Below are 72089 nucleotides of genomic sequence, written 5' to 3' on the forward strand. Positions count from 1 at the left end.
CAGCCTGGGATCCCACATGACCAGGGTTTCATGCACTTGCCCTGAAATCGATCATATTTTTGTTCAACTCCAGTATCAGATTGTTTTTTCCTGTTTTTCCATCTGGACAGAGTAATGAGGTCATGGCACACCAGATCTCAGGCGATGACATAGTGTTATTCTCTTCTGTATCTGGGGAGACTGGTAAATGCCTCCTGAATTTAGCACAGAAAAAGGGATTTGAAGGTTTGAGATGAAACCGTGGCACGTCTCACATGTGAACTCAACGCTCCTCTCTAGAAAGATCCAACCAGAATAGCCGGAGAAAAGCGGCCCAGAGCTCAGAGAGACGCTGAAAACACTTGGTGTGTGTGTGTGTGTGTGTGTCAATGGAGGAGGAAGGGAGCAATCGCTTGGTTTGCAATGCATGTTACTAAGAACAACACCTGACTCAACTGACTTCAGATCAGACAACTCAGACAGCTTATGTGCACTTATGTCTCAAGGGACAGATTTCAACTTTTGATTTTTGTTATATAAAGGTCACACTAAAACTTTTTAGCATGCATTTATTATTTATTTTTGCTGTTTCAAAATGCGTTCATTTTGTTTTACCAAACCCAGACATTGAATCTTAAACTGCAAATCCATTAAAAAAACCCAAGGAGAAATAAGCAAAAAAAACATTTCAATATTTATTATGTGAATATATATATATTGATTAAATATCAATATTGAATCGATTAATCGAGACTAAATGCATCTAAAATATATGATATATTTACACATATTAAATATATAGGATATATATATATATATATATATATTTACATAATAAATATTGAAATTATTTTATATATATGAGTGCTGTCAAAACGATTAATCGCATCTAACAAAGTTTGTATATATATATATATATATATATATATATATACACACCACACATATATTAGACCTATATATAATTTCAAACTTTTATTTTAGATGCGATTAATCATGATTAAACAATTTGACAGCACTAACACACACACACACACACGTATATATATTAGTGCTGTCAAATCGATTAATCATGATTAATCGCATCTAGCATAAAAGTTGGAAAATATATGTGATATAATCCGTAATAATGTCTGAGTAAATATTAAAATATGTGACTGAGAACAAGAAGAATAATTAAGATAAATATCCCTTGTGAACCACATTTTTACTGTGCATCATTTCCAGTCCAGCTATAATTGAGTGTATTACATTAAATACTATGCTCGATTTGTTTTTAAATGTCAGTTCCATCACCGCCAAAAATAATGAATGCTTTAAACAGGTTTCCTCAACACACCCCTGTCTGCCATTGGTCAGGCAAACAGACTCACACTATTGGTCCAGCAAGTGCTGTTGTCTGACTGGTTAAACAAACAGAGAGAGAGAGAGAGAGAGAGAAAGTACTCACGCTTTTCATGGGAAAAGAACCAAGAAATGGTTTACGTACGTGTGTCTGTGCATTTTAAGCTATAGGAGAAAGCATTTTAGCATTTTTAAAATTACACATTTCAACTTTCGATTTGAAAAAAGCTGATAAATGTGTCTTATTGACTGTCACACATTTAGTCCCAGTCAGATCAGGCTGGAGGGACACATGCCAGTACATCAGATGCATTTAATCTGGCTTAGTGAGGTTTGTAAACCAGACAGAAATCACAGTCAGGCACAGAGGCAGAACATATGAACCCCTGCAGCCCAATATCAACACACACACACACACACACACACACAATAATCTCTCTGTCTTTCAGCTGTAAATATCAACTTACTGAAGTAAACAATTATGCAGAACACCCTCACATAGCACTACACTAACTTAAACACCAACAAAGTGTATAGACCGTATGCTAGAGAAACTTCTGTTTTTTGTTTGTGTTTGAACTTCTGTTTTTGCTGTATATTTCTATGGCATTGCTGTCGAAGAGTAATTAGCTGGTAACATTATTTATTGCAGAGTTAACGAAAGTTATCAAGCGGATGTCATAACTAATGGAAGATTTTAAAACAAGTCATTCATTTATACATTCGTAAGATCTTACCTTCATGCTGTGGAAATACAAACCGGTAGACAGAACACAACAAGATCGCTGAAAGGGGGCGGGCCAGAGCCATAGAGAGAAAGAGTTGCGACCACTGATCTATATAGAATGACATTATATAGATCAGTGGTTGCGACACGCTTTGATGTCGCCGCGACGGCTGTCACGTGGTTCATGTAAGCCCCAATAGTTCCAAAACATACGCGGCTGTCATGCTCTTCTATGGACAGACAGCAGCGATTGGATTATTAAACGGTAAATATAAAATAAAACACACACCCAAGTACTTTTTAAGCTGTTATTGCATTTTGTTAATGTCAGTTTTGCATTTGGAGAGGCAGGGTGACAACTTAGATAAGTTTTAGGCTATTTTTTTGAAAGGAAAAGCTTAGTGTTCATGTTCGCATGGGTAGTAATAGCACTGGCTTTAGCGGCTCTAACTTAACTTTTCCATGTCATTCATCTGATGATGGACGTCTCATGATATTTATTTTAGCACAACTGGGCTGTATTAGGCTATTGATTCCTGTGATCTTGCTTATAAATTCCGATTCAGCCATTAGCTTAACGTTACCTTCATGATCACGCAAAGAGGTCTGCAGTGCGTTCAGAACTCCAACCAACACAAAATATAAATAATTACGCTGTGCATGTACAAATGAATGATTTAGGAGGGAAATAGACTGCTCCCATAACGTAGAAAGCAACGACTATATACAGCAATGTTCGGTAAATATTCAACCGAAAAATATTCTTCATAAAATTAAACCGGAGAGATAGTTAATGAGTGAATTAACTATGTTCCTAAATACATATAAGCACATGCATAACCCTCCCTAACCCATTTAAATAAATTAATTGTGTGTGTGTATATAATATTATATAGGTTATATATATATACATATAAAATATTATTAAAAATATTATATATTATATACATCAGGTTACCAGTTAGCTAACGTTAGTGAAGTGTTGGTCACGTAAGCTATCGCTGCAATTAACCTATTATCTTCCAATAAACATTTACTAAAACGGTCTACATAAAATATAACTACAGACTAGATTCACGAGAGGTCGGCTAATGTGTGTAAAAGTAAAAAAAATACAGTAATTTCATTAATTTACCAGCGAACGTACTTCTGAAGCACTGAAAATGAATGGTGTTCAATGCTGGAACTATCAGTGTTTGGAACTATCGGCCGCTCCACGACACGCGTTACTTCCGCATTCAAAAGTTCCTATGGCGGTCTATGGGAGTGTCGCAACTCTCTCTCTCTATGGCTCTGGGCGGGGCTACAGAAGATATAGCCACCAATCAGGGGCAAGTTAGTCATGCAATTTTTTTCTTTAAGACTGTTCATTGCTAGTTCTTAAAGGAATAGTTCACTCAAAAATGAAATATGTGTCATCATCTACAGGTTTACTTTTCTAAACCTGTATGAATTTCTTTCTTCTGTTGAACAGAAAAGAAGATATTTTGAAGAATGTCGGTAATCAAACAGTTGACGGTAGTCATAGTATTTTTTTATTTTTTATGCTACTATGGAAGTCAATGTCTTTTGTCAATTATTTGATTACCAACATTATTCAAAACATCTTTATTTGTGATCTTGAAATTTTTGTGTGAACTATCCCTTTAAGACACAGTCTTAACAAAATGGCGATATTTATGCAACTGACCCCAGAACACCTTAGCGACTACATAACAATTTCTCATTTTCTTCAGAACTAGTTTCCGCATAAAGTAGAGCAGTGAACACCTCTGAAACACACGAAGTGCAGTGTAGACACAATGAGAATGTTTACCTTAATGCTTCCTGGCTTTAATTATTTTAAGTGAGCACCCCATGCTGCTTCAGGAGGCCAAATCTGCCAGTAATTGTATGTTTTAAAGCACTGTAATCCCAGAATCCTCTCTGTCCTGTCTGTGCAGGCATGTCACTCCACTGGAATAATATGAATAGAGATAAACTCTAAACTGACAACCACACAATTTTTCAGAAATGCAGCAACACTGCATCTGAATGTGATTGACTCTTCCGGTATAGTTTTACTAAAGATCATCATGTTCTTCATTAAGGGCTATTTTCATGCTCTCAAATAAATCTGCTGACATTAAAACACACATGCTTGCGTAACATGAACAGTATATCTTCACTTTAGACATACTGTTAGCAACATTGTTTTACTTCTTGCCAAATTAATATTCTGTCATCATTTACTCGTCCTCATGTTGTTTGTTCTAAAATCGTGTGATTTATGTGGAAAGCAAAAGAAGATGTTTAGCAGAATGTCCAGGCTGCTCTATTGCATGATGAACGTGAATGGTTTTACGACTCAGCACACGTCGTGCTATAGTTCTGATGTCAAGCATTATTAGTTCTTGTGAGTGTGACACAACTTTCTTGCTTGTTTTCGATTGAATGAGATTTTGGAGCTGCAATTTAAGATTTCCTCACAGAGTTTTATGGTTGTCATTATTTTGAAGTTGAAGATTTGTAGTCCAACATCTGGCAATGTTTTAAATAAATAAATAATATATATAATAAGCAATCACTGAGTTTTCTTAATAAGTATGATCATGCTATTCATATTTTTTTTTCTTCAGTTTTGCATGTTGTTTACTTGCAGATAAATGAGTGTCCAAACACTAATAAATAAACAATAATAAATAAATAAATGATGCAATTTATTTAAAAAATAAAATGATTAAAAATATTTTAAAAAAAAACAATATTGGCCCTAAAATGTAAAAATGCTATAAAAAAATATCTGAATTGTAAAATATACTTTTTTTGCAAAGCCTAACAATTTTATAGAAACGTAATAAAACCTTTTAAAAAAGTAAATTATCATACTATTCTTTTTACAAATATGAATATAAAAACAACCAAGCCACAAAAACTTCTAATCCCAGACATAAATAAATAAACAAACAAACAAATATTAATTATAAAAATCAAGATAAAAACTTCTAATTTAGTTTTAATACAGAAAGAGACATCCAGATGACTGTAATGAACGTATCGTCCAGTTCTTTTGCTTCTTTCATCTTCTTCAGTGCATTCAGTCTTCACATGAACATTCACACAGCAGATCTGGGATCAGATTTCTCTGCTGTTTCGAACATTCTTCCTCTTTAAACCCCCAAACCTCGTGAGCGAGCTCAGACTGGTGTTGAGGCTGACATCTGGAGCGTCCTCTGACCAGCAGGAGTCAGCGTAATCTCTCCAAGCTCAGTGACTCGAGAGCGGGGCCCGCCGCAGATCTCGCCCCCGGGGCCCCGGTGGTCTGGCGCTGCCAGTAAAGAGGAGGAGGAGGAGAAGAGGAGAAGGAGAAGAGGAGGGGGCAGAGGACGCTGCCACGTTTGCATGACGGCCCGGCACATGCAGTTCACACCGGCCCATGAAACCCTTTACTCAGCGTGGCTTAGCAGTTTCAGCATTACACTCACCGTATTATTCATCAAGCATCTGAGCCAGTTTATTTGTCTTAGCATCAGACATACAATGACTTCAATATGGCTCTTCTGTGATGTGTATGATTTTAATTTCTAGATTAAAATTCATTTAGATATTTTTATTATGTACTTTTTAATTTAGGCTCATAAAGTAAAATATAAATGTCAGGGTGATACAATTGTTCTGACATCATAATGCAGAAAAATTGCACATTAAAAGAATGAAATTCTTGAAAAGCAAACATTATTGAGTAGCATAATATTTTATTAATTCTTATAAAAAATTTAAATGATTAATATTTCTTAGCTTTGTTCAAATATTTATACTGAAACATATATGTAATGTTATATATAATAATATATCATATTTATTTATATCAAAGTCATGTGGACCACATGGAGACACAGGCAAAACAAATAATTTCTTGTAATATAGTATAAATGCAAGTATATATACACACACACACACACAAACATATGGAATTTATGATAAGCCAACTGAGACTTTGCAAATTAAGTAATTTATGATATTTGTAAAAATAATAATAATACTAATATATCACACACATATATATATATATAAATAATAATTGAAAAGTATGTTTAAAACCTGAAAATATTAATATGTTTACATTTTTTTTAACTTTCATTAAAAACTGCTTCAAACGTTTTAAAAATATATATATGAAACCAACGTGGAGAAACATGCAAAAAAATAAATTAAAGAGGAAATTGAATAATTAAGGCAAGGCAAGATTAGTTGAGAAAATGCCATGTGATGTTATTTTTTTATTATTATGATATTTAAAAGAAACATTTAATATAAACATTACTTATAACTATATTAAAACGATATATAAACCTTTATGAAAATATTAAGATGTATATATTTGATGGTTACACTACATGCCATTTTTACAGTTATTTAGTATAAATGTTTTTCAAAAACATAGATTTACTAATTATTTGGCACACTTATCTTAAACCAGTTTGTCCTTTTCTTTATCTCAGACACTTTTTGTGTTATCTACATTTAAAAAAAAGCATCATGAGTTTTACTAATGCCATTAAATAACACATTAAATAAATGAAATTAGTCTTTTTTGAATTATTAAAGAAGATACCTTTTGGGCCAAGACTTCCAGTGTTGCTTTTATTGAGCAATTATTTACAGGAAAACGTATCTAGCTTGTATCTAAATATTTCCACATATAGATCACAAAACAGCCAGACATTATGCAAATGTGTCTATGCCTTGGCTTCCTGCAGGGTTTATCATGTCAAGTCTTGATTACAGTGTGTGTTCAGTGCAGAAAGTCTGGTCAGACTACACTCATGTCGAAGGCCTATACTTGTCTTCTGCGCTCAGTCTGTCCTCACAAATTGCTTTGGCTAACCGAGAAACATCTGTGTGTGTGTGTGTGTGTGTGTGTGTGTGTGTGTGTTACCTTGGAGACAAGGGCATCCAAATAGTAGGAATAAGGAGCGCAGGAGAAGCCTCGGTGAGGGAAGTTCAGATGGGGTTGCAATGTGAGAACGGCTCCAAAAAGCCTGACAATCAGCACATTCCACTGGCCCGGGGTTTTTGAGCAGAAAATATCACCCAGTGTCGGTGGACGCGGTCAGGCTGTGCATAAACAAAGACAGGGGGGATTTACAGTTCGGGCTGTTGTGTGTGACCACAGATGCAGGAGAGGAGAGAGAGTGTGTCCCCTATTCTGGCGTGTGTGTGTTCACGACAACGATATGCGCAAAATGGAGACGTTTACCTTTTAGTTTTCCGCGTCAAAATGATCCCCATTCACACGGATCCGCGAAAACGACTAAAGTAAAAAGCTGTAACTTATTTGCTGCCAGGCCATTATGGCGATGAAACAGCTAGAATACACTTTAGATTGAACTCGTAATACGCATGTGCGTGACGTCATCGTCTTCAGCGATTCGCGTTTTTGTTGTTTACACAGTTTTTCAGGCACCCAAAAACGCCGTTGTCGTGTAAATGAGCGGCCAAAACGCAATTTTTTAAAACGTTTTTAGTTGAAACCGCCGGTGTTGAAGTTGTGTAAACAGCCAACAGGCCTCTGATTCGGCAAATGGAAAAAAATAACTGCTTCCTATTGTGTGTTTAGTGAAACATTTAAAGCTCATATTCTCTGTGGTCCTGTTTTCAATGGCTGTGCTATCCTTCAGTTTTCCTTTTCAAATAACGAGTATTTAATTGTTTCCAGTTTTGCATCAAGGGCAAAGCTTCAGTGTAACATACAGAGCTCATAAATCACTGGACTTATGACGCACCATTAGGATTTCAAGAAATGTGTGTGAATGGCTTGATGTTTGTTGCAATGCCAAAACCTCAAAGCCTTTATCAGACACGCTAAAGACATGCAGAAAGAACAAACTTTCACACATATTATCTTATTCAGCATATGAGAGGTGAAAAAGGATTGGCACAGCTGTTCCTGTAATGGGGCTTTTTATCAACATTGTCTATATGGTCACAAAATTGATTTAGTCCTTCAAATCAAAGTCATATCGTCCAGCCAATATAGAGTGTGTATATATATATATATATATATATATATATATATATATATATAATAGCAGTCCTCTGTTTTCCTCTCTCACAGTCAGTAAGTGCCTGTTTTCTGTATAGTCATTCCTTGTTCTCTCATTCTTCATCCTTAAATCCGGCTGTTCTCCCACCTGTGCCGTCTGAGACCCCGTCTGCCTACACCGCACATGTGATGTGCTCCACCTCATTCCTAGTGTTCCCATAATTCCACAGCTGAAAATACCTCCCATTGTTCACCCTCTTCCTATAGTGGGTTGACTTCCCTCAGTTCTTCATGTGTAGTAGCAGATTGATGTCTCCACCATCTGCCCTTATGATATATCTATTTCATTTAGTTTAAGTTCAAGTACTAAAATAACTAAAACAAAATAAACTAAAAGTAGCAAAAACTTCATTTAAAACTAGTGGCCATAAGTCATGTCTGGTCAAGGAAAATGGACATTTTCACCCTTTATTCAAATAGGCCTATTATTAAAACTTTTATAGTTTTAATAAAAACTTTTTGCGTAGTTGTGTAACACAATGAAACATGACAAATTGTGTGGACAATTTCTGGCTGTCATACAAAGAAATTATGAACACATGCAAAAGCAAGAGAGAACCAACCAAATATTAATAAGTTATTATGGTGTTGTCAGTGTAGGCTTTTTCCTGTCAGCTTTTTGTTTTTTTTTTCTATGCGTTATTGTTTTGCATTGTAAAATAAAACCTGTAATTGTAGTTGACCTTTTTTGCCAATTTTTTCCCCAGATAAATACCTTAACCACGTTAAGTCTTTTGTTCCTCATATTTAACATACGTATATAAAAATATATAAAATGAATGAAAATATATAAAACTACCAAAAAATAAAAAGCACACAACAAAATTACTTTACAATTTCAAAATGAAAATATAAAAATAATATCTAATTCAAAATATTAACAAAAACTATAATAGTAATAATGAAATAACATTGGTCAAATGGTTTATTTTTCCACACTTCTTTTGTTTTAAAAAGAAAAGTTACAGTACTGTTTATAATATTCACATTTTATTGTCACATTAAACTATGTTTAAAAAACATTCATTAAATTCATATTTTGGAAAGTATTAATGAGAATCAAGTATAAGTGAGATTTGCTGTTGGTTTGACCTGCTTTTTTTTTGTATAAATTGAATGTTTTAACATTTTATAAATTACAAAATGAATCGTATAAAATACAGTTAGGGCCAATTTCATCCCAGCATAAAACAGACAGATTTTTAACATGATAAAAGACAGACACCTTCAATATATCCAAAAAATGTGTTCAGGTTACTTCATATTACCAACTCCTGTTTCTCCCATTATATATGTTTCCATCAAGGAAAAACCTTATTTCATTAACATTAACCCTTAGCTCACTTTTCATTTCCCATGGGTTATTATCTAAAAGCCACAAGAACAAGATTTACAGACCTTGCTGGGAGACCCACAGTAGATCCTACAGGGGTCAGTGAGAGGTTTATATACTCTATTACTGTACACTTGCTAGTACCAGGATGAAGCCCCTTTTACATTCAGAAGCCTAAATTCTTCATGGCACAGATTCAACAAAGATGCTGGAATCAGAGATTTTGCTCCATATTGTCATGAAAGCATCACGTTTTTTTTTTTTTTTGGCACACTTTGGGCCTCTTATTACCAATTGAGCATCATTTAAACACCACAGCCGTCCTGAGTATTGTTGCTGATCATGTCCATCCCTTTATGATCACGGTCTTCTAGATGGATACTTCCAGCAGGATAACACACCCTGTCACAAAGCTCAGATCATCTCAAACTGATTTCTTCATCATGACGACCCCCACAGTCACCAGATTTTTTAATCTCTCCTCATTCTTTGTTCTGGTTCCCTCACAGTCCCTCCTGATAGGGCCATTATGGGAGGGTCTTTGTCTTTCTCAAGCCCTGTTCACACCGCCAGCGACTTTGTCGCTGTATGTCGACTGTGCGTTCACACTACACGCGAAGTCGCCAGTCGCTGGCGATGAGGTCGCTAGTGGGCGTTCCCACTACTGGTTGACTAGTATGACATCCAAAAGACAGCATCACTGCAGGCCTAGGGGCTGAGGAGAAGGATCACGTGCGCTCCACTCCTATTGGTTGTCGCTTGCGAAAATCGCTCTTCATTTGCATAAAGTAAAAAAATTCTCAACTTTGTCGCGTCGCCAGACACGCCCCATCTAGTCGCCAACGGTCGCTGTCGCGCGTGTCGCCGGAAGTCGCCCGCTCACCATTGAAATGAATGGTATCGCGTCGCTTGGTCGCGTGTAGTGTGAAGCCCCGTTTACACTACACGCGACTTTGTCGCTGCAAGTCGCCAGTCGCTGGCGATGAGGTCGCTAGTGGGCGTTCCCACTACTGGTTGACTAGTATGACATCCAAAAGACAGCGAATCAGCTTTCTTGCCGCTAAAAAACACAATTTCTGGAGGGAAAATACTAAATATAAATATACTCCATACATAAAAACGTCTGTAGTGAAGCATGAAGATGAACGAGACACAGAAGTCGATTTTTCTCGTTGTGGCCGTTTATCTACGGCATAAGCGCAAACGCCCGGTCTATCTGGGTTCACGAGACCATTCGAGTACCACCGGCTGGTGCAGGAACTGCGGCTGGATGAAGTCCGGTTCCAGCAGTACTTCAGGGGCTGAGGAGAAGGATCACGTGCGCTCCACTCCAATTGGTTGTCGCTCGCGAAAATCGCTCTTCATTTGCATAAAGTTAAAAATTTCTCAACTTTGTCGCGTCGCCAGACTAGTTGCCAACGGTCGCTGTCGCGCGTGTCGCTGGAAGTCGCCCGCTCACCATTGAAATGAATGGTATCGCGTCGCTTGGTTGCGTGTAGTGTGAACGGGGCTTGACGGTAGAGATCCACTTTTGCGACACGACTGTAGGTGTCGCGACCATAGACATAATAAATACATAGACGCCCTATTGGCCGCTTTGGAACGTTGCTGCGATACGTCAACGGGTCCGCCATTTTGCGGAGGGCAAGACTGCACTGTAATCAAATGTAAGTAAACGGGTGAGCTGCGTTTTTTCTGGATAAAAACAAACTGTTTTTACATTTATCAACCGATTTCAGTGGTTTGTATGTGGTGTACAAAAAGTTCCATCTCTAGTTATTTAAAATCTCGATAGTTAGACTTGTAAAATATTTTTTTTAAAATAAAGAATGGTCAAAGCTCAGGCTTGTCATGTATTTGGCTTTTTATTCTTGGATAAGAATGGTGAAGACCCCCATACTGAGATATAAGTTTTCTTATTGTGGAAAAAGTGTGATTTTCTGTGATTGACCAGATTTTAGCAATAACAAAGATAACTGATGGATCCTTTATGATAATACATATGTTATGGTACAACTATAGTGCAATGCAAATAGTAAATATTACAAAGTGAGAAGTAATAGTAAATAGTCAATAAAATAAACAAATCGTATACAGCAAATAAAATAGTAATGAATAGTATAATTATACAATATCATAAGTACAATAATACAATCATAAAAATATTGATAATAGCATGTTTATTAATAATACTATAGCAATAGAATAAGAAATATCAATTACAGAATATACACAATGAAAAAATAAGTTAAATAGTGACTTTAATATTTAACTCTTTTTTGTTAAATTTCAGTTTTATTGATCAGTAATAGCCATTATAACAGAAGTAGCTTCAGTCAAACATACAGCAGGATACAACGTTAAAATAGCCTAAATATAAAGTTATGAAACTTCACTTTGCCCTCAGCCAAAACAATTTACCAGGGAACCATTTATAGATTAATGAGACCAAAGATCGCCCGTTAGATATACACAAGACGAATTATATCTCATGTTTAACCACTAGACTACAGACATCCGAGTCAGCGGCAAAACTTCAGAAGCACTGGCCGAGGGACGGCTGTTCCAGGCGGGGTAGACGAGCGCTGAGCCCCGGTGAAAGCATCTTACAACTCCGAAAGCGTCAGATCAAATTTTTAAATAGTTGCTATCTTTATAAACAAACCACATATTTGAGCTTTAAACAACTACATTGTCGACTGAAAAACTATTAAAACTACATTTCGTGACACAATAACAGTAGTATTTTTAAATGTATCCTCTGAACGTTACTATTACTAATTAAATCATGACCAAATACGACCAAAAACAAACGCTCAGTCTTGCTTGTGAAAGGTAATTCCTCGAAAGCTGTTTTCAATTGTGTGGCGATGTGTACAGCCCCAAGCAGGGCACAAAACAGGCATTTTTCTCAATTCCAGGTATGAGAGGTATGGGAAAGTTGCCATCCCCAATATGGCGGCGCCGTTGACGTGCGCTGCAGCGGCCAATAGGGCGTCTATGTATTTATTATGTCTATGGTCGCTACGCCTCCCCACATTTGTACTTTGATGGGCGTTCCTCAAGTTTACCGCTATGGGTGTGGTTTTGAGCCAGCGGCCAGTCTAGAACAGAGGACCTGCGAGAGACTTCCCCCCATCCAGCCCCGTCTACATACATAGACAGTAAAAGAAATGGACACAGCGACCCCATAGACTTCAACGGAGAAAAGTGAAGTCAATTAGAAGCACTCACTTCCTGATTGCCAAGCGCACTGCGCATGCTCAAACTGAGCTTGAAGACGTAGATGTGACGTGAGCAACTTGTACGTCTTCTAGTAGCTGTGCCAAGAGGAATCTGAATCATTCCCTTCCAAATCTTGCAAAGCCGGAGATCGTGAGTATTAGCTGTCCATGAGCTAGCAGCAGGAGCAACTTTATGACACTCTATGGGCTTCTCCCTTGACTTTATGCCTCCACGTCCCCCCGATTGTGACTGAGCTTCTCCTCCTGTCTATACGGTAATTTCTCTACTGTGCGACAGAGAGTCGCGTGTTATGACGCAATCGTTAGCCTATTTTTACAAAAACGGCTTCTACGGGGCCATAACGGAAGATACAAGGTAATGGAGCCTTTTATACATTGTCGTGTTTCTTTAGAAATAAACAATGGACAAATGGAGTCTTTAAACGCCTCAGATGTAAAGTTATTCGCTGTCAAAGTGACGTAAAAATGAATGGGAGTCAATGGGATGCTAACAGCAGGTGAAGGCTTGTTAGCCAATGGCGGCCCCCGGGGAGACTTCAGTTTCCGGCTGGTGGATAACCCCCTTGTCTACATAGCGTGATTTTTTTTCCCAAACCACTTCAGCGGAAATCCCGCCCTGCAGCTGATTGTAAAGTTTTCATTGGTCATGTCAATCACTGTACAGATTGCCTACACCAAACACTGATCCCTAAACCTACCCGTCACTGTAACCTAAACCAATGAAATCGGTTGCAGGGCGGGATTTCCGCTGAAGTGGTTTGGGAGAAAAAAATCACGCGGATCGGATCATGTCGCTTTGTCGCTGGCGGTGTGAACGGGGCTTCAGGTGTGAAACACATCAATATTCGTGATGATTCACGCCTCCTAGCATAGAGCTTTCTTACACAAGACATGTCTTACAAATTTTAAATCAATATATTATTATGTGAATGAGTGGGCAGGATGATTTTCACACCGTTTTGAAACAAAAACTCTAGGCTACGTGATACGTGAATTTTCAAAAGTCTTGTGAACAAATAGTCAAGTATGGGTTTCATGGCCTTATTTCAGTGACTAAAATATTTATTTTTTTCATAAACCACCACGCATCTTCATACAACTTCATCAAAGTCACTGAACTGAGCAGTTAGCATTACAAAAGCAAACTATTTCCAAAGGCCACCAAAGCAGCTTTAGGTGCTTAATTCAATCCTAAAGAGGGTCTTGTGAGCCGTTACACGTCACTTTTTACACGTAGACCAACCAATAACCAGAGAAATGCAGTAAAAGCTTGAAAGTCGACCTTTATTAATACTGTGAAAAAAGTAAACTTTATGAGCCTTTCAATAGATGCATCAGTATTGTTGTTAATACACTTATCACATCATAACACAATATAATTGTGATTTATAATTCTGGTATCAACTTTTTTGTGTGGAATAGTACAGATCACAATGTTTCAAATGATTGCCATAAGCAAATAAAACAACACAAATCCAAACAAAAGCACAAACCTATAGCATCAGACTGCAGTTGTCGGCATCACTAGCTTCGGTTTGGACCGCATTATATCTAATATGAAGAACCGACGAGGGTGAGGTGAAAGTCTTAGCTTGTTCACAGCTGAACAATGTTTCACTTTTAAGGACAAAAAGGGGAAAACAAAATTCATGCACCAATCTTTCCATTAAACCAAAAGTATAAACAGTGCTACTGTATCATACTTGAATGACGTAAAAAAGAAAGGTAATTAAAAAACAATGAAACACACAGAAGGCACTGGCTGTTATCTGAGGCAAAGTGATTTTTTTCCGTTTTAATATTTTTTTGGTTTCATGCACAGTGTCCTGCTTGTAACAGAGGACACCTTGTCATATTCAAGTACCTTCCTTCAGGCATGGGGGTAATAAATTAAATGCTGTGAACTGCCCTGCAGTTGCAATATGTTTGACGATGAAATGCAAATGAAAACATGATGAATATCAACATACGTACAGTACAGCTGCGGAATACAGAAAACATGACAAGAACTGACCTGACTTTGCATTCGCTTAGAGCTCCAACCTTTACAATGAACAAACTCGAAACCTGCCAAGAACATGCCTGATCACACAGGAAAAAAAGAAAATGTATTTGTTTGCTTAGAGAAAAAGAAGCCTGTCTTTAGGACCATTTAGGATGCCGCCCTATTCTCATTACTGTAATGAAAACAAATAATAATAAAATAAATAAAAATACTCTATTCCATTTAGTATTTATACAAAATTGTAATATTTGTTGTGCTTGCTTTAATTTATTAGCCTGGTTCTACGGAAGTGCGTAGGAGGGCGGAGCCAGGCTATTAATTTATGCCGATATAAATAAAAAGCCTTTATTACATAGAAATTATAGTGCCTCGCACACCTGAATCATTAGGTGTCTCTAATATAAACTTAATATAAACGGAAACTTGCAACATTGCTAATAAAATGTACTAATGATGCAAGTTTAAGTTTTTTTTGCGGGATTCATACTTTTTTTTATTACGCAACATTACATAACCTTATTGTATATTGCACTACGATGCTGATAAGATCACCACTGGAAATAATGTCACTTAATATTTTTATTATTATTAATTTACAAAAAACTAATCTTGATGCATTATGGTAATGAGAATTGTGGGGTGATATGTGCTTAATTGTGATGAAAATAATGTTACAATGCAAAAAAAAAAAATCTTAATGGTAGAGCTGCACGATTCTGAACAGACAATTAAACAAAATAACATGTACTCTACTAGAGGTTCTGACTAATGTTAATTGCTGCAGTCTATTTAAAATGTTTAATAAAAAAAATGGGTTGAATGAATGATTCAATGACTCACTCATAAACTTGTTTCATTACTGGATGAATCAGCATTTTTGTTTTGTTTACAAATCTCTTGAATGAATGATTCAATGACAAATACATTTTTTAACAGTCATTTGTCGCCACCTACTGGTGTAACAATGTAATCATCGTAATCGCTGCTCTCTCAGCGGCAGCGCGGACACAGGTTTGAATCTTCCAGTGTGATTTTGTCAAAGGTTTAATATTTGTTACGTTGTGATTTAGGAATGAGATCGTGTGGGTGTTTGAATCGAGATCACAATCTTGTACATTAATCATGCAGCTCTGCCTAATGGTCCTTAAAATAGGTTTCATTTCCTTTACGCAAAAAATGAAAAAATTGGGTTGAAATGTGACCTGTGGCCAGTTGCATAAACTTAGCCACTATAAGACTGTCTTAAAAAACTAGTCTGACCAACTAGCAGTTTTTCAATGAGAAAATCAGTCTTATTCTTCAGATTCAAATTAGTCTTAAAGAAAAACAATGAGATGACTAACATGTAAGAAGACGTCTAACAAGTAGCATTTGATGCAACCGGCCACAGGACATGTTTTCATGAGATTAAACCCAGATAAAGATCTGGAATAGAGTTGAAAACATACTTGTTATCCAACTTTTGCACCTTCAAGAATCAGTCAAAATTCCAGCAACCGAGTGATTTGAGACAAATCCTGCACACCAGTTTTACCTAAACCAAAGATCTCGTGACACACTAATGCCGGGTTCAGACTACACAATGTGTTTTGTCTGTTACGATGCGTCTGATAAATGACTTTGCAGGCAGTGACGGGAAGCACACGTTCAATCATCGTTTACCGTCTTTAACGATGTGAGTGATGTCATCAAGGCGGCAGAACTAGTGATTTACTTCACAAGAGCGTAAACAAACAGGGACTGTGGAGGACCAAACTCATTTAAACATGTTAGTCTTTCTGTCAGGATGTTGCGGACTCAGCATCAGTTCTCATCCACTTTGACACTATTGGAGATGAAATGTTTAAAGGGATAGTTCACTTTGAAATTAATTTTTGGTATGTTTTAGCTTACCTCAAGGGCATCCAAGATGTAGGTGTCTTTGTTTCCGCAGAAGTTTCAATTTCTTGTCTGTCAGTCATATAATGCAGGTCTATGGTCACCACCTCAAAGAGCATGCACAGAGAAGTCCAAATTAAACATGATTTAATGACTCGTAAATGTAAGTACACATTGATGGCCTAAGACACGAAACGAGCAGTTTGTGTGAGAAAACCAACAGTATTTATATCGTTTTTGGCCCTGTCCCAAATGGCACCCTAAGCACTCGCGGTCTTCCACTGAGTCCGCACTTTCTTGACGTAACGCCGCTTTGACTGTCGGGAAGAAGTCTGCTGCGGTAACACTTCCGAAATCTCTGTGTAAACAATGAGTGACGTACACGCGCGAGAGATCACTTCCGGCGCTTTCCGGAAAAGACCGAAGCGCCGGCGCCCTCAGATCACTTGGACGTGGCTGTGTTTACAAGAGGTAAAAACGATATAAATACTGTTGGTTTTCTCACACAAACCGCTCGTTTCGTGTCTTAGGCCATCAATGTGTACTTACATTTACGAGTCATTAAATCATGTTTAATTTGGACTTCTCTGGTCATGCTCTTTGAGGTGGTGACCATAGACCTGCATTATATGACTGACAGACAAGAACGGTTTGACCTAAAAATATAAAAATTGAAACTAATGCGGAAACAAAGACACCTACATCTTGGATGCCCTTGAGGTAAGCTAAAACATAATCAAAAATTAATTTCAAAGTGAACTATCCCTTTAATTCTCGCGGACCGGGACCCATTTTTGTATACCAATCACCCGTTCATCAAATGGATTGTGCCATTGATATTGTGTAGTCTGAACCAGGAATAAGACATTAATTGCGATACTACAGTAAAAGAAATGCCTTTACACATTCATCACTTGCATTCATCCTACATTTTGACAGGCTATGATATTTCCCTTTGGCCACACGGACTCAGACCTTCGTACAGGGTCAGAGACTCACCTGAGAGAACCTGCAACTCAACAACTGTAAAATCCGTGACTCGACATTAAAAAAATAAAATAACTAATTAAATGGAGAGGCACAGGATGCTGTACAATATAACATAGCATCTAATACTGGTTATTTTGGACATTTTTGGCATGACATGGAAAGCTCATAGGATTCATATGTGCTTTAAACCACTTTGGTTTAACGGGAATAATTACGATGATTCGTCCAGCCTCAATAAAAAAAGGAGCACTTCGGTCACTCTAAAGCTAAAAACGGTTCCTCTTAATCTGCGTATGGAAAACTCACTCAGTAGTTGAATTTTTTGTCACGACTTTTTGCTTTTTTTTTTTTTTTGCTGTCCAGCAACAAACTACACACCACATCCTAATCGAACCTGACCGATAAATACCACGTGCGTTTTTGGGCGAGAGGAGCATTTTGTTTGGCTGTAGGGATGAATTGCACTGGAGGCTGGATCTTTCTCTCATGGTCTGCCGTCGAGGCTGGGTGGGGCCCGTGACGGAGGGGGACAGGGGGGTCCGGGCGGGACTCGGGCGGGTGGGGGACCCGGTGGAGCCGGTGGAGATTGGGTTAGGGGTGGTCCTCTCGGAGGAGGGCTGTTGGGAGGAGAGGACACTGGACTGGGAACCGGCTGATAGTCTGGTGGAGGTGGAGGTGGGCTTTGAGCTCGTGGAGGAGCTTTAGCTGCCGCCGCCGCCTCCTCCTTCACTCGTGTAAAGTTGATACACCGACCCTGAGGAGAGAACAACAAGAGAAACAACGTGAGGTAATCTGCTCTGTTGAAGGTGGCCACTTTCTAATACGCAAGCATTGCTTCGTCCTATTTTCCAGAATGACACCCAGAGTCGTTCTTGCTTTGGCTCTCTGCTCACTCAAGATCTCGCAGGCTGGCTGAAGCGCTGTGAAAACCACAGATGAAATCACCCACAGTTGTAAATTATGCATCATGGAAAGTCCTCTATGACCCCAAAGCCTCTCTCTCTAAAAAAAAACAACAATCTAAAATGAAAACATGCTTTTTTTAAAAACAGAAAAGTCATCTAAATATATATTTAATATGCTTTACATAGATTATATAATTCAATTCAACATGAAATCAGGATTATTATCATTTACAAAAAAAACTTAAAATATTAAAAATATTTCTATTAATTGAAACTAAGCTGAAATAAATCAAATATAAATATTAGTTGAAAATCTAAAATCATTAACAGGAAATAAAAACTAATATGAACTAAAACAGAAAAATAATTCAACTTAAATAGCTATATATATATATATATATATATATATAAATGAAAAAAGCACATGACAAAATTGCTAAAAATGAAACTAAAATTAACATTTGAAAACTAAAAGTATAAAAATAATATATAAAAAACTACTTAATATTTGCATATTTACGTTCTTAAATATTTTAAATCTTACTGTGCTCAAATCAACAGTTCACCACCTTATGTACATTTTAAAATTCTTGACATTATTTATAACGTATTATATTTTAAATAATAATAAAAAATAACATGAAATCAGAATAGAGAACTTTAATTTATCTGTTTAGTGCCTTTTTCTTTCATAATTTATAGTATTATATTTAATACCTACCTACCTATATTTAATATTATTTTCATATATTATATGATAAATAGGATAACTGAAACCAAAGATGAAATCAAAACTTTATTAATAAATATTCCTGGTCCTATTGGGCATTATTCACAACTAATTTACTTTCATAATGTGATGGATAGTATTATATTTATTATATAACGTATGAAAAGAATATTATATGTATATTTAGGTGGATTTCTTTTCTTTTCATATGTACTATAATTAATTCAATTAAAATCAAACATGAAAAAACAAACTATTTTGATTCATTTAATATTTCTGGTCTTACTGTACATGAAAAGTCCACCTAAATATATACATGACATGTCACATGACACCATGACATCAATCAATTTTTGATTTCCTTATTTACTTTAACAATTATTTCTGGTCTTATTGTGTATGAATCTTATGTGCATGTTATTCAAAAGGAGAAAAACTAAATTTTTATTTTATTTTATTTTTGGTTGACATCATCAAGCGGTTATTTATAACCCACCAGTCATATAGAGACGCCTTTTCAACATCCAATCGATTCCTGATGGATAAACTCAACTGTTCGGTTTCATTATACGTCACATTATGAAAGTAAAATGAGTTGACCTCAACGTCAAATCTTATTTAAGGCTGCATAATGACAGGTGAAGTAGGTGTTTTGAAGGATGTTTGTTGTAATAGTCCTTCCCTCATGGCAAAGCAGAGGAAAATGACCTCCTGACACAACTGCAATTATAGCGGGGTCATAAAGCAGTCTGAAGTCAGTCTCGTAGATGTTTGATGTGGCCGTTTTATTCATGACCTCATCCTCAAACCTCCACCAGAGCGAGGGCTGTGCAAAACTGAAAGGCAAACTTCAAGGTTTCACGTCAGAGCTGCTGGGACAGCCAGTGGAAAGCTGATCCCTGTGCATTATGGGATTGAAGACAGAGGCATGAGGAAGAGAGCTTAACCAGGGTACAAATGAGAAAAACAGACCGAGGAGAGATAATGATACACTATAGACGTCAGACAAACATATGCACACATACTCCGAAACCAACCAAAAGAATTCAATCGAAACAACATTAAACCTTGTTTCCACACTAGGTAAAGCCAAAACCTGTGAGGAAAGCACAGAAAGATGAAAAGCGACAGGAATATGCTTGTTTAAGAAAGAGAAAGATTGCATTAGGCGAGGGGGCGAGACTCGTAAAAGCATTGCCATGACCTTGTTTTCAACTTATGGCGGTGGAGCGAGTTCTTCATGCACAGTACAGGCACTGCTGGACGCATTTTATGTCCTCTTAATGCAATTGTAGACAGGAAATGACGCCCGTTTCATTTGTTTTCCATACTCCGAAAGAACGAGAGAGAAAAGAGTCAGTCTGGGCATTTTTCAGCACTCTCGTCACAAACCGCAGAGCAGCGGAGAGACCCAACGCCATTACAGGACGAGGAGGTGAAAACCATTCCTCTGCATCATGCAAGCGTTCGCTCGGGGCTATTAAAACCAGTCGGGTCAAAAGCTTGACAAGAACCATTCTATGCACAGTTCCTCAGTTACTGTAGCAGCTACAGCTTGTAAACGATGTCATGTAACTTCACATTTACCTCAGAAAAGCTAGTCACGATGGAAACATTTACCGACCCATAATGTACAACAAAAAAACTCATGTTACTTTGCCTCATCGGAGGATGTGATTGGCTAACTGGACTATCCAGCGGACCAACTGCATCGTACAGCTTCTCAAATGTTGGTTTGGTGGTTCTGAGCCAAAGTCTGTCATCAGAATGATTTGGTTAGCCACGTCCAAGTGATCTGAGGGCGCCGGCGCTTCGGTCTTTTCCGGAAAGTGCCGGAAGTGATCTCTCGCGCGTGTACGTCACTCATTGTTTACACAGAACAGAGATTGTAGGTAAGACGGCTAATTAAAATGGTACTAATTTGCGCTTATCCGGGATGTTTAAACCGTCGTAAAAGAAAACAATAAAAAAAAATAAAAAAAAATGTATGAGTGACGTACACGCGCGAGAGATCACTTCCGGCGCTTTCCGGAAAAGACCGAAGCGCCGGCGCCCTCAGATCACTTGGACCTGGCTGTGTTTACAAGAGGTAAAAACGATATAAATACTGTTGGTTTTCTCACACAAACCGCTCGTTTCGTGTCTTAGGCCATCAATGTGTACTTACATTTACGAGTCATTAAATCATGTTTAATTTGGACTTCTCTGTGCATGCTCTTTGAGGTGGTGACCATAGACCTGCATTATATGACTGACAGACAAGACAGTCTACGATGCAGGAAAAAAGAGCCACGGCTCACAGCTACTTCCATTTTTATTACAGATATTTTGCGTCAATTTCCCAGGAAGTGACGATTTTGTTCTCTTGAACACTCGGGATGGAAACGCTGCTTTATTAGTTTATATTATTTTATGCGATATTCCAATTTTACACACAAGTTAAACTCGCAACTTTGGATGGAAACACGGCCAGCGTGTCTTCGGTTAAATTGTTTTCTCGTTTTTCTCCTCAAAAATGGGAAAACAAAGAAACTCTTTCGCCGTCAGCATTTAAAAAAAAAGAAAAGTTGCCAGTCATCGCCAGTGTTTTTGATCATTTTCACAAAGATTTCAAGAAAGGCCCCCTTGTTGTATGAATATTCAATATCTGAACATGCATGGTACATCAAAAGAAAGAACAGAGCCTCTGCTTTCAGGGGCGGACTGGCCATCTGTGTGATCTGGAGAATCACAGAACGGCCGGTACTCCAGGACGGCCGGCGGGCCGGCCCAACACCCGCCACACACGCAGTCAGCAGACATCCCAAATTAGTTAAAATCTCCCGGAATCTAGTGCGAGCAAGAGCGCGCATGCGTAGCGCGCGCATGCCAAAGAGAGGGAGCGAGCTAGAGACCTTGCGTGTGTGTGCTAGTGTGCGCGTGTGCCTCACGAAGCGCATGTAAGGACCCAACCAATCAATTGTCAGTGTGGTGTGGGCGGGCTTTTATCTCTACTACTCCCGAACCAAATTAATCAGAAATTATTACTTTGCAAGTTACTTGCTATTGATGATGTTAGGAAGTGATATTCAGCTTGCTACATTTTTAATGATTACAGTAGTTAAAACAGCTAAACTTCAACATTTTAGCTGTAAAATGCCACATGCAGTAGCTAATATTAAGAAATATGTTGTGCTTTTACTTTTAAAAATGTTGTTAACATTACAGTTGATGCTTACAAACTTTGAAGATTTTAAATACAGAAGTTACATTTGTAATGGTATTGCCTTTTCATTTAGATGTGGTATTATTATTTGTGCAGTAGCTAAGATTTATTACTGCATAAATTAATTAAGATTATTAAGTAATAAATTAATTTTAAGACAGCATGGAATAGATTGTATAATATGTTGTTAGCTATAATTTGGATGGTATAGGATCATGAGCCACAATTAAAGTCTTATGACACTCATGCCAGGCGGTAGGCGTTGTTGTTGTTGTCGAGTTTCCTCGCGCCGATTGCTTTGGGCCGGGCCTAGTCAAAGTCCAGGGCCGTTTTTTGGTCCCAGTCCGTCCCTGTCTGCTTTTAAACAAAAGACCCGTTTTATTCTATCTTCATGCATTCCTTTTTTTTTATCAACACTTGAATGTAAAGTAAGTTTCATTAAAACACATTTTGAGCAAAAAGCCCTTCAGTAACAGGCAGTTTTGATTTATATGCTGTTTAATGTTGTGTTGATAATCGCGTTATTTTACATATGCATCTGCTTACATATGATATCGCTCGTTTCTGCTTTTCTTTGACTGTGTTTGACCGGAAATTTCAAATCAATAACGGGGAAGCGTCTCATTAATGATGGAAATTTCCATCAATGGCGGGGAAAGAGTTAATAATAAACAGTCCATTTAAATAATTGTTTTCCCCCGTTTTTCCGTTCTGAAGACAAAAATGAGAAAACTATACAAAAGGTACACACAGACAAAATGCAACCAATGACCATCTTGATAGCTAGCTTGAAAAAATAACTCTAGAGAGGTGCATTTTGATAAATATATGCACTATATTACATTATATTTTTACTTAACCTGTTCTTGTATGTTTGAATAAATCCATCATGAAAACAAGCTATGACAGCCACCATATATATATATATATAAAAAAACACGAATTGGCGTAGAAACACATTTACATAATTAAAAAGTATTAAATTTGATATATTTTAACATTATTTTCTTATGTGTAATTTAAATGTTTGCAATTTTTGTTAAATTTAACCTTTAATTGTATAGTAAAGTACCAACTTACAGGGTTCCCTGTATAAATTACAGCATTTTTGTTTTACTGTATACATTCAAATGAATCGATATCGAAGGGAGGTTGGAATTGAATCGAATCACAAGCTTGTGAATCAGAATCGAATAGAATCATGAAATGTGTGTCAATACCCAGCTCTAGTTTTTTCCACGTGGTTTCACTAGCACCTGAAGACAGTTAATCTCAGCAGGATACAAACGTCTGTGTGAAAGATGCATCAAGTCTAAATCACGCCGATCCAACAGAGCCGATAACCTGCAATTTGACATTAAAAATCGAACCATGTGGCTGCTCTGCATATGTGAGCGTCGGGCCTTTAAAAGTGCAGACTATCTGTCTGGAAAGTGCCTACATTTGTGTTTCATTTCATTTTTATGGCTACTGATTTGATGCAGGTGGCAAGCTGTGCCTATGATGTGTCTTGGCACCCATCAGGCCTCTCTGATGGGGCGTTGCTGGTCTGGGTCGACAAATGAAAGGTAAGGAAACGTCTGGCCAAGGCGAAGAGGAATGAGTCAAAAAACCCACAGGACGAGGATTTATGAGGTCCAAACGCCTTGAAAGCTTTCGGTTGAGACTGGTCAGACTGTTTGTTGTTGAAGGAGTGTGTTTTGACATCATCGTTATATGGAAGAAAGATAATGCTAAGCCAGATCATCTAGACCTGGTTACTCACATGATCTCCTGGTTGTGGCCTCATAAGTGACACTTGATCATATCCACGGCGGAAAAGAGCCAAGATCGCATCAAGTTTACCCTGAACAGGAGAAACGTGCTGTTAAACGCATGCTTTGAACAGACACACAAATAAACAATGATGACGATGACAAAGCATCTTTACCCTAATGGGAGAATACCACTTCCTGTCTTGAGCTTGCTTCCTGTTGTCTGATTTTCTGGGCTTGGGTTCAAAGGGTTCGAACTCCTGCTCAGGCATCTTTATAACCGCGTTTTTGGGTTTCTCCAGCTTCGCTCCCTCCTCAGTGGAGCCCTTCCCTCCCCAGCGAACCTGGACCAGGACACAAACATTAGATCACTTCTTCCGAAACTTGTTACAGATCTTCAGCAAATGCAAAAGTCTTTCAGTTTCTTTTGAGATGCTTTGATGTTTCACTTCTAGGTCGCTTTTAGCAACTTATATTCTTTTATTTCTAATTAGCATTATCTTCTTAATTATATACACTAATGGTCAAAGTTTGTAATAATTAAAAAAACGTCTAATGTTTTTGAATGAAGTCTTCTGCACACCAAGACTGCATTTATTTGATTAAAAAATACAATAAAAACAGTAATATTGTGAAATATTATTATTATTTAAAATAACTGTGAATATATATATACACTAAACTGTAATTTATTCCTTTGATCAAAGCTGAATTTTCAGCATCATTACTCCAGTCTTCAGTGTCACATGATCCTTCAGAAATCACTCTAATATGATGATTTGCAGCTCAAGAAACATTTATGATTATTATTATGTTGAAAACAGTTGTGCAGCCTGCTTCATATTTTTGTGAAAACTGTAAAAAAGTTTGCAGTTTGCAACCACATTCAAATCTATAATAATTATATACAGGGCCTAAAACTAATGCAGACTTTTATTTGGCGAGTATATGAAATCTCGGCAGTTGGCCGGTAATATTTTTATGAATCCTAACAATGCAATGTTGTGAGAACATAAGCGTGAACAAACATGAACGGCGCTCGGGACAGTTGACGGGGCACTGCTGCATCGTCACGAAGGTTTAAGCCTGGACAATTTTGCTATTCAAGCTCATGAAGACGCGAAAGGGAGCTCAATGTGTTTCTCGCGTTACTAAGCGCATGTCCACACATCCATGAGAATACTGAATTGAGCTCTCTTTCACGTCTTCTTGAGCTAGAGCAAGACATTCAAACTAAATTGTCAAAAGGCCGGTCTTGGCAAGTACCCTTGTAAACATAACTGAACGTAAACAGTTTAAGTTTTCAAACAATATATTCATTGGATCTATGCAGCTCTTAAAGTGACAGCAGCCTAATATTCCTGATGCTGTCTGTGTTTTTAATGTTAATCTAACAATAAAAGATAAAGAACAATCACTCACTTCTGTAGACTGACTAACTTTTGTAACTTTATTTAGGATTAAGGCCCGTTCACACCAAGAACGATAACTTTAAAAATAACTAAAGTTATCTAAACTATATATTAGCGTCAGTGATGGGAATAACGGCGTTATTACTAACGGCATTACTTTTTCCAGTAACGAGTAATCTAATTGATTACTCTTCTCATCTTAATAACGCCGTTACCGTTACTGCCAAAAAATGCGGCGCGTTACTATAACTGATGAAGCTGTGTTTTTTTTTCATCAGACCAACTAGATCTCTGAGCGAGAGGCAAATACTTTTTTTACTGTTCTTCCTTGGTTAGTGGGCAGAGCACGAGACAAGCGCATAAATGCTGACGATTGGCTGAGGTGGAGTAAAATGTCATCGTAAGCCAATCAGAGGTAGAGTTGGGCGGGTGTTCGAAAGCACGCATAGTAGTGATGGGCATTCGGCTCTTTTGACTCAGCTCACTGAAAAGAGCCGGCTCTTTTGGCTCACAAACGGCTCTTTAAATGACTTTGACTATAATATTTAAATTTTTATTACATAATTATTGAATTTCTATAGGCTAAATTTGTAAAAAATAGAGTCAGCTCTTCAGACATGCGAGCCAGCTCCCGACGTTCACCTAAAAGAGCCGGGTCTTAGAGTCGGCTCATTCGCGAATCACGAACGACCCATCAAAAGCTCATTCGCGAACGAGTCGATCCATCATCACTAACGCTCATTCGCGAACGACCCATCATCACTAACGGCTAACGCTCATGAATTGCGAATCATAACGCATAGTCGGACAGGACAGGACACACAAGGAACAACACAAGCCAGTCAGTCAACGAGAGACAGGTATGGCGACGATCTTAACAAGCTTAATTTAATTTTGCCCAGTTGTGGCCTGTTGAGGGGCAATAAATATCAAAAGTTCCAAAAGATCTATTGTGTTATTTGCATTGATCCACTATATAAACATAATATTTACATACATGGCATTTGATTGGAGGCTAGTCTCACTTTGTCACACAGCAAGATTTTTTTTTTTTGATGTGTGTACAATGTTTCATGTTTCTGTTAATAATGTATTGTATTAAGTGTCCATTTCATTATAATATTCAGATTTATCATAAATAATTGAACATGCACATGTATTGTAAGTTCCGTTAAAGAGGGGTAGATGTGGGGTCACATTTGAGCATTTAAAACTTAATTTTACTTGAAAGTAACCCAATAGTTACTTTCTCAAGTAACTAGTTACTTTTAAAATTTGTAACTGAGTAACTAATTTAGTTACTTTCTGGAAGAAGTAACTAGTAACTGTAACTAATTACTTATAAAAGTAACTTGCCCAACACCGATTAGCGTCCACACCAGTGGACGATATTGTTCTGTTTATTCTAAGCGCGTGCGTGTCTGTCACTTTAAACGCTTGTTACAGCAGGATTGATTCTGATTGGCTGTCGTTGTTTTTATCGTTCATCGGCTGGATAAAATCGTTCTTAAAATGATTCCAACAATATTGTTTCTCTGTGCTGTTATCGTTATAGCTGTGGTGTGAACTCTGCTATTCTTTGATATTGATAATGATTTTTAGAACTATATCTTTATTGTTATCTTTATAGTTTTGTCCTTGGTGTGAATGGGCCTTTAAACATTTATCTTTATGTAAAAAATGTATGGCCGGTAAATTTTAAAAGTTACGGGCCATAGGCAGGTGTGGCAAAAAATTAGCTTTATTATCTGACTGATTTAAAATGATTTTTTTTCCAAAAACTACACTTTTTTTTGTAAAGTTTACATCTTCCTATGAATGTGTTAATAATCACATGACACATTTTTCTCAGATTACATTTCCTCTTTTGAGGAAGCCCACCTCCATTCGTTTAATTCCTCCAACCCCTCGACCACCATAATAAGATGCGTCAACTGTGGGCCATTTCTTCTTCGGCATGCCGTCCTCATCATCCGACTCCTGAGGAGGAAAAACACGTTACGTACACGAGCACGAGAGGTACGAAACATCTGCTCACAGGAATAAACTGCCAGTGCTTTTTTTCACATGTTGATGTTGTTATACTCACAGTCATCTGATGTTTTTCATTAAAATCTCTTCATGAATCTCACACTAAGAAAATTCAGTTCCTTGTTCTAACCCTGCTGTGGCTTAGACGTTGACAGGGGTTTTGCTACCGAATACAGATTATGAGACAAGGCCAATTTACATCCATTTAAACATACTTTGAAACTGTAGCTTTCCGGGAGACAAGCTACTCATTATTTATAGCAGTTAAACGACAGTGACATATTTTAAAACATAGTTATACTATGTTGCTAGCGATATGAAGATACTAACAACTAAGAAAGAAGCTTTTTACAAGTGTTTTATGTAAAGACTCATTACTGTTAATATGTGTCAAATATTTGTATAACCTTCAAAGTAGTTATAAAGTGCTTTCTATGAGGTACTAACTATGGCTGTCAACAGAATAAACATTGATTTTGATCAATCTCATGTTTTCAGAGCAGAATAAAACACTAGGGGCTTTTGCACCAGATAGTTATAGGAACTAAGCACCAGGGTGGTTCCCCGAGAACTAATGGTTCCCCTAGGAACGTTTTCTGGTTGCATTCGCAGAACTCTGAAATGACGTAAGCCGCGCATGTTGTTGTGACTTTTATTTTGACGGCGCGGCGGACCTCTGTGTAACAGTCCTGTCTAATACGTTAATAGATAGAACTGTTATACATAGAAAGTAGACAGTAATGAAAAGGTATAGAGCTGGTAAGTCCCGCCCCTTCCGCTTACCCCGCTGGACCTCTAGGTTGAAAGATCGTCAATGCAAGTGAATGAGAGAAAATAATTATTTTCTAATCCCGTTTGAATTTTGCAATGAATGTGAACATATGTTGTCTGTGAATTTTTTATATAAATTTTCGTGTAAAGAATGCTACAATTTAGCGGGTAGAATCTTCATACGGTTAGACTTTGTGTGAGAGCACTTTGTGGACTACAACTCTTCGCTGCTTTCGACGCGTTTGATATACGTCACCACCACTAGCACACGGATCCCGCTAAACATGCCTTTGTTTGAATGGTGACATTTGGGTACAAAACACACAGGCATCTCGATCTAATTCCTTAGATTATCGCACCGTGATTTGTGGAGGGAAAATGTGTTATGCGGTGACGTCACATATGCGACGTGTAGTCTTTCTTGTTATGTCTATTCCACAACTGCTAGCCAAAGAATCATACAATATACTGTCAAACTCTCTACTTTTACAACCTAGAGGTCCACTTGGAGTTTTACGGATGGGCGGGACTTACCAGCTCTATTAGCGTATGCCGTATGGTTGATGTCCAGTGCTGCTAGCTGAGCAGAAATACATAATCATGTTCCCCTCAAGAGTTGAGTTGGATTTTCTCCTCAGCGTAAAGGTTAAGCGGCTCATCTATCACTGTTGTCCATGTTTGTAGAGTTAGTTTGTGGAGTAAATATATAGGCTATATTCTGTGTGTTTACATAGTCTTTTTAAAAATAGCGGGTGCTGGTGTTTCGCGTGCGTTCGGCCAATCAGTGAATACTAACGTCACGGATAGTTCCTGTAGCGCTGCTTTAGACCAAGCGTGCCGCACAAGCCCTGAAAAGTGAAGCCAAAATCAGTGTTGCCAACTATTTTTTTAAGGAAAGTAGCTAAGGCCTTCCCTAAAAGTCGCTAAATGTCGCTAGATGACGTCATACGTCAATTAGCATATTAATGACGTTATCGCGTCGTACTTGCGTTCTGTCAGCCTAGTGCGTTTTCTCTCTAAATTAATGCTCTATTCAATATAATATAGCCGAATGTCAAATAAAGCTGTTCTCATTTCCTATTTTTTTGTTGTCAGACAATTGAACGAGTAGCTATAATATAGTGAATGATTACATTTTTTATAGGCCTATGTAGAACATTATCTGAATTGAGAGAGTTTGGTAACCGGATGAACTAAGCTCTGTGATAGTGAGTGTTACAAGTAATAAGCACAAGAAAAGAAATAAAATTAAAATGGTCAAACTAAATTCTTTAAATATAAAACAAAAGAAAAGCAGATAAGTGATAAGTCTGTGGAAAAACACTGCTCATTCGCGTCTGTCAGGGGCCGTGCGCTCCTCTCAGCCATTCACTGAACAGGGGAGACGCAGCTAGAGAGAGTGACGACAGGGAGAAAGCAAGACCTCGCGCTCGCAGGACAGAACTGGCAACAGGTTTGCCCAAAAAGTCGCTTAAATTGTCGCTAGTCGCTTTTTTGAAAAAATGTCGCTAAAGGGGTCCGAAAAGTCGCTACAAATAGCGACAAAGGCGCTAAGTTGGCAACACTGGCCAAAACGTCTCGATCGCCCCCCGGTGGCGGGTCCTAGTATAGGTCATAAACCCCGCCTCCCCGTGTTATTCAACAGCACGTGAGACCAATTAAATTACACTTCAAATATCGTATTTCCAAAGATGGTTTCTGTCATTTACTGTAGTTTTTATCACGCTGATGTAAGTTCAAGTGTTTGTTTTTAAAATAAGTTTGTTTTTAGTTCGTTATTTGATGCGGTGGTGTGACGTCATGATTGACAGGTTCTCTGAGCGATGTCGTCACTGAAGCACCAACAGACTTTTTTTCGGGATCTTCGGAGGACTGAGGAGATTGCAGCTTTAAATTTAATATCTAAATTTCTATAATTAATTTTAAAAGTGCAGGAGCGTGTGCTTGCGATTGATTCTGCGAGAGTGAGGGCGGGGCCTTGATTTCACGGCTTTACTTCCGGCTCACGACTGCGCAGGTCTGGTCCCAAGATGTCAGCGCCATATCGGGATACTGGCGGCTTCACTTCTGACCAATGGAAGAGAGCGAAGGGCCGTCGTCCATCTTTTTTTACAGTCTATGGTTTAGACCAGACTCTGAAGTATGAGCAAAATTAGTTCTAGACCTAAAATAGTTCCTAGTTCCTGCGGTGCGAACACGGCAAAAACGGGAACTTCCGTTAATAGTTCTAGGAACTATGAAAAGGTTCTTCCGGTTCGAAAGCCCCTTATAATAAAGTCAAATTGGGATTTTTGTTCTTTTTTGTAATTATTAATTTGACATACCGCTACTACTACTACTACTACAACTAATAACAATTGATAATTAATAATAATAATGAAATTAATAACAATTGTTAATATTTGATATGCTGTATATTTTCTATTATATTTATAAGATTGTAAATATAATATTTATACTGTTTTTCTTTGAACTTTTACACAGACCCCCTAACACCCTTGAGATAAGGCCTACTAGAGGATCCATATATATTCAGCAAAGCCCCCGTCTGTGACATTTAATCCTTCTGTATCAGATAAAGTGAGGTGTAAGTAGAACTCACTGGCTCTGGCGGTGGAGGAGGTGGAGGCTCTTTGATCACCTGTGGAAAGACACATCGATGTTGTGTGAAATAGTCAAGTCACATAACCAAAAACACAAGTGATGCATAATATAGAATATCATGTTAAATCATGACCTCTGGTTATACAGTGTGTGCTCATTTGAGATGAATTGACCAATTTTCCACCTTAAATCACTCAACTTCAGTCTTTACCGCAAATCCATAGGCCTTGGCTCCCAGATTTAAAAATACTGGAAGATGTGTCGTGAGAACGCACTGTATGAAGGCTGATATTTAAGATGGTAAATGAGGCGATGACTTACTACGGTGCAGCAAAGCGGCCAGAACCACCACATGAACAACAGAGCCAATAATAGAAACAACACCAGCAGGGTGATCAGCAGGATCGTCCCATCAAACTGCAAAGGAAAAGACAGAGAAGGTGGGAGAGGTTGAGAAAGAGAAGGATAAGCAACCATTTTTACACTTCACTAACAAAAAAATATTGACATATTGTTATTTGGGATTTATTCTTTGTTACTTCAAGAACCAACATTTTAATTTTGTCAATGAATATGATATTATATATGTTGATATGATACGTTGTTGAATAACATAAATAACATAGTTTGATGAACCTGTTATTTGTTTGATTTGTTTACATTAATAAATGAATAAATATTACATTACATTCATAAATTAATAATATTAAATAAATACATAAAATAATATTATTAAAAATAAACCATTTTTGTCAGTAAAATTGCGTAAAATTAATGAATTTGACATGGTGAAATAATGTTTAAAATATTATTAAAAAAATTACAAGCCTTTTTTCAGGAAAATGTAAAATGGTCTAAAATATGACAGGCCGAAACAGTGTTTAAATATTATTAAAAATACACCATTTTTGTCGGTAAAATGGTGTAAAATTATTTAATATTATTCCATGACAAAATAATGTTTCAATATTATTTAAAAATTACGTCATTTTTGTCAGCAAAATATAAAATGGCATCAAATACATGAACATGTTGAAATCTACAGGACATTTCCATCAAAAGACAAACTATGACTACCAAAAACTGAGCAATCTCACTGTTAAAAAGTATGTAATGGGAAAAAAATGGGAAGAGCACACTGCTTTTTAAAAAAGTATTTAGAGAAGAAATGCTTCATGAAAAGTTATTTTGTGGTTGTGGGCAAGAAGCCGGCTCAGTGAGAGTCAGAGACAGGATCTTTTCGGGGCTCTTGTCTGGGGACGTGCTGAACCCCTGCGGTTTGGCCCTTGATCTGTGTGTTATTGGGGGGATGGTGTGTGTTGTGAAGAGAAAATGATGATGGGGGACGACCTAAACGTGAGGAGGGGAGAATACTATCAAAATAAGGGGTTACGACGTCAAAGACCACCCATTAATTGTACATAAACTTTCCAATGATTACAATGCAACATAATTACGATCATATATAATAGCTATATTTAGTTTTAATTAAAGGGGACCTATTATACACTTTTACAAAGTCTTGATTTAGTTTTTTGGCTCTACTAGAATCCGCGAATGCTTAAAAAACACAATTTTTTTTTCTTAAATTCTCCATTGTTGCGGCTCCTCTCTTCCCAGTCTGTCAGTAACGCTCTGTTTAGTTCCTGTCTATATGAAGCCCCGCCTTCTGAAAAGCACACTGTGCTCTGATTGGTCGGCTGGATCAGTGTGTTGTGATTGGTCAAGCGCTTCGAGTGTGTTTGGGAAATGTCCCGCCCCTTACCATAACCGCCAGTTTCAACACACTACTAACTAACTCAACCAGGCCCCGCCCCTTTATTCTGCGTATAAATGATTTAAATGAGGAATATTGTGACGTGTTCGTTCCCGTAAGAAACTCGAGACAACAATGGAGGCGTTTCAGGGAGTTCAGAAAACACCCAAAAACATTCACTAATGCTATAATTCTATGAGGTGATTTGGCTTTGGGACAGTTCACAGCATTTAAAGAAGATAATTTATTACATGAAGAGCTAAAGGGATCATGAGAGTATAAAGGGAGCTATTAGAACAAAAAAAAGGTTATAAATTCTGATTAGATGAGAGGTTTGGAAGGATTGTTATTAATAAATTAAACTAGGGATGCACAACATACTGATATCAGCCAATACAAAGAAAATCTATCAGCATTGACAGCTATTTAATTGTGTACTTATTTTTTTTTACATTAAAAATACATTTATTAGCACTTTTATTTGTAATCTTAAGCAAATCTCAAAATGAATTTCCATTTTGTAGTTTGTCTGGGTGTGATGTTGCGTTGGTGTGTTTGCAGTCAGACTTACACACTCTGTTGTGGTTATGTGCACGGAGCTGGTGATAAACGACAGACCCTCGTTCATGCTGACCTGCAGGTACACCACCCTGGAGCGCAAACACCAAAACATACATTTTCATACCCATATTTGTCACTTTGAAAGCTGGCAAACCCTTTAACATTGCACAGAAGTATCCATAAAATTAGAAAGAAAACACACACAAGACCAACAGGATTTAGAGAGACATCAGGCATATGTGCCAAAGACAACATTTTTGTGACATTTTTTGTACAAAGAGATGTATTTGCAGATCTTTAGTTTAGTGTGAAATGCCTTCCAGACCATAATTGGCACCCTTACAGCGCTTTGCAGGGTGCTGGTTAACTTTTGTTGTAGTCAGCTGTCTAGTGTCTCAAACATTTGATAAAAACAGCATTCCAAATGTTCAGCATTCCCGCCGAGGTTTGTGTCTGAACAGACAGAGGTTAAGTCTGCTCTCCTGACAGATAAGTCATTTCTCCCTGATGAAGAGCTTCTACTTTAGCTTAGGTTCACATTCCTCTGTGCAAAAACACTGATAAACAGCCTGATTTCTGCCAGACAATTATTACTGAAAACCCCGATATACTCACAGCGGAGTTCTCTTCGTCAAAAGTTTGATTTTAGATGAATATGTAAATACGTGATGCACGCTTTCCTCTCGATAACAAAATGACAAAACAGCAGTTAAAGGAATAGTTCACTTAAAAATGAAAATTTTGAAAAAAAAAAAATCTGTCATTTTCTCACCCTCAAGTTGTTTCAAACCTGTATGAATTTCTGTCTCCTGCTGAACACAAAGAAAGATATTTTGAAGAATATGGCTAACCAAGCAGTTAATGGACCCCATTGACTTCCATAGTAGGAAACAAATGACTCAATGGTGTCCATCAACTGTTTGGTCAGCCACATTCTTCAAAATATCTTCTTTTGTGTTCAGCAGAAGAAAGAAATTCATACAGGTTTGAAACAACTTTTCAGGGTGAGTAAATGATGAAATATTCCTTTAAGAAAGCGTCTGATGAGGTCTGAAATTCGGCTCTCCAGTCATTTAAATACCACTTTATTCAGTGCTTTAAAGGAAGCAGTTTTACAATATTAAACATGAAAAAACAGTGTCAGTATCACTTTTAATTAGAATTACAACAATAATTTCTACTATAAAGCGGCTCTCCGGTGTGTTCATGTTTTTACTTGCGTCCGACCTCGATCGACTGAACCGGAGAAATGAACCGGAGAGGATTTCCACGTCAAAGAAGGCGGAGCCTCAGAGCCACACCCACCTATTAGGTCATTGCCACCAACCAATGGTAGTTTGAAGGCGTTTACCAGCCAAAGCTAACTTTTCTGGTCACTCCAAACGCACTTTTTTTTTTGGCCTGATTTTGTTCGGAACGACGTCGCACCAGTTCATTCTTTGATTCCACTTGAAGTATATCTGAGCTTTGAGATGCAATGTAAAGTTTGGGTGTTTTTTTTCACACTGTTCAATTACTTGGTGTTGGTGCAAACCTGAGTTCAGAAAATTACTTTTTAAAGGAACACTCCGACTTTTTGGGACTTTAGCCTATTCACCTTATCCCCCAGAGTTAGATAAGTCCATAGATAACTTTCTCATCTCCGTGCGTGCTATAAGTCTGTTTGACGCACCCACCGCTAACCTAGCTTAGCACAAAGACTGGATGTAAATGGTTGCAGCTAGCATACTAATCCAAATAAGTGACAAAATAATGCAAACATTTTCCTATTTTTACATGGCGGAGTGATAACCGCAGCACCTGAGACGCGCCGTGCCCAAACTCTGACGAACTCTCTGCTCCTCACCACGGCGCGTCTCAGGTGCTGCGGTTATCACTCCGCCCAAGTAGCAGTGCTTCGCCTTCAGAGAATATAGTTCCCAGTATTTATAAGGTTAAAATATGTCTGTGTCTCATGTGACTTTGTTTTTTGTACACTCTGTGACTATACAAATCACAACATGTAAATAGGAAAATGTTTGCGTTATTTTGTCACTTCTTTGGATTAGTATGCTAGCTGCAACCATTTACATCCAGTCTTTGTGCTAAGCTAGGCTAGCTGTGGGTGCGTCAAACAGACTTATAGCCCGCACGGAGATGAAAAAGGTATGTATGGACTTATCTAACTCTGGGGGATACGGTGAATAGGCTAAAGTCCCAAAAAGTCAGAGTGTTCCTTTAAAACCAAACTCTGATGTCAAATGGACCCAGTCCGCACCAAAAGCTCCAGTGTGAAAGTGTCAGTCTTTAAAGATGTTGTGGGATGGTCTGGCATGTATGAGGAAGGTGGGATGACGGTTCGAAGATGAGTGCGAGAAGAGAACAGAAATGGACTGGCGATTGGGGATATTAGGACAGTTCACTTGATTTAAAATATTTAGAGCGAAAAGGAACATGACAGTATGAGATTTAGTCTTAAAAATACAGGCTTCTATCAGAACAAAAAATAACACAATAAGGGATATGATGATGAAAAAAAGTATGAGAAATGAATGCTTTTGTATTCTCTCGCAAATGTTTGCTGTTTAACTTTGCGTTCACTCGCAAAACATCATCATCAATATTGTTTATATTTTGGATGATTTTGGATATTTAATTGTGTACTTTTACATTAACATTATTTCTACCACATAATACTAATTTAAAGGTAATATATTTGATAAAATTAATAATTATAACTTATTTATATTAATAATTTATTATAACACTTTTAATTGTAATCTTTAGCAAATCTCAAAATGAATTTCTCCTTTGTATATTGTAGATTATGATATTGCGATGGCTAAATTCACTAAGCAATTCGCTAGATTTTAATATTTAGTGTTTTATTTTATTTTTTAGACTTTTTGACATTTTCTGCACATCTGCCAAAATTCATTTTATCAATTTATCAATATCAACCAGAATTAAAATTTTAGTGCAGCCCTACATTAAACGCTCAGAGAACTGGAGAAGAACTACTGTAGATAGTGTATTGTATTATTATGTCCTTGTAAAACTATATTCCCTTAGAAAACCTTGTCTATGAAGAATAGAAATAAATGTATATATGACATCCAGAAATTTAAAAACTCAAGAACACCGCAGTTCTTGACAACAAGAGGGCTCTGAACATAACATGCTGTATCAGAAGCGGGAGAGAGAGGTCTATGGGAGCGGTAAGGAAATAATGGAGATGAAGAGGAAGAAAGAAAAGCAGAGAGTGGGTGTGATTTCTGAAAACGATCTGCTTTAACGGCTCCTCCGAGCCTCTGACATCATCTAAAGCTCAGGCTTTGATTCTGTGGATCAGAAGGCTATGAACTCATGAAATCAGGCAGTTTCTGGAAAAGACTGGATCAACAGGATAAAACGGCGAGCTGCGTAAGGAAGAGGAATGTGACCTCTGACTGCGATCATAAACACCAGCTAATGCATGGCAGACCTGTCCATCAGCCTCTCACTTACTTTCCCACTTCATCTATAACAGGCGCAGGGCACAGCAAGAACGTGTCTTCAACAATCGCAGGCTTCTCATCTGTTACAGGGAGAATAAAAGCTTAGTAAAGCAGATTAAATGCAGCTTTGTTCATGAGAAATGAGAAAGCACTCCGACTCTGTGGGAATGTTTGCAGGGAAAACACTCACTGAGCGTGACGGTGTCGTTTATTTTGAAGCTGCACAGGACCTGGTCTATGTTTCTGGCGTGCCGAAAGCCATTACCTCTCACCACCACTTGAAAAGACTCTGAAACACAGATTCCCACAGTTGCTGCTCAAAAAAATAGTGATAAATCCTCACAAAAGACATTTCATTACACCATTTCCCTACAAAAATATCAACTTTTCTGTGTTTTCACTTTCAGCATGGGTCAAGTTATGCTGGGTAATATAAAACCACAATGATAGATTTGTCCTCTTGGGTAAATGCATCTCACAGACTGTCAAGTTCAACACTGGAATTTCTTTATGATTATTTTATGATAATGTGCTTATATTTACTTATATTGATGATACATACAGTAAATGTGTGCAACATTAATGTTTAAAAGGAAATCTAGTCCAAAAGAGTGATATGCTGTATGCAAGTATGGAAATTAAATGAATACAGATTTAAAGAGCGTTCATACCAAGAAAGATAAGATCTGCCGCTTTAAATGCTCAGGCTCGTTACAGCAGGATTGATTCTGATTGGCTGTCAATGTTTTTATCACTCATTTGCTGGAAAAAAAAATTCTGAAAGTGATTCAAGTTGTTTCTCTGTGCCGTTATCGTTATAGTTGTGGTGTGTGTGAACTCTGCTATTCTTTTACATCTGGAATGATTTTTAAAACAACATCTTTAGTTTTACCGTTAGTTTTAGTCCTTGGTGTGAACAGGCCTTTACTGAGTTAAATTCTCTTTGACTTGCAATATACCATAAAGATTTATTATGGCACATACATAATTCACTGCCAGACACAGCAAGAATCCATATTTCCTACAGCGAAAATCCTTATTAATTGAATGTGGAAGGAACATAGCTATTAGCAAATGAAATCAAGGGCATTATTATTATTTTATGTAAATATATACCTCCTGCACATACACTGGATGGCTCCGCTGCCAAGATCTCGATACAAGATTTTTTGATGATCTAAAAAAAAGAAAATATTTCATTCATATCAATTTTCATTTGGATAAAAAAAGATAAAACAATTTAATAATTTGTTCAAAATGCATTTATCAATTATTATTAAAGCTAAAGTGTGTAATTTCTGCATTGGTGCCAACGGTTTCTGCGATAAGCTTTATCTTCCGATGCTCTTGGGAAACGCAGACTTTTGATGTTTTGAAAATACCACAGTGTTACAGTGTAAAACTTTCAGGTGAATCAGTTTATAAATGGCTACAAATGTGCAAGGCTTCCGGTTTCATTCGCTTACGGTTATTTTTAGCTGTACAAAACAGCTTGTTATGTTGCAAACAAATGAATTCTTACCATATTATTTAAATGTCTTGTTGTAATTATAACGTTAACGTATAACGCTATACGGTTATATAACGTATTTTAATGTCTTGTGGTCTCTTTATGAGCTGTGTGTTTGTATATGTATTTGGATATGTGTTACATGTTCTATGTGTTTCCTCATATGTGATATTTCTGTGCTATGGAAGAAGGAAAAAAGGATGTGTGAAAATGATTATCCCTATGGGACAATAAAGACTATCTATCTATCTATCTATCTATCTATCTATCTATCTATCTATCTATCTATCTATCAAATTCCACACTTCAGCATTAAAGGGAAAGTTCACCCAAAAAATGAAAATATCATCATCATTTATTCACCCTCATTTCTTTCCAAATCCATAAGACTTTCATTCATCTTCAGAACACAAATTAAGATTTCTGTCCCTCCATTCTCACCAAAAACTCAAAATGTTCATATACAGTAGAGTTCATAAAACTAATCCGTATGAATCACGCCGTTTAATCCAACTCTTCTGAAGAGGCACGATGGCTTTATATGATTAACATATTTAATTTATGCTTTTATTCACATAGACACATTGATCAGCAAACATAAACAAAAGCAATGGAGGGACAGAAATAATTGGTGTTTCAAAAGTCTTATCTGTTTGGAACGACATGAAAAATTAAATGCAGAATTTTTATTTTTGGATGAACTAACACTTTGAGTAAGGAAAATGCATCTTAGAAAATTCACAAAATGCATTCTTAATGAATCTTCCACAAGTTTCAGTTTACCGAGTCAATCATTCCTCGCAGTGCCTGGAATCCTCCCAAGACCGGAAACACATGCTTACTGGTGTCCGCTATGGTAGCCAGCTAGAACGGGAAAAACAGATGTTTATTTAGTTGCGATTGGTTGATTTTAACTGGTTTCCACCATATAAAGTGCATGGTTTATATTGAATTACATTCTCTGGTAAGTACATACTTGACGGTTTAGGAAGAATCTCCAACATTGTTTGTTAGATGAAAGAACTTGTTGATGCTTTAAAACTAGTTTAATCTGTTAACTGTCTCCCTCCTTTTTGACTTTAATAGTTGTAATTCATGAAAGTTTTGGTAAGATTGATCTCTATTTAAAGAAGACACTCAGATTATTGCAGCAGCTTCAAATAATGAAAGTGTAAAAAAAGTTATAGAAGTTTAAGTTTACTGTAAAGCAAACATTTTTATTTTATCCAATTATCCAAATAATTTGAACTCTAAAATATATGTCTAACCAAGTTGTGTTCAAAATTAGAAGTTAATATCACAAAAATTGAGCCGCTAAAAGGTTTTAAAGTAGGGCTGTCAAATGATTAATCGTGATTAATCACATCCAAAATAAAAGTTTTTGTTTACATAATATATGTGGGTGCACTGTGTATAATTATTTTATATATATAAATACACACACATGCTTGTATATATTTAAGAAGTATTTTCATGTATATACTGTATATAGATTTATATATAATTTATATTATATATAAATATAAATATTTTATATATAAATAATATTTTTTTCTTAAATATACATGCATGTGTGTGTATTTATATATATACAAAATAATTATACACAGTGCACCCACATATATTATGTAAACACAAACTTTTATTTTGGATGTGATTAATCGTGATTAATCATTTGACAGCCCTATTTTAAAGTTAAAAAACGTTCAATTAAAAGTTAAATTTCAAAATAGTTTTCACAGGAAGGTGTTTAAGCTTTTGAATGATACTTTCGAAATTGTAAACTTTCGAATGATTTAGTAATTTATGATGATTTCTAAAATATGAGATAGGGAAAAAAAGGCAATAAAAAAGCAATCCAATAACTGACTGTTAAGTCCAGATTCACTTGCAACTTGCACCAGCGTTAAAAAAAACTACTGTCAGGATTTAGTAAAGACACGCAGTGATAAATTAGCGCTGAAAAGGCGTGGACAGGGTTATGTTTGCGGCTGACCTTTTTGCATATGCATATGTAGGAGTTTCACTTTCAGACGCAAAATTTATGGTAGGAGAGTAAGAAATGAATCATGCAAGGTTATTTTTTATAGTTTGTGCTCGTCAATTTACTGCTATTTACTATTTGCGCCATTATATACCGCCCCAAAAAAAGCACGTCTTAAAGGAGAACTCCGGCACAAAATGAACCTTTGGTCTAATTACACATTGTTACCTAGTCAACCGTTATCTGAGATTTGTTTTCATGATTATCGAATGTAAATAGTTTTATCTCTAAAAACAGTTTAGCCTATAAAGCTAGTATAACGCTAGTATATTGGGCATAGTGTAATGACAAATAAAAATCGCTTGTTAATACCACTAACAAGGCTCAAAATAGCCCCACACTAACACGGTAGCATAATGAGGGTCCCTACCTTCAAACCGAAGCATTGAGAACTTTGTAAGTGTACAGACAGTTTAATAAGAAGATATTTTAAACATACAGTCAACTTCGCGTATACAGGCAGAAGCCATCTTTGAAATACAGCCTTTACCAGTCGATCTACGAACGCCGATCCAAGCCTGCTGTTCGCGCTCACCTTATCACAACTTATAGCTCGTTCACATTCTCACCAGCGCACTTGGATCGGCGTTCGTAGATCGACTGGTAGAGACTGTATTTCAAAGATGACTTCTGCCTGTATACGCGAAGTTGACTGTGTGTTTAAAATATCTTCTTATTAAACTGTCTGTACACTGACAAAGTTCTCAATGCTTCGGTTTGAAGGTAGGGACCCTCATTATGCTACCGTGTTGGTGTGGGGCTATTTTGAGCCTTGTTAGTGGTATTAACAAGCGATTTTTATTTGTCATTACACTATGCCCAATATATTAGCGTTATACTAGCTTTATAGGCTAAACTGTTTGTAGAGTTTAGCCTTTAAACTCTACTTTAAAACTATTTACATTCGATAATCATGAAAACAAATCTCAGATAACGGTTGACTAGGTAACAATGTGTAATTAGACCAAAGGTTCATTTTGCGCCGGAGTTCTCCTTTAAACCAGACGCTAACTGGTAGATTGTGTTGGTCATTATGGAAATGATCCGGCTGAGTCTGTGTTCTTTAATTTGCACGTTCGCAGTAGATCACGCGCAGAACTTTCCACTTCCATCGCCGCTATTACGTTTGTACGTTTATGTTTGGTAAATCCGGCCCCATGTGTACAAGTTTAGGAAACCGTCAACAAAAGATCATCGCTGTCATCATCACCTGTGTTTCATTGAAGTCCTTAACTCCAACGCAATACACGATTGCACCCAATCCCCGAGCTCGTGCTGCCTGGTTAAACATCAAGCATTCTCAATTAGAAACCATGAGCCTTTAGATTTATAAATGTCTGCAGACTGAAGGCTTGTTACCTCCTGTTGAGCTGCTATCAGCTGATGTTCTTGAAGCTCACCGTCCGTCAATGCAATTATGACACTCGCAGTTCCTACAAAGTGGAGTGAAGATCATCATTGTTGGTACGATCAAACTTTAATAACAGCAATACTCTATTCAGTGGTCTTGAATGGAAGCCTACCAAAGTTTTCCTGGTGTATTTGCTCGTTTGCCTGTGAATGAAGATTCGATAATATTGTTAAAAAGAAGCGAAGCACATTTAAATAGCTAATTTGAATGAAAAACAGCTTTAATTTGAACATTTTACCTTTTCTAGACCAAGATGCATAAAAGTATCTCCACCTGGGATCTCTCGTCTTAGAACATTTAGGCCTTTTCTTATGGTCTCCCTTTGAAAAATGAAAATAAAAATGAGAATTTAAATTCTAAAAGTGTGAAGCACTAGAGAACGTGTCTTTCAGCACCTGTTTTCGGTGAGTCTCATGATTGTGGTCCCTCTGGTTGAGAAGACGATGAAGGACATTCGCAGCATAGGACTGTAAGACGAAGAAAAACAGACCAGAAATGGTTACAAATTTGTGAAATCATCTATAACACACATTTGAAACCTTATGCAACTGGAACACGCCATTCATTCAGTTGGGTCCTATAGTTTGATTCATGTTTGTTTAGTACCTGGTGAATTTCTCAGCCAAATGTTCAACAAAAGTGTAGATTTCATCCCAGTGGTGTTTGACACTTCCTGACCTGAGGACAAAGAGGCGGGGGGAAAAAATCAATAAATGGGATGCTCCTGCTTTTACCCTTTAAATGCATTAGATCAATACAACTGAGAATCCTTCAAATTAATTATCAATGCTTTTAACTTATTCCGGAAAGGATGAAGCAGTTTTTTAGCAGAGCCATCAAACGTTGACCCTCGAGGCGCAGCTGTAAACGCTCTCAGTCTCAGTCCCAACCAGTGCTAATTCATTAGTGCTGGATGACACATGGGAAATGAACTAATTGAGTCTACTGATCTGAGCTTGAGTCAGTTTGACTTAATGAAACACACAGCAGAAATTGGCTCCGTGTCTGGCCTGTGTAACACGTTTAGTCTGAGAGCCAGACATAACAGTAACTGGGTCACTTATGAAACCAGTGCCTGTGCCAGTTTGACGAGGTGATTTTAACCCAACGTAAACGTGTTCTAAGTACAATTCGCTAAGATTTTTATTAAGTTTAGAAAACGTTATTTCTGAATGTTCTCTGAACGTTCTAAAGTTTAGAACGTTCAGAGACATGGTCGTTTAGATTCTAAACATTAAGGGAACATTCCATTTCATGATTTTGCAAACATGGGATTGTTACTTTTGAATAGTGGATAAAAGGGATGTGTAATGATATTTTATGCATTCTGACTTATTTACACTGTTAAAGAGTTGGATTCTCATGCTTAACATTGGCAAAGTTTTAAAAAACTAGTCTGTATGACCATTTCTGTGCCAAATACACTCCTTCAGGATTTGTATAAGTTTCAGAGAGTTTTTTTCCGAGTATGGCCCTGTATGCCGTCATAAAGGGCGGAGTTCCTTGTATGGGCACTTCTCCCGGAAGAGCGTGCGCACACATCAACCAGAGGCGTGATTTTTCCCCCCGAAACCAGTTCAGCAGAAATCCCGCTGTGCAGCTAATTTCATTGGTTTAAAGGGTTAGTTCACCCAAAAATGATAATTCTGTCAGTATTTACTCTCCCTCATGTTGTTCCAACCCCGTAAGACTTTCGTTCATCTTCAGAACACAAATTAAGATATTTTTTATTAAATCTGAGAGCTGGATTACTCCTCCATAGGCTTCTAAAGGGATTGAAACTTGCCGGCCCAAAAGTTATGAAAGACATCGTTAAAATAGTCCGAGTGACTACAGTGGCTCAACCTTAAGTTTATCAAGCGACGAGAATACTTTTTGTGCGCAAAAAACAAACAAAAATAATGACTTTATTCAACTATTCATTTCCTTCTCTGTTGGCCTCGAGTGAGTTCACGAAGTGATATTGCGCAAAGCTTCTAGGTTGCACGTCACACGCAGGCTCACTATTGGCCGACGCTGGTCATGTGTGTGATGCGTGACGTACAACCTAGAAGCTTTGCGTAGTTTCACTATACGTGAAATATCACGGCCATACAGAGAAGGAAATGATTAGTTGAATAAAGTCGTTATTTGTGTTTGTTTTTTTGCGTACAAAAAGTATTCTCGTCACTTGATAAACTTAAGATTGAGCCACTGTAGTCACTCGGACTATTTTAACGATGTCTTTCACAACTTTTGGGCCGGCCAGATTCGATCCCTTAAGAAGACTATGATCCCAACATGACATCATGACTTTTGCGTAAACATACACGCCACTTTCAAGTCAAGTGGCGTGTTATTAGGGGTGTAACGGTACACAAAAATCACGGTTCGGTACCTCGGTTTTAAAGTCAAGGTTCGGTACGTTTTCGATACAGCAAAAAGTAAGAAATGCCAGAGAAATTTCCTATTTGTTAAAAGAAAAAATATTTTTTAAATAAGTGTGAGTTTTCCTAAATCTTGAAACTTTCTGGTTTATAAATGGGTGTCATCTTTGAAGGATGAACGAATAATGTTTTTGTCATAAGGTTGAAGAGTGAACCCAAACGCAGACGATATGCAGACTAACAGGGATTTATTGAGGCACAAAACAGAAAACAAAAACCCACGAGGGGGCAAAACAGGACAGATGGGGCAGTACAACTAGACTAAGACAGGAAATAAACTAGGACTAGATACTGACAAAGACAAGATGAAGAAAACAAACAGCTACATAAACTCACAATTCTTAATACAATATTCAGACGAAGTACTCACAGGACTCTCACAAAGAGTAACACGCACAGGTTGACAATGTACCGACACAGGACAGCAAACACAAGGGGATAAAATAGGGAGACACTAATGGACAAAGACAGGTGAAGCTGACTAGACAATAATGACCAGACGAGGATAACAAGGGGGCGGGGTAACGTAACGAGACAACACAAGCACATGGCTCAAAACACAAGACCATGTGCTTGCACACAAAACATGATTCTGTCATGATCCTGCCTCAAGACAAGAGAAAATCAAGGACACGAGGGCAGAATCATGACAGTTTTGGTCATCACATTAAAAATAACATTTAAATATATGAAGAGTTCAGATGCAAAAGCCATTTGAAATTTTCTTCTAGAATGATCATTTTTATCAAGCTTGTATATTTAAGTTCAGTAATTTCACTTAAATGGCAATGAAGATTACCTATTAATTGTCATTTGAGTGAAATTACTGAACTTAAATATACAAGCTTCATAAAAATTATCATACTAGAAGAAAATTTCAAATGGCACTTAGAGGCTTTTGCATCTGAACTCTTTGTATATTTATTTATATAATATTTGAGTTTTGAAGTGCTGGAAAAAGATTTGTGAAGTACTTGAAAGCATTTCACTATTCCAGCCAAACTGGTTACATTTAGTGTTACTATATTAAATCCATGGTGAATGTTGCTGGTCTGTGGACGTAAAGTAGCTATTACTAGTTCATCACGGCACAATATTTCTCCTGGTCTCCACGTCAGCGCTGTTTGATCTAATAGAGATCTGCGGTTAATAACGGAGAAATGTGAATGCTTCTCACTAGATCTCGCAGCGATGTTATTACTTCAGTGGCGAATTCAAATGTTTTCTTTACTTGATCTTAGCGCTGTGTTGTAACAGTGTCGCTTGATCGAGATCGGCTCGTGCTGCACTGATGTTGCTGGTCCGAACTGCGATCCGTGAAGCACAATATAATGAGAAGCGCAGTTTCGTTCCGCTTTCATTACGTTTGCCATTTGATGTTGCGCAACGTTGTGGTGTTCGCGCCAGCGCGAATTTTGTCGGCAGGAAAAATGGTCCAAGGAATCGTTCGGTTTGTATGCGTACCGAACCGGAAGCCTCGAACCGAAACGGTTCAATACGAATACATGTACCGTTACACCCCTACGTGTTATCTATACGCATTTTGAGCTATCCGCGTGTATGTCCACGCCGAAACGAACCGTCATCTTTTGCGTGTATGTCTACGCCGTTAAATGTCCGAGTGATTCCGCGTGTATGTCTACGCCGTTAAATGTCCGAGCGAAACGAAGCAAAATGTAGATCTACATCTGGGGAGCGATATTTTCTTTCCTAGGATGGTAGGGGAAGACTCATAAATGGTATTAACCCCAGTGACGGGTAGGTTTAGGGACGGGGTTGGGGTAGGTCATATATTTATATATACAGTAATGTACGTTAAGTCAACGGCGTTGATAAACACGCTGAAAAGCGATTATGCGTGTTGATAGCACGCCAAAAATGGAAATACGAATTGGCGTGTCATACATACGCCGTTTCATGAGATCAGTCTGGTGATCCAGCTCTCAGATTTAATCAAAAATATCTTAATTTGTGTTCCGAAGATGAACGAAAGTCTTACGGGGTTGGAACAACATGAGGGAGAGTAATTAGGCTACTGACAGAATATTCATTTTTGGGTGAACTAACCCTTTAAGGTTACAGTGATGGGTAGGTTTAGGGATCACCGTTTGGTTCAATCAATCAGTACAGAGATTGACATGCCAACAATGACAGGCCGCTGAACTGGTTTTGGGGAAAAATCACGCCAACCAGAGCGAGAGCAAGAGCAAGAGCGTGCCCATCAGCGTGCTTCATTCGGGTTACGGAAGCCATCGGCAGCGCTGCACGGCACGCCTCCAGGAGCAGCATATCTATCTTTTATAAATCTGATAAAACTAAAGACTCTTTGGAGATATATGAGGGATGCAATACTACTCTATAGGTACTCAAGATTAACAGGAGATTGGCAGAAACTGCGTGTGTTACGTCCCCTTTAAACGAATCGTTGTTGATCCGTGATCCGTACGGTTCGGCATGCATGTGATTCGTGGATCAATTGCAAGTTTAACCACAATTGAGTGAAAGGTCATCATTTGCACGTGTTTTGTCTTGCTAGTTTACACATTCAATAGATTTTAAAAGCATTCCAGCGCTAGAAGAGGCAAAAGAGAATTTAATTCGATTCTCGCCCGCTGTTATCTTGCACACACAGAGAGAGACGAGTCCATGTGCACTTGGATGGACACATACACACAAATTATGTAGTGAAAATCGGCAAGTATTCACGTAAGCACATTCGGTCATCGGATGTGTATCATTATTGGATCTGTGCGTGCATGGGGTCTTAAAGTGACAGCAACCTATAAATACAATACATGATGTTGTCTGTCATGTTAATCAAACACAAACACAGCTTTAACAAAGATGAATCAATATCAAATTTATACAGTGAACAGTATTTTTTAATTTAATTTAATTATTACATTTCTGTACCCGAAATTAATACTACAGTTAGACCTTACTATTTTTGTAACTTTGTTTTGTTGTATTTATCTATGCTTGTAATTGGTGTACTTGTTCTTTTTACTGTCTGTTCACTTGCCTTTAATAATGTTTTAACTTTATAAGTCAGGCAAGTAGTTTATGCTGTGGTATCAGAGTACTTAAAGTGAGCTTTATGTAACAAATGGAAAGCAAAGTTACCCTCCATTTGTAAAATGATCCGATCCGTGACTAAAAAACCATAATATGATCCGAACCGTAAGTTTTGTGATTCGAATGTTCTCTCTAATCATTCTGAAACAAGCAGTAACATTTAAAAAAATGTTACACGAACATCCAACTAAAACATTTTTAGAAAAAAACATTGCATGAACAATGTATAAAAGTTTTTGAAAACGTTGTCCTCAACTTTGAACAAACATTCTATTAATGTTACTGGACGAATGTTTATTCATAACTTTGAGAAAACCTTGCCAGAATGTCCAAAAAGTACATTTCTGTAGATTAGATTTTAAATATTCTATCAGATAAATAAAGTGATTATGGTGTTAATAAATTGCAACATGCTAAATGAATCAATTTTCATACATCTTGAGTCATATGTGACTCAACATGTATGAATATATAATACATAATATATGTTGCCTTAAGAATTGAATTTAAATTAATTTCAAAACAGAATTCAATTTCATTTCTAAGCCTTGCGCTCAAGATTGTGAAACTAAGGGTGCTTCTTAGAAAGAGATTTTAATTTATAACAATAACAAATTACATTATGATCATCCCCTACTGAAAAACGTAACAAAACGTGATATAAATGAGTGCACTTTAACCTTTCCATTGAGAGTTCGATTCCTGAAATTATAATGAAATCATGTTATTTCTACGTTTTTAATAATACATTATATCAACTAAAATGTAAAAGTGCATAGAGTTTGTGTCCATCAAATGTGCATATTTTCTAATATTTCAAGAAGTGACAGACCAAATCTTCATAAAAATATCCAAATAAAGTAAAATTTTATAAATAAAAAAAAGAAAAGAAAAAAAGCTGTTTGTGTTCCTCTGGAGAAATGCTAAGCTAATGGCTTTATCCTGAAGTAGAGTGATGATGAATGCTCCTGAAAACCTCTTTCTGGACCCGCGTGGGAGGAAGATGTTTTTATAACACAGTCAACAAAAGACGGGCCAGCACAAAGCCAGCGCGCTCTGAAACGGCAGACCGGGAGGTGAATGTTGGCAAGAATATGCAGGTCATGCTAAGGCCTTGCCACAGTTTTCAACTTCACATTTTCGAACATCACAATGGACACTGTTTGTGTTGGACGCATGACTTTCTTGAGGTAACAGCAATCATGGGATTGGTGCCTAGCTTGCAGTTTTCTCACCTGTGCAAACAGCATTAGGAAAGGAAGCGGTCTATTCTCAAGTGAGATCCTTGATGAAATATGTTGCGGTGCCCCTCTTTGATCTAATTTTCAGACTGATCTCATGAAATGGCGTATGTATGACACGCCAATTCGTATTTCCATTTTTGGCGTGCTATCAACACGCATAATCGCTTTTCAGCGTGTTTATCAACGCCTTTGACTTAACGTTATATTACTGTATTATGTACATATAAATATATGACCTACCCCAACCCCGTCCCTAAACCTACCCGTCACTGGGGTTAATACCATTTATGAGTCTTCTCCTACCATCCTAGGAAAAGAAATATCGCTCCACAGATGTAGAATATAGATTTTGCTTCGTTTCGCTCGGACATTTAACGGCGTACACATACACGCGGAATCACTCGGACGTTTAATGGCGTAGACATACACGCAAAAGATTTCGGCGTGGACATACACGCGGATAGATCAAAATGCGTATAGATAACACGCCACTTGAATTGAAAGTGGCGTGTATGTTTACGCAAAGTCATGATGTCATGTTGTAATTTTAATGGGTTATACAAAACCATATAAAGACAGAAATGTCATACAGCAAGATTTCAACTGAATAAATCCACTCTGAAGACGATCCTAATCCACAGAGAAAGGAATTACCAGCGATCAGCAAAAGCAACGTCATCTTTTAAATGACCCTCAAAACTCGTGTTTTCTACGGTTACACAACTCTTCGTATACATGGATAATTGCACATATGTCAAGACATGTGAAAGTCATTGCGGTTTGATGCAACAAGAGCCAAGACAGGAAGACTCACTGGAGCAATATTTGGAACGGGGATAATTAGAAAAGTGTGTTGCTCTTAAAGGTCTCATCTGTTCGGAGATCAGTCTTCCAATCTCTTCCCTCGAGATCGAATCCTAAACTGACTTTTCAGATCCGCATTTCTGCCAGAACGAGAAACCAAAACATGGTTTCTCCATGCTGTCGAGTGTAGTTACCTGTTGGCACGTCAGATTAAAGGACTTTTGTAAAATGCTAATGATTGAGAGGACCAGCGAACGTGACTGTGTCGGTTTAGGTTTATGTGCAGTCAGCGTTACCTCCCTTTCCTCCTGCTTTGTGAGACATGGTAAGAATATTACGGTGACATTTCCCTGACACTGCTGTTTTAACTGCTCCTCTGGGTCTTCAAACATCTTCTAGGCCTAGAGCAGTTTAACAGAACAAGTCCTCCATGTTTATAAACAGCCTTAAAGGGGCCGTACGTATTTTTTGGGATAGTAGACATAGGGCCAGATATATTAAACAGGGCAAATTAGCATGAGAGCGCAATTCCAAAAAAGCACCGAGTGGAAAGTTCTGCTGACGACATGCAAATTTAAAAAAACAGACACAACGGGATCATTTCCATAATGACCAACACAATCTACCAGTTAGCGTCTGGTTTAACACGTTTTTTTTTTGGGGGGGGGGTAAAGAATAATGGTGCAAACACCAGTAAATTATCGAATGCAAACCTTAGTAAATCACTTTGTGTGATTCATTTAAATGATTCATTTAAATTTTTGAAAGGGAAACTCCTACATATGCATATGCAATAAGCTCAGCCGCAAAAATAACCCTGTCCACGCCTTTTTTAGCGCTGATTTTTCACTGCGTGTCTTTAGTAAATCCGACAATAGTTTTTTAACGCCAAAAGAGGGTTTGCGCTGGAGCAAGCGGTTAGTAAATCTGGCCCATAATTGTTTTTTAAATAAACAGGTGTTGTGAGATATCCCAACTGTCTCTCTAAAGCCGCGTTTCCACCGCAATTACCAGGAACTATTTGTCCCAGGAACTTTTTTCATAGGAACTTTTTTTGCCCCAGAACGGTTGCTCACTGCGTTTACACCGTGGACTAAAGTACCGGGAAGATTAGTCTGGTGACGTTGAACTGCGTGCGACTGCTCCTCCCAGTCTGCGCGTACTTGTTTTGAGTTTTAAGTATTGAGGAGATTCAAGCTGTGCTGCTTTTGTGTGCGATCTATTGGTTTACTAACGAGGTAATTAACAAAACGGCAGAAAAGAGACGAACACTAATACCAAAGCGTATTCATTTCAGAAAGCTCGTAATGCTAGATAGACAACGTTTGTTATCAGCTATAGCGGACATGACCGTGAGATGGATGGGACGAACGCGCGCCATCCGGCAGAGAGAACAAGGTAAAAGAACCAATCAGCATGTTCAGCGCACAAGTCCCACCCCGAAAGTTCCTGAACTCTGAAAAAGTACTACCTCGCCAGCAGGGACTTTCTGGGGGGGGAATTTTTACCCGGAACTTCATTTAGACCCTGGTTCCTGCGGTGTAAACACACGGAGTACCACCCCAAAGTTCCTAGTTCCTGGGGAAAGTTCCTGCGGTGGAAACGCGGCTTAACACTCCTAGACTCTGTAAACGACAACCAAGACACAAAAAGTAGGACCCTGGAAAATATGCCTCTACCTCCATTTCACGAGTTCACACTTACAAATCAGTCGGATAGATTAAATTGGTAAACGTATTTGGCGTGCTGTCTGGGGAGAGGGCTCTGATCTTGGTAATTGGCCCGAATGCAGAGTATTCCCCCACCAGGTTTAGGAAGTGTCCTGGTGAGTGTGAGGAGACGGGGTGGTGGAGGGATTCTGAAGACTGTAGAACATCCTTATGCCGAGTTCAGACTGCACGATTTTCAAAATAATCGGGTCACTGTTGTTTTCACACTGCATGACTATCTGGGGTAACATTCAGTTGCTGCTGTGTTCACACTGCACGATGGATCGGCGACAGGAGGTTTCACACTGCATGACTTTACAAAAGAAAGAATCGCCGACAACTTCTGCCTGGTCCGCAAGCTACGTTTCACAACCAAACAAACGCGAGAAGTGATAGGAAATAATGGAAGATCACGCGTGCGTGAGACCGGAGTTCTCGCGCGACACTGAATTTGTTATTAAAAATGATAGCCTAGAAATTGTCTGATTTGTAGCGAAAATTAAAAACAAAAAAACAGTTTATGCAGGAAATGGTTGGGAAGACGAGGGGAGCAAGGACTGTGTTTTGCAAAGAGAGTTGGGGGTAAATAAATAATTTTGCAAATGTCCTGCTGTTGCTGCTGGTCATGCAAATGTTTGTGCTTTGTTTCTGTTTGATATAATTGTAAATATAGGCCTATCTATTAAAATACTGATATTCTGGTCTATAACTCCGACTCCGATGTAGTTTTCAGTCAGAACACATTCACACAGCAGGATTGTGAATCGCCGACAGGTCCAGATATTTAGCATGCCAAATATCTCACGGGCGTCGGCGATTCTCTCAGATCGCGCCTTTGCTCATTCACACTGCGTGATTGTCACTCGCGTGAACGAGCACCGATTTGCCTGTGATTTCGGGCATTTGTCGGCGATTTCTCAAAACCTGTCGGCGAGCCAAAATCGGGGCTAAAATCGTGCAGTCTGAACTCGGCATTAGGTGAGTTTGACTGTGCTTATATATGGTTTGCCTTCGTGCTGATTGGGTAGATATGTTGATTACTGATTGTAGACAGCTGGTGGTACTAGAGTATTTGTGATTACTGATTGTAGACAGCAGGTGGGACTAGAGTATTTGTGATTACTGATTGTAGACAGCAGGTGGCACTAGAGTAGCTCATTTTGGGGCTGTTTACACCTGGCCACTTCATGCGTTTTCTATGATCCGATCGTGAAAAGACCAGGTGTAAATGCCCTCCGAAACGCATTCGAGACGGATTTGAATGCGATCGCTCACACCACTTCAGGAGGTGGTCTGGGCCGCATTACAGACCAAACTGGACAAGTGTAAATGCATATGAAACCACATATGTACATTTTACTCCTCCCAAAAATGCTAAAAAATAAACGTGTGAGAGCGTGTTATAGGCTATATGTCATGTTATAGTCCGATATGACGACGCTCATCATTACCGCAGATGTGCAGCTGAGCGTCTATTCATCAAGCCAACGTGCAAACTATCGCAAATCAAAGTGAAAGTAAGTCGCAGACGCTAAACACACAATCATAACGCTCTCTCTTATTGCTCTCTTTGATTTGAAATTAGCTGATGATCAATAAAATGCAGCTCATATCTGTTGCTTTCGCTGACGTGCACTCCATTAAATCTGCATATAGCGTGGGAATTGAAGATCGGATTTATATCCGTTTTGCAAAAACACATTTATGTGACCAGGTGTAAATGGAATCGTTTTGATAAATCAGATCTGAGAAAACGCATGAAGTGGCCAGGTGTAAACAGCCCCTTTGACATGTTCCTCAGGAACTACGTTAATAAAACATACACTACCGTTCAAAAGTTTGGGGTCAGTGAGAATTTTTTTTTTTTTTTTTGGAGGAAAGAAATCAATACTTTTATTTATCAAGGACAGTAAAGACATTTATAAAATATTCTATTTCAAAAAAAAAAAAAACTGTACAACTGACAGACCAACAACTGTTTCAACATTGATAATAATAATAAATGTTTCTTGAGCATCAAATCCTCATATTATACTGATTTGTGAAGGATCATTTGACACTGAAGACACTGACACTGGTGATGCTGAAAATTCAGCTTTGATCACAGGAATAAATTACACTTTACTATATATTCACACAGAAAACAGCTGATTTACACTGGAATAATATTTAATATTATAACTGATTTTTGTTGTATTTTTAATCAAATAAGCGCAGCCATGGTTAGCAGAAGAGAATTCTTTTAAAAGTATTTAAAATCGTACCGACCCAAACTTTTGAACGGTATAGTGTACATTCCTGAAACACTACAAAAACGTACCTATACATGCGATTCACTGCTGTTTCCAGCTGAAATAAACACTAGTGGCAGTGAATCACAGACAACTTCCATTCCTTTTCAGGTAAATTATGATTACAGGGGCAGATTATTGATTTATAAAGACTTAATTTGAAAAAAAAATGTCTCACTATACTATTTTATGACCTCAATACACTTTTACCACATGCATGATTTGTAAACTAATACATTTTGGCATTTGCATCACATAATTAGCTCCATATGTGTGTCTTTTCTGAAGTACAGTAGTACATCAGGTGGTACAGCATTGCACTCGGGTACGAGTCCCGTGAAACACAAGTCATGATAAAAGAGCTCAAAGACTTGAAGAAGCAGATAAAATGGCATGGTTGCTTCAGCAAATGCATTTTTACCTCACATTTGCTTTTGTTAACACTATCGGTTAGGTCTCGAGATGGGACGTTATTTTCAAAAGCAATAGAGCATTAACCTTTTAACACCACTTGCCAGACATTTTATTTCCGAGCTGCATCAATAAATTACAACAACCAACATAAAACGCTGCCAGATTCACATTCATCTGTTTTGGATGAAACTGAACCCTCTTTTGGTGCAACTCGCTGGACATTTTACATCGAAAGTGCAGCAAAACAATAGTTTGCAGAAATGTCGCTACAAGCTCTTTTTCCAATGGAAAATAAAAAATGACATCACCCTTAATAAGTTACTGGAAATACTGAACTGAAGATTTATTAACCCATACTTTGGTATGCATTAATTTACAGAAGCACTCTCTGCCCGTCAATCATTTTATACTCATTCATGTTTGCAGACATTGGATTGGCTGACATGACTTTGGAAGGCGGGGTTTTGGAAAGGGGGCATGCAGTTGAAAGAATAGGTGTGGGTCTAATTCACTGACCAAATATTGTCAGTTAAATTTTTTGTTTTTAATCGTTTTTTTCAAGAGGAAAAACCCATCGAAAGATTTAAATGTTCATATTTGCGTAGTGCATCCCATCCTAGGACGATGAATGACTGCACTCCAGTTCAACTGACTGGGCTTTGAAAACCACTAACCCACACTTAGCTTCAGATCTGCGCTGGGCATGATGTGAGCCTACGCTTTATCTACGATTTTAGTCTTTCAGTTTTCGGTTCTGGTCTGAAAACACAAGCCATTTAGCATATCCGAATACTTTTTACGCCCTGTGTAAACTTCACAGCAGTTTCTGGTCTGCATCCAGAAAGCATATTTGTGGTGTGTGATAACATTTAACTAGGAATGCATGTCTCCTAAAACTGTTCCAGGACCTTTACCGGCAGGTAAAGCTGAATTTGAGTGCATTGGGAAAACGCGACATGGCTCTCAGAGAAGGGACTGACATTAATGAATCATTGGCATCCTATACAGCTGTTATCCTGGATGTTTTAAAACAGATGACTCAATGCCTGGGTTATCTTAAGCTAAACAGCAATTACTGTAAGCAAAACTATGATTAACACAGTGTTGTTTCAAAACATTTATGAAGATGAAGTAAATCAGACCAGGATTGTTGATGGACGATTGGGACAATACAATCTCAAGGGTCGTATAGCAACGGCTCAAAAATCTCACCCTCATGTCTTTTCAAACCTATATGACGACTTGTATACACAATGAAAGCCAATGTTATGCCGTTAAGCACTTTATTGGCTTTCTTTCATTCATGCATTTGGCAGATGCTTTTCTCCAAAGCAACTTACATTGCATTCAAAAGATACATTTTATTAGTTCAAGCATTTCCCTGGGAATCAAAACCATAACCCTGTGTAAGCTACATCAATGCATTATATGGACAAGAAGTTTTGTCCATTATAAAGATTTTCTAAATATCATTTGTGTTTCACAGAAGAAAGAAAGTCCGGTTTAGGCAGACAAGAGGGTGAGTATGATGACATAATTGTCATTTTTGGGTGAACTATCTCTTTAAACCTCTAAAGTTACACCAGCAAAAATCTCAAGAGTTCAGTTCCTCTAAGGACGTCTGGCTTGAGGGCTGCAGTGCAAATACCACGCTAAGCATTCCCACGGACAACTTCTTTGTTTTATTCCACTTGTTAAACAGCAGGCCATGGGCTGGTAGACTGATTCTGAATCACTACCCAAGGCTGGCACTTCCCAGAACGCCTTTGGGCCACATGAAAGTAGAAGTGGAAGCAATGATGCCAGACTAGAAGAACAATCCGGAGGTCGATTTGTGTATCTGGTCCTTTTTTAGCCCCACATTTGCTAATTGTGTAACCAATATTCCATTGATATATATATAGCGGGACTTTCCGAAATGATTCACATTACATAAGAGGAATGAAGCAATCTTTTGGTCAGTTGGCCATCAGTCATTATGTTTTGGCCAATAATAATAGTGTTTAGTAAAAAAAAGTCTAAGATTCCAAAATATTTGAGTGTCAATGACCATAAAGTTTAAGATTGGGACTTTTGAGGTAAGATGTCAAAATAATACTTTAAAAAAAAAATCAGATTCCTCAAAAACAGATCCAGAAGCCCAATAATGGTGGACCTGAAGCCAGAAACTCTTGTGCAATACAGCTGTTGCTTGTGATGCTTTGATACTTCAACTTGCCCTCATTCGGTGATGTGACCTCTATGCACGCAACGGCACAGTGATTAAAAATACTGAATAATGCATGCAAATGAAATTGCTTAAATTGTTGAAGGCTTGTAATGTTCTTAGAGGGCTGCAGATGTTCATGTGCATGTGATTTTACTAAATGTCAGTTTTTCCGAAGTCTGTAAAGAGGAAAAGGGGGGTGTTGGGGTTGGCTATGTCTCCTGCCATCACATCATGGGAAAAACTGGGACCTCGTATGAGATGTTTTTGCTTGCTCTCACCTGAACACTTCCAGAGCATGTTGCATGACACATGAACAAGGATTTATGATGCATTTACTGGTTTCTGATGTGTAAAAACTAAAATAACTAACATATTTGATAGCAGTATATTCATTTAATATTCCCTAAATGCTTACTGACGCATAGTCAAAGAATATCACCATCCTTTCATTACAGAGCCGTCAACTAGGAATAAAGTCTATGTCCTTCATACTCTATGTATGTTCATACTTCAACTCTATGTCCTTCATAGCAATTAAGGAATATTAAAACGAACTAAAACATCCAAAAAAACAACTAAACAAATAAATATGAGATCAATGCTGTTTAGACAACCCACACATTATAATGGGAGTCTCATAATTGGCAGGATAACTAACATTTGCATTCAAAGTCACACGTACAAAAAAAGGTGTTTAATGTAAATAAATGTGCAATTGGATTAAACATCCTGTAAAGAATCTTCCCAGACCGACACAGATCATGGGAAAGGATGTAGTCTGTTAAACAATGGTGAAGGACAAGAGGCAGGAAAAGAGAACCACAGAGGAATGAAGTTGTGACTGACTGAAGTGCTTATTCAGCAAACTTCACATGTACCACCCCTCTGCTCATCATTACACACACACAAATCAACAAGTTGGCACAATACAAAAATAAACCGGATGACTTCTGCAAACTGTCACTGTCTACACTCTTGGAAATAAGCAATGTCAGCAATGCCATAGAATATCCATTTTAGGTTCCACAAAGAACACTATTAATCTGAAAAATATTTTTCCACGATACAAAACCTTTTGTGGAATGGAAAGGTTCCATTGATTTTAAAATGGAACCACTGATACCATACAATAAAAAAAAATAAAAAAAAATTTGTTTTGTTTTTATGTAAAACTGCACGGCACAGCATTTCTCCCTGAACTCTAATTGAACCCAGCCAAGTGATACCAAACAATGGACATCTGGTGAATATCTATTTTGGTGATTCGGAATGTTTGGGGGAAAATACGGAGGATGTGAGTGGAAATGTACTGGCCTACTTTATCCAGGCAGTATGTGGAAAACATCAGGCCAACAGACCAAAAGCATCCCTAACATTTGCACTTCATATAGATCATGTTGCCTTTAAATGTGATTGACGGGTTTATGTTGAAGAGCAGACAGTTTACCAGCTGCAAAACCAAAGAGATTAAAGATATAACTTACAGATATCTTTCCTTTAAGTTTGAGAGAGAGAGAGAGAGAGAGAGAGAGAGAGAGAGAGAGAGAGAGAGAGAGAGAGAGAGAGAGAGAGAGATTGACTCTTTGTTTCAAAACAATGAGCAAAACGATGGAATTATAACTGTTACTTACTTGTCAAGGACAAAATACAAGTCGAAAGCGCCTTGACATGATCTCTCCTCCTCCACATCTTCTTCGGCTCCCGCAGAAGGAAGCGTGAACAACAAAAGTCCAAAGAAAAGCACACCGAGACACATTTTTACGACTGAATGTGCCATCGTTTCTTATTGCAAAAACATCAATCCTCAGTCAAACAAATGGCCATTCACATTATCTTTAATATCTAGCTTGAAATGAGCCTCTGCTGAGGCTGAGATCCTGAGGGAAGGATGCACACAAAGAAGAGGAGTTTTTGCGGATGTTGACGCAGTCCTTACTCACTCACATCAGTCTGAAAACTTCAGATAAGACACGCTATTCCCAAAATGCAATGCACAGAAAGCCGATGTCCAGGGAAAAAACACCACAGAAAAAAAACAAAAAACTGTTTCCAAATTTGTGTTTAGTGTTTTTATATAAAACACGGGCCACTTTGCTGTTTTTTGGGGAGCTTTGAAGAACTGTTGACGCACGAAATCCACGTGTAAAAAGGCTAGATGTATTTTTCCCCAAGCGCTTGAAAGCTATTTAATGTAAATGTGCAAAGCAAAGACTGAGTCGTTTGAGAAAAGAGCCCAGGCTCAGAGTTGGCAGAGGATCTGGTGTCAAATTTCTACCCTTGTAGGAAAAAATTGGGGCAGTTTCTTCTCCTGCTCCTTGAAGGTTTCCTCCCTTTCTTTTGGATATGCAAAATATGTGTTTTTCGCTGTTTTGTCTTTTGTCTGCTTTTGACGATAATAAAATAAAACAGAAAATGAAAACTAGAGTAGAAAAATATTTTATTTTTAAACATTTTACAAAAGGCTTACCAGTATGACTTTATTTCTTATTCTAGTATAAACCACAATTATCTAAGTGCAATTTCCAAGTGTTGGGTCAAGATTAATTAATTAATTAATTAACATTTTTATTTATTAATTTTCCCCTTTCTGCCCTGTCAGCAGTTTACATCGATGTAGGTGGCGTTAAGCCTGAGTGGCTTTTTATGCCAAATCTCCAAGGCTGCATCTGAAATCGCACATGGCTACTATATAGTAGGCGAAAAAAAGTTTGTGACGAAAGAAGTATGTCTGAATTCACAGTAGCCTACTCAGTGCACTAGTGTAGGCAAAAAGTCCCCAAATAAAGAAAATCTGATGAGAAGAAGTGCAGAGTGATGTCATCAAAATCACTGATCCATATCGGCAGACTGTAAGTTTTGATTGCTTATATCTTCTAAATGTGAATTTTGTCATTGTTTTGGAGCACATATAGATAACAATAAGGCTAACATTCACTCTAAAAGCCAAAAAACTTAAAGTTTGATTTCATGGGGACTTTAATAAAACACCTAACACACTCCGCAACATGTGACCGGCTGAAGCTAATATAAACCGAAGTGCAAGGTAATACTGAACATAATAGCAGACTGAATGACGAACTCATGTGAACTCATTCGAATTCCTCATATAAACTTGATGTCGTAATTGTTGAGCTGCTTAGACCACTGGATCATGTTATTGTGAAATATTTTGTTTTATTTATCTGGTTTTAGATGCTTGTATATTACTGCCATTGGTTCTGCTTGCTGTTGTAGCAGTTAAACCACCATGACCAGTGTAGTATAACTAACCGGCCAAAACCAGCATGACCGTGCCCAAAACATAACTGATAACGAGCAATGTTAACACAAAACTTCATACAGAAATCAGTTTTTATTGTTGACCTCTAACTTGTTGACCCCCGCCATTACACTATAGTGTTTTGAAGATAATTTATTCCTGTTAAAGTCCTGTTGACAAAAGGTGCTACATAATTGAAACTTTAGGTATGGCAATATTTGACAGCATGCTTTGGTCCAATGCTGGATGAAGAAGATATGCTGCCATCTTCTGGTTCTTGATGATCATTTCTAAAAGAAAAGGTGCAGTAAATACATGTACATAGTTTTGTAATGACGGTCATACAGCAAAAAGTGCATTGTAGACTTACCAAATATAGGCCTAAACAGTGTTTTTGCTTATATTCTGTGTGGTTAAGTGTGTTTTTGTTCTAACTGTGATTTAAAAAATGAGTTGAGATTGCAAGTAGTTATTTTAAGTAGAGGTAAATAATCTTAAACCTTCACGCGTATGTCTGGAATTGGTTTATATTTGCTAAACTAATTTTGGTAACACTTTACAATAAGGTTCATTAGTTAACTACATTAGTTAACATTAACTAAGAATGAACAATACTTCTTCAGCATTTGTTAATCTTTGTTAATGTTAATTTCAACATTTACTAATACTTAATTAAAATCTTGTTAACATTAGTTAATGCACTAACATGAACACACAATGAACAGCTGGATTTGTATTAACTAACGTTAACAAAGATTAACAAAAACAGTAACAAATGTATTGCTCATGGTTAGTTCATGTTAGTTAATACATTAACTAATGTTTAATAAATTAACCTTATTGTAAAGTGTTACCCTAGTTTTATACAGTATTTATTAAGTTTTATCATTTGGTTTCAATTGCGATTTCCCACAAATAGATTTAAGTAGCATTTCAAACAAAACAATTTTCATCTTTTTTTAATTATTTTTATATATATGCATGAGTAGATGTTTACAATACAAGCATATACAAGCATGAACACATTGTAATGTGTACAAAGTAAACTAGTACACAAAGTACTGTACCCAACACTTATATTCAAGTTCAGACCAGGGCTAATCTGAATATCACTTGGAGAATATTACCTGCATTATCCTCAAGTTTGCTTTTAGAGATCGCAAGCTTTAGATTGGATGGGTTAGAAATAATACAGAAAAATAGAAAAAGATTTGAACTAGCAAAAGAAGGCTTAACTTTGTACTGTCTAAACATTACCTTAATAATCTACACAAAAAATGTCATCCTTAATCTAAATAACTAATTTGCTATATAATTTGGCTTCCGTAACAGGCCCAGATGAACGACTTATTTTTGGCCGGAAAAATGCTTATAGAGGATGCCCTTGGCTGTGTCGAGGGCAGCGTCAGCGGGCACTGGGATGTGTGGGGCAATGCCAGCACCCTCCCAGGCCGGACCCTGAGCAGCGTCCGAGTGCTTGATGGGAATAGACAGGAAGATATCGCTTTCGCCCACACAGAAGGCCTCTGGGGGGTGACAACCTCCAAGGGTTGTCTCACCGATGATCATTGCACGTCCCAGCCTTTTCATGATAAAAACAAACTCCTCAGCAGCTCCAGCAGTCACACCACTGGTGAGGATTATCAAACTCTTTTTGCTGCCATATCTCTTGCCTAGATAGAGTAGAATTGCACACTTAATTTTGTAGCATGAAATATGCATATAACAATATACAACCCAGACAGCAACATAGTGGACATGCGGATTCAACGCGTACCAGATGTGGGCCGGATCTGGGCCGACACTATGTTGCTGTCTGGGAACACATAATCTACTTCAGGACACAGCATTTTTTTTGTGTTTAGATCAAAAAAGATACTTATTGAAACTGGTCTGCACAAAAAGTTAAATATGTATAGTCAGTTTAGTAATGTACCTGTAAGTTGTGTAAGGGTCAGAAGATCACTTGTGGTATTGGAGGGTCTGTCATAAACATGGTCCAGCACAATCTGCTTGTCACCATCAAAGAAGTATGAGCAAAAGCCAGCGATAGAAGAGGTAGGTCCACCAACATTGTTCCTTGAAAGAAAATTATAATAACAAAATTTATCGTAATATCAAATTATGGTCAAAGCCGGTGGATTAAAAATGTGTACATTATTGAATTTCATTCAGAACTGGTTAGCTGGATTTACAGAGCGAGAAACAACTATACAATACAATAATCACCTCAGATCAATGATCAGCGCGTCAGTGTCAATCACTTTTTTCCAGACATGTTCCACAATGATCTGAGCAATGGCAGCAACATGCTCAAAATCTCCAAACATGTCAAAGCGAAGGTAACCAATGTTGTTTTCAAATACATCAGTGTGGAATGAAACTTTGATGAGCTCAATGAACATCTCGGGTGTGGGATTCTGGAAGTTGAAGAAAAATTCTCATTCATAATTTTGCCTCAACAACCAACATATCTCTGAATTGTTATATATCAAAAAAAAAAAAGAAAAAAGAAAAAAAGTAGTGCATATAATGACTTACCATTGGAGGAAGTGCAGGAATATTGCTGGTGGTCTTCAGGCATTTGTCCCCTGACAGTTTTAGGAGGTCCGCTGAGAGCTTTACTTCCAGTTCTTCTTTTGTGGAGATCAGTTTGTATTCCCCACTGGATGCAACAGCTCCCAGCTTCTCAGCGACATCATCCCCGACACTTGGAAATGCATAGTTGTCTGCAACCAGTGTGGCTGCCGCCTGAACCAACCCTGGGATTTCAGCACGAAGTTTAATGATTGCAATGGCAGCATCAAGCGCATCTTCTGCAGCAACTTCAACATCTGGTGCCACTCCAGTGATTTCCCAGCTCTTGCCAGTGATGGGGTTAATAGACTTAGCAACTGGCACAGACACATAGAAGTCGGTGTCACCCACCTTGATTTTGTCCATTTTCATAGTTCCCCCAGCTGTTTTCTCCCCAACGATTGTGGCCCTTTTAAAGTGTTTAAGGCAGTAAGCAACATCTTCTGCAACCCCAAGAGTATCCTTGCTTGTCAGAATGACCAAGGGTTTGGAGGTTCCATATCTTTTCCCCAACAGGGTCGGTATGGACCACAACTCTATGGTGAGGTCGGACGTGCGATCGTACACCGAATCAATGTGGATTAATGGCTCAGGATCAGTGTAGTAAGACACAATATATGGGATTCCGGATATCTCACCACTGATAGCATTGCGGAAGTCAAGAATCATGCCAGATGTTGGGAGCACTTTGTCCCAGATGTACTCCAGCAAAAGAGGTCCAACTCTCTGAGCCATCTCCTCACCAATGATGTGTTGAATCTTCAGGTAGCCAATGTCGCCATCCAGGATCTCAACTTTGACCGTGGCTTTGATCACTGCGGCCAGATGCTCCGGTGGGATGTCAGGCATGGCCGGCGGTACTGCAGGAACGAAACCTGGCTCGTATGTGACGTTCACTCTGGAATCACCAATCGTTTTTTGAACCCCATCAGCCAGAACAGCGGCAAGGATGGCAGGGTCTGAAATGCCGAGGATCTCCGTGTTACTACTCGCAGCGTCAATTGCCTCTTCCAAACCGGCGAGTTTTTCTGGAGAGCAGTAGTTGTCTATGAGTATTTTTGCCATATCCACAATAAGTGTTGGGGAGAAAGCACAGTGAGCCACATTACTGAAGATCAACAACGACGCTAGTAGAACTACAGCTTGAGCCATTTTGGCAGGTTTCGGATTCCTGCTAATACGGCGCAACTGAACTCTCCTTCTGCAGAGAGGTTTGTCAACTGAGTCTGCTTCTACAGTCAGGTTTCTGTTAACACATGCATAAGAAGCTTTCCCTCACAATAAAACCTTAATCTCATTAGCCAAAGTTCTTCAGTTAGAAAATAGCAAGCAAAAATGTACGTTACATGTTACAATAAAATGAAGCACTTGTAGTTAAATGAATGGTATTTATTTATATTTACCTTTGTAAGAGTGTTTCTTAAATACAGTATTGTAGAAAGGAAATTCAATTCACGTGTATCAAATAACATTTTGTTGTAATTTCAGTGGCTAAAAGGTATACAAAGGAAACATTTACTGATGTCTTCTTTTTTATTTTATTCTATAGCATGTCTGTTTTTACATTAGTATGAGTATACAAAAGCACATCATCAAAAGAGCATTCTGGTGAACAATTTCAGAAATATGCCAGACATAGCTTTAAAAAACGTACATTAATTTTTATTACATACACATAAAACATTAAAATAACAAAGTTTAAATCCTTTCGACAATGTTTCGACAGTTTTACTCTAAAATAAAGAAGACGAAAAGAATAACGAAGCCTCTAGTTCTATTTCCCAGAATTTTTCTTTTGTTGTTTTTTGCCAATTATTTTCTGGGCAAGATTAAGTGCATCATTTGCTTGAACTTCTATATGTGGTTCAATCCCTGACACACTCCATGCTTTTCCAGTAACTGCACTCAAAACCGCCTGGTTGGGAATGGAAGCATATAGGATGCTATTCCCAATTTGGTACGTTCCACTTGAGAGGGCGCCTCCGATAGTGGGCTCTCCAATTACAGTGGCCCTGTTCAGGTCTTTCATTGTTCTAGCGAATGCCTCAGCGGCTGATCCAGTTATGTGACTTGTCAGGATATAAATGTCTTTCTGAGAGCCGTACCTCTGTCCTAGCACTTCTGGAAGGGTCATAACCTCTGTCACAGTTGTTGTGGAGCGATCAAAAACAGTGTAAAGGTGTTTCAAGGGTCGTGCATCAAAAAAGTAGGTGCAAATGAGTGGAATAGCCGTGGAATAGCCACCCGTGTTATACCTCATGTCAATTATGAGCATGTCTGTGTTCACCAGCTTGTTCCAAACAGCTTTGATGAGCTGAGGACCAATTGCTCGCACAACCTTTATGTCTTCCATCATGTCGAATCTCAAATAGCCAATATTTCCAGACATTACCTCTACTTTGAACAGGGCATCAATGATGAACCCGACCTCTTCAGGGGAAGGGATTTTGGGGATGTCATGAAGGGATTCAATTTCGCAGTAGAAAATGTGCAGTCTGTGGTCACCCGAGGTCTCCTGGAGATCTGCAGTGAGTTGAGATGCAAGAGATTCATAGTCAACAACTGACCGGTACAGTCCCTCGGTTAGTTTGGACCGTAACAGTCGACTCACTTTAGCTGCAACCTCAGGTTCAGTGTAATGTTTTTCCAAGAGATCTCCAGCTTCTTGCACCAAAGCCTGAATATCCTTGTGAAACGCAATGATTTCATGAGCTCGCTCAACTGCATCTTCAGCAAGCACGATGGCATCGGGAACCACACCGCCTCCAAGCCAACATTCCCCATTTATATCAATGAAATTTATGATGGGGACAGTGATGGCAAGGTTCGTTTCTTCAACTTGAAAAGTTTTGGAGTGAAGGAGTGTTCCAGAGGTGATTTCCCCTATAACAGTGCCTCGGTGCAAGGACTGCATCAGGTAAGCGAACTCTTCTCCAGCTTCTGCTGTGTAATAGCTTGTCAAAATATAAATACCCTTTCTAGAACCATAGGAAGGCCCGCTGATGTTACGGAGGGTGTGGAAATCAGCGGTCATGTTCCGGATGCTGTCGTAGATCGAAAAGAGGTGAGTGTTTGATGAGATGTCGAACATGTAGGAAAGCAGAATTGGCAAGGCCTCGGTGGATCCGCCGGTGTTATAGCGCAGATCGATGACCAAGTTCTCCGTGTCTTTGACAGGTTGCCAGACCTTCTCTTTGATTCGATCCTCTAGTCCTATCAAAATGGTGGGTGTTGGGAACCTGTCAAAACGCAGATATCCATTGTTTCCCGAGAGAATTTCCAACTTGAATAATGGATCAATAAGATTATCAAAAGATGAATGGTCTTCTGGTGTTGCATCCAGGCCATTGTTAGACAACCCTTGCATTGTCTTGATATTTAAACGAGGGTCTTCAAAGACGGTCTGCAGCTCATAATTAAGTTTCGCCGCCAAGTCCTCCTCAGAAACCACTGTGAAAAAGTCTGTTTTAGCGAGCTGATTTAGCAAAGCAGGGATTTTATCTTTAAACGAATAAAATCGCTTAATGATGTCTGACACTCTTTTAACTGCTTTCGGTAGTGCTTTCCTGATGGCAATGAGGGACTTGGCTTTGGCAACTCCTTCCTTCGGGTTGACTGTGACGGATGGCGAAACCCCGTTCACTTCCCAGCTCTGTCCTGTTACAGGGTTCACAGATCTAGCAACCGGGACCGTGATATAAAACCCAGAGTCCCCAACGCTTAACTTGTCAACCTTAACAGAGCCTCCGGCCGACCTTTCTCCAACAACGACAGCTCTTTTGAGATGTTTTAAGATGTAGGCAACCGCTTCAGCCGCACCAATGGTGCGCTTGCTGATTAAAACGATCAGCTCTTTTCTTTTCCCATATCGTTCCCCCAGGAGGGTCGGCATCGTCCACAGCTCCTTCGTGGCGTTAGTGGGTCGCTCATAGATTGTGTCGATGTGCAAAAGTGGTTCAGAGTCGGAAAAATAGGAAACAATGTATGGGAGACCGGAGAGCTCTCCCGCTGTGCTGAAACGGAGATCAAAGATCATCGCTGACGTATGCGCAACCTTCTTCCAGATGTTGTCGTGAAGGAGGCGTCCCAGTTTTGACACAGTCTCCTGACCTATAATACGGTCAATCCTCAGGTAGCCAACATTGTTATCCATCACCTCCAGTTTAACCGTGTTCCTGATTAGCCGTATCAGCTGTTCAGTAGGCAGCGACTGAAGTGCAGGTGGCGTGATCGGAGTATAATTAGGCTCGTAAGACACACTCAGTCTGGGGTCATTGAGTGCACCCTGAACGCCCGCAGTCAGGACTGATGCCAGTGTTTTCCGATCGGAGATGTGTAGGATCTCTCCGCTGCTTATAGCCTGTTGGATTGCCTCCTGCATACCGACTAGATTCTCTGGGAAGCAATAGTTGTCAAGCAGAATTTTAGCCATATCCAAGACAAGCGCAGACTGAAATGATGCACCGATGAACAGAACCTGACAAGCGACTATGATCAGGGCAAAAACCCTTACAGTCCCTGCCATCTTTTGCCGTTGGTTGTCGAATTTAGTCTGAGCCAGAGGTTTTTGTCCATTCATTTGGTGGTCCTTTGGCAGATAGAACAGGTTTTTGACAACAGCAACCACATAAGAGGCTTTTGCTCTGAATAAACCTTTAATCGCATTATCTGCAGTGCATCAGCAAGACATTGACAGATCAAAATCAATAAATATGGAAAATGTTGGAGAGGATATAAAATCTCTCTAAATGCACAGCTTCATCGTGACTTAAAGGGACGGTTAACCAAAAAATATCATTTGCTTACTCATTTACTTACATCCGTGGAACACACAAACAATGTCTTGGGATTTTTTTTTTTTAAACAAACAGTTTTTTCAAAATATCTGTTGTTTCACAGAAGAAAGAGGTTTAGAATTACATGAGAGTAAATGAGGATTTTTGGTACATATGATGTTTGTTTGGAAGATAAGTAAATCATATTATGGAAGGCAAAATGTTTAAGTACTGTGTATTTATTGGTGCATCTGTCTTTTTTGTATTTGGTCTCAATGGTAGCATTTTATTATACAGTCCTGTTCCACATGTACATACTATGCACTTATTATAGTAATTACAATAACTGGGTAATAACTAGGTACTGACCCTGAACCTAACCTTTACTGATGTGGTTACCTTATAATATACCCAGTACTTTCTTAGGTCAGTATAAGTACACATAAGTGTATGTAATGTAAAATAAAGTGCAATCATCTCAATGTTTTTGACCATGACAGGGGAAACATTTTAAGCATTAGAACATTAAAAATATTTGATAAGGGGATTATTTTCCAGTAAATGTGTCTCTTTACACATTTGCTTTTGGATTATAGTCCTGTCAGCCCTGTCGTCATGAGGGAAATAAGGTCAAGCTTTCAAAGGTGACGTCTGGGTCAGGCTAATGATGTGATTACACTGCTGAACAGGTGACTGTTAAATAAACACCAGGATAGAAATGCATTTGTATATGCAACACCACAAACCATAACATATATTTCTTACCAGGCAATTTAGACAATGGCTTTGATTGTATAACATCAGAGCATTACACTTTTTCTAAAAGAGGCTCATTTATTAACTGTACGTTACTGAATAGTTATTGTTTTTTTTAATCTTCTTACAGATTTCACCGCTTCATTATTTTCTATCATTTGTCTAAATATTAGAGCATTAGTGTGAATTTAGAGGCCCTTGCCACTTTTACAGAATGAAATTATGTAACCCCACATTCACTCAACACTAATTGGTGCTGCACTGTTAATCTTGCTTTATCTTTTAATGCTCAGTCTTATGCAATTCTGTCTGATGATTCCATGTGGCCAATCAGAGATTGGGAATCTCATTTTAAGATGACGAGTTTTGTGCAGTGTATCTGATGGGAGAAAATGTTTCTGAGCTGGAGATAAAAACAGGTTCGCATGAATATCTGTCCCTGAAAAGTATTGCTACGCTTTTTCATTTTTTTTTTATATATATAATTCCACAAAAACGTCCTCCTCACTATGTCTGAAATTTACCAGAACCATGCAAATCCTATGAAGTTTGTGCTTTTATAAATTCCATTATTTTGTTTATCATTTGAGGATCATGCGACTAGTATTTGTTAAGATCTAATGAATGTTACAGGCATTTTAAGCTATTACAAAACAATGTACCAGTTCCAATTGCTTACCTGACTGCAAAGCTCCACCAGCAGCAGAAAGCAAGCACTCACCACACACCACAATGAGCTTGGCTTGCTATAAAATGTATTAGGAAAGCCCAAACTGGAATTACTTTGATGCATGATTTCTTGCAATCAAATAATTTTTGGACTTTATTGATAAAATGTAAATCAAATTACATCATTGTAAAACAAAATATTTTGTATGTAAATATATATGCTGGACATACAATGGATTATATACAAATCTTTTTGTGGGGGGAGAAAAATAATAAAATTAATGGAAAAAAAAAGAAAGAAAAATAATTCGAGAGCCGGTTGTACAAAAGGAAGAAAGAATACAAAGTTATATCCACAAGCGTCAAAAGTGCTCAAGCCCTGAATGTTTCGTTCTGGAACTCTAGTGGGAGGTATTGCGTAAGTTTTGTTTGTTGTATATGAGCATTTCCCTGATAATTTTTGTCTGGAACTACCCAGAATAGGTCAATCTTGAAGCGGGACCACAGGGGCATTGGCCCTAGCTAAATTCTCATTATGCCCCATCCATATATACTTTTTTTAATTCATTATTTTTTATTTATTTTATTTATTTATTCGGGACAGTGCACATTAATAAACAATCTTAACATTTCTGTACAGACTGTAAATGAGCCAGGTTATAGCATAAATGCTAATTTTCACCTGTAGTCCCGAGGCAGGAAGACAACATTACTAAAGAACTAGGTATAGGTTTAAAATGCTTTGAAACTTTGCAGATTTAGACCTGAAACAAATACAAAGTACATGCAAGTACACGTCACACTGTCAGCGGCTTCTATTACTATTGCAGTTTTTAATAACAGGGTAGATCTTAGAAACATGTTTACAGCTTTCTGCCTGAGAAAGACCACATCATTTGTGGGTGTTACCCTATCGCCACCTTGAGGTTTCTTACTAGTATGTACAACTGGACCGCATGCTTGCAGTGCACTGGGCAAGCACTGACATCTGTTTTTGCATACTTGTGTAGAGTGTGTTGCTGTATTAAAATGTAAAACAAAAATCTCTAAGGGGGAATATCGCCCCTGATGTTTTGGTTATACAGCCAAATCTTAGAAACGCCCCTGGGTATGTCCTCAGCTAGTCGACGTAAGTGAAATGAAAACAGAATTATGGAGTCAATATAATGCCACATTTGTTTGCAAAAGAAAAAAGCATTGCAAAAGAGAATAACGATTTGCAAAAGAAAGTTAAAGTATTGAGCAAAAAAAAAAAAAGAAGAATTTATTTTGCACACAATAATACAGAATTGCAAAAGAAAAATAAAGTATTGAGAAAAAAAGTTGTTTTGCATTCAAAAATAAAGAATTGCAAAAGAAAAATAAAGTATTGAGAGAGGAAAAAACAAGTTTTGCAAACAAAAATAAAGAATTGTGAGAAATAAAGTGTACAAATAAAAATCAATGACAGCTGTAAAAAAAAATCAATGACAGCTGATCCTATTTTATCTCTGCAACAGATGCAGCAATCAGTTAAAGTGGAGTTTATTATTAGTCTTTGAGGCTACTTTCTACACAAGTAAAATAGGATCAAAGTTCTTAAAGTCCCCCTGTGGTGAAAATCCAGCTTTTAATGTTGTTTATGTGTCTGTGTGGTGTTTTAATATGCTTTAAGACAAACCATGTGCAAGTTCATGTCAACATAAAACACGGTTTGAAATCGCTGGTGTTTCTGACGTCACACACCTTGTAACCAATCAGATCAACGTGTGATCGTCAACCAGTGGATCTCTGAGCTGAGTGAGTGAGTGGAGGCGGGGCTCATTTGCATATTCATAGAACCACGTATACTAAATGAGGCAAGGGTGTCGAGTTACATTCAAGCTATTTTAAGACATGAAGAAATGTGTTTCGAGGAAAAAACTATTAAATACGTCATTTTAAGTTTTAAGGGATAAAATAATTGACTACAGGGGATCTTTAAGCTTCTTTTACAGCTGTTATTGATTTTTGCAATTAATTATATATTTATGTTTGCACTACTTAAATTCTTTATTTTTGTTTGCAAAACTTAGTTTTTCTCTCTCATTACTTTATTTTTCTTCTGCAATTCTTTATTTTTGTTAGCAAAACTACTTTTTTCTGCTCAATACTTTATTCTTTTGCAAATATAAGTGGCATTATATTGGCTTTATAATGGAAGCTGACTTTAACCTCAAGAAGCTCTTTTATATTAAAAGCACTTTTTAATTATGCTACACTCTTAAAAAAGGTTCTTTATTGGCATTTATGGTTCCGTGAAGAACCTTTAACAGAAAAAAGGTTATTCAAATGTTCTTCACTTTTAAGAACGGTTCATTGCAAGGTTCTTTGGGGAGCCCAAAACGGCAGATGGGAATGATAAAACGAATGCTGTTATTTGACAGATGAATGGGTGAGCAGCCGAACACTACCTACATCCACACTTTGCTACTTTCATCTCCTCGTACAGGTGTCGGACCGTGATGACACCCCTTTCTTGGTACATGACGGCGATTGGGTCCAGCTTGGTTGGGACGCAACAAGCCATGTTTGCCTTTTTGGGATTGCTCAGGTTAACCAGAGTTTGGATGATTGCATGTTTGGAGGGGCTTACGTCATCTGTCAGGGGGAAATAACACACCCCTTTGCACTCATAAGCGTCATATTCAGGTGGAGCCACGATCCATTTATCCCATCCGATGTCTTTGAAGTTCACCTTCAGCGAAGTTCTCCGACAGTAATTGTTCTTTGCTTTCCTCTTCTTCCTGGGGTGCTTGTCCACAGGAACATGATTTTCCACAAATATCCGCTCCTTCTCATGAAGAAGCATCTCTTTGACCTCATTCATCGACTCTCCCTTTCTGTTCCCGAGATCATCCGAAAAAACTATTACGACCGCCGAGCCGTTGTCCTCTAAACCCGTGCTTATGCCAAGAGATTGACAGTTTTGTTGGATTTCCACCTGGAGTTCACCCGCCCCGCGTCCAGAATCCTGCCAAATCCTGACGGCGCTGGTCACGTCGAAAGCCTCCCATGTGTTTCTGGCCTCAGTGACGTCTCTCCCATCCAGAAGCTGTAAAACGTCCGCATCCTGCTTGTATTCTACGCCGTAAACATGAATGGATGTGAATTGGTCAGCGCAGGTGCTTTTACTTCTTTCCCAGAGAGTGAACAGCCTCAGCTGGACTGATGTGATCTCCTCATGATTTGGGATGGAAACGTTGAATAGGAGCCCGTGTCGAGTTTTGTTGCCGTGTCGGACGGAATAAATAACATCTGTAAAGAACAGAAAATAGAGATTAATACAGCTTTTCACTCATATACAAGTGGCGTGAAAATTGCATCCACCTTAGAGACACTTACCCTGTATGATGAAGCTTCGGATGACATCCGACCGAGGGATGGAAGTCTTATCAGATGCGTATTTGTTATAGAGATCCATCATGAACTGAGGAGGTTGAACCTTTCTGTGTTCTTGCGGCACGCCTGATAAATTCAGCTTCCTTAAAAAGTCTTCCTTCCTGAAGCCCAGAAAGCTCTCCAACTTGGAGTCGAAGTCATCTTCTTCCTCAAGGTTTTGCTCTTCTCCCTGAACGAACATCGTGTCTTCCAGACTCCCTAAAGATTTCCCCTCGCAAAGCCCAACTGAAGTAGCAAAATTGACGGACATCAGAAGAAGCAGATATCGTAAACCCCGCATCTTTCGTTTGGTTCCCGAAGCGGATAGGTGGCTGTCTGCGGCAAGTTTTACATCTGACTTTGGTTTGTGGAAGATCCTTTGAAATCGGGGTTCCTCAAGTGAACCTCGGGTTCACTCCCACGTCCCACGCTAAGCAGAAACCAAAATAGTAGCATAGCTATTCTTATCTTTGACACCAAAGTCGTGGTTTGAGCTTTGTTATCTTGAGGAAGCTTGTAGTTAATGAGGGCTCTGTAAACACTCTGGGAACAGACTTTGAAAACTAATGAGAGTGATTTTGACAAACCCTTATTTACAGGGTCAGACTTACTTCTGGCTGTTTTTACCAAAGCATCTCCATCACTTCTGAATGTGTTTGTGTCTGCACATGTAAGATGCTTCAACTAATCAGCTTCGGCTATGATAAATATTAACATTATAGATTC

General features: G+C 38.1%; 4 protein-coding genes across 4 annotated transcripts; all 4 read right to left on the reverse strand.

The window, feature by feature from the left end:
• Positions 1-17918: 17918 nt before the first annotated feature.
• On the reverse strand, positions 17919-57958 carry antxr1c (ANTXR cell adhesion molecule 1c). The gene is made up of 18 exons (XM_056246085.1): positions 57560-57958; positions 42363-42434; positions 42152-42223; positions 41995-42076; positions 41869-41899; positions 41705-41778; positions 41556-41624; positions 39085-39165; positions 37908-37968; positions 36982-37080; positions 36802-36871; positions 33326-33404; positions 31320-31415; positions 30997-31035; positions 27474-27572; positions 24357-24524; positions 24192-24272; positions 17919-18340 (listed from the first exon to the last, which is right to left on the reverse strand). The coding sequence occupies exons 1-18, from the start codon at positions 57703-57705 to the stop codon at positions 18071-18073; spliced, it is 1689 nt and encodes a 562-aa protein (XP_056102060.1). The 5' UTR covers positions 57706-57958; the 3' UTR covers positions 17919-18070.
• A 2512-nt stretch (positions 57959-60470) lies between these two features.
• LOC130080642 (retinol-binding protein 3-like) lies at positions 60471-62928 on the reverse strand. Its single transcript, XM_056246087.1, has 4 exons — positions 61729-62928; positions 61417-61607; positions 61124-61266; positions 60471-60860 (listed from the first exon to the last, which is right to left on the reverse strand). The coding sequence occupies exons 1-4, from the start codon at positions 62914-62916 to the stop codon at positions 60535-60537; spliced, it is 1848 nt and encodes a 615-aa protein (XP_056102062.1). The 5' UTR covers positions 62917-62928; the 3' UTR covers positions 60471-60534.
• Positions 62929-63504: 576 nt separating this feature from the next.
• Positions 63505-66263, reverse strand: LOC130080641 (retinol-binding protein 3-like). Its single transcript, XM_056246086.1, has one exon. The coding sequence runs from the start codon at positions 66194-66196 to the stop codon at positions 63539-63541; it is 2658 nt and encodes an 885-aa protein (XP_056102061.1). The 5' UTR covers positions 66197-66263; the 3' UTR covers positions 63505-63538.
• A 4114-nt stretch (positions 66264-70377) lies between these two features.
• On the reverse strand, positions 70378-71664 carry gdf2 (growth differentiation factor 2). The gene is made up of 2 exons (XM_056246089.1): positions 71328-71664; positions 70378-71240 (listed from the first exon to the last, which is right to left on the reverse strand). Exons 1-2 carry the CDS (start codon positions 71662-71664, stop codon positions 70393-70395), a joined length of 1185 nt encoding a protein of 394 aa, XP_056102064.1. The 3' UTR covers positions 70378-70392.
• Between the last annotated feature and the right edge of the window lie 425 nt (positions 71665-72089).

This window comes from Rhinichthys klamathensis, unplaced genomic scaffold, assembly GCF_029890125.1.
Source record: "Rhinichthys klamathensis goyatoka isolate OS25496 unplaced genomic scaffold, OSU_Roscu_1.1 h1tg000035l_1, whole genome shotgun sequence".
NCBI lineage: Eukaryota > Metazoa > Chordata > Actinopteri > Cypriniformes > Leuciscidae > Rhinichthys > Rhinichthys klamathensis.

Coding starts and splice junctions, on each gene's coding strand:
- gdf2 (XM_056246089.1), bottom strand. CDS start 71,664: ATGCGGGGTTTACGATATCTGCTTCTTCTGATGTCCGTCAATTTTGCT. Junction 71,241..71,327: donor CCGAAGCTTCATCATACAGG/GTAAGTGTCTCT, acceptor TGTTCTTTACAG/ATGTTATTTATTCCGTCCGA.
- antxr1c (XM_056246085.1), bottom strand. CDS start 57,705: ATGGCACATTCAGTCGTAAAAATGTGTCTCGGTGTGCTTTTCTTTGGA. Junction 42,077..42,151: donor ATGAGACTCACCGAAAACAG/GTGCTGAAAGAC, acceptor CATTTTTCAAAG/GGAGACCATAAGAAAAGGCC. Junction 39,166..41,555: donor AGGACTTCAATGAAACACAG/GTGATGATGACA, acceptor TTCCCGTTCTAG/CTGGCTACCATAGCGGACAC.
- LOC130080641 (XM_056246086.1), bottom strand. CDS start 66,196: ATGGCTAAAATTCTGCTTGACAACTATTGCTTCCCAGAGAATCTAGTC.
- LOC130080642 (XM_056246087.1), bottom strand. CDS start 62,916: ATGGCTCAAGCTGTAGTTCTACTAGCGTCGTTGTTGATCTTCAGTAAT. Junction 61,267..61,416: donor GCGCTGATCATTGATCTGAG/GTGATTATTGTA, acceptor TTTTCTTTCAAG/GAACAATGTTGGTGGACCTA. Junction 60,861..61,123: donor GACCCTTACACAACTTACAG/GTACATTACTAA, acceptor TACTCTATCTAG/GCAAGAGATATGGCAGCAAA.